Source organism: Elephas maximus, chromosome 24, assembly GCF_024166365.1.
Source record: "Elephas maximus indicus isolate mEleMax1 chromosome 24, mEleMax1 primary haplotype, whole genome shotgun sequence".
NCBI lineage: Eukaryota > Metazoa > Chordata > Mammalia > Proboscidea > Elephantidae > Elephas > Elephas maximus.
In genome coordinates, this window is record NC_064842.1 from 58,891,640 (window position 1) to 58,963,728 (window position 72,089).

The 72,089-nt window shown below is 38.1% G+C and overlaps 1 protein-coding gene across 1 annotated transcript in view; it reads right to left on the reverse strand.

Moving 5' to 3' along the window:
- LOC126066867 (developmental pluripotency-associated protein 4-like) overlaps positions 1 to 273 on the reverse strand; it is a 945-nt gene extending 672 nt beyond the window's left edge. Inside the window, exon 1 of the mRNA XM_049868287.1 lies at positions 1 to 273. This exon is cut by the window's left edge and continues 672 nt beyond it. Within this exon, the coding sequence (XP_049724244.1) occupies positions 1 to 273 (273 nt within the window).
- Positions 274 to 72,089: the final 71,816 nt, after the last annotated feature.

Below are 72,089 nucleotides of genomic sequence, written 5' to 3' on the forward strand. Positions count from 1 at the left end.
TAATGGGGCAATTGGAATCTTCTTCCGAGGTTTTTGGGGTTTTTGATTGTCGTTGCTTTTTGCATTCTCTCGTGAACCGGAAGCTTTTTCTTCTTTAATAGTTTTTTTGCGTTTGGTCACCTTCGCTGAGGTTTTCGGTGAAGCTGATGTGCTTGGTTCATTAGCAGCCTGCTGCTGTTCTTCATTTCTTGCTGACAGGGGTCCAAACCCGAGAGTCAGGTACTCCTCCCCCGGCTTCTCTGCAGAGTTCTCCTTGCTCTTTGCATTCTCCATAGTCAGAAGGTTGAGGTCGATAAAATGAAAATCCTTACTTCTCCAAAAGCTGTTTTTTTTAAAAACTCAACAAAATTGATAAACCTCTGACCAAACTGACAAAAGAAAAACAGGATACGAAGCAAATAACCGGAATAAGAAATGAGAGGGGCGATAGAGCAACAGACCCAACTGAAATTAAAAGAATCAGATTACTATGAAAAACTGTACTCAAACAAATTTGAAAACCGAGAAGAAATGGATGAATTCCTAGAAACACACTACCTACCTAAACTAACACAAACAGAGGAAGAACAACTAAATAGACCCATAACAAAAGAAGTGATTGAAAAGGTAATCAAAAAACTCCCAACAAAAAAAGCCCTGGTCCAGGTGGCTTCACTGCAGAGTTCTACCAACCTTTCAGAGAAGAGTTAACACCACTACTGCTAAAGGTATTTCAGAGCATAGGAAAGGACGGAATACTGCCAAACTCATTCTATAAAGCCACCATATCCCTGATTCCAAAACCAGGTAAAGACACCACAAGAAAAGAAAATTATAGAAGTATATCCCTCATGAATGTAGATGCAAAATCTTCAACAAAATTCTAGACAGTACAATTCAGCAACATATCAAAAAAATAATTCACCATGACCAAGTGGGATTCATACCAGGTATGCAGGATGGTTCAACATTAGAAAAACAATTAATGTAATCCACCACATAAATAAAACAAAAGACAAGAATCACATGATTTTATCAATTGATGCAGAAAAGGCATTTGACAAAGTTCAACACTCATTCATGATAAGAACTCTCAGCAAAATAGGAATAGAAGGAAAATTCCTCAACACAATAAAGGGCATTTATACAAAGCCAACAGCCAACATCACCCTAAATGGTGAGTGCCTGAAAGCATCCCCACTGAGATCAGGAATCAGACAAGGATGCCCTTTATCAGCACTCTTATCAGAGCAATTAGGCTAGATAAAGAAATAAAGGGCATCCAGATTGGCAAGGAGGAAGTAAAAGTATCTCTCTTTGCAGATGACATGATCTTACACACAGAAAATCCTAAGGAATCCTCCAGAAAACTGCTGAAACTCATAGAAAGGTGCAGCAGAGTATCGGGATACAAGGTAAACATACAAAAACCAGTTGGATTCCTCTACACCAACAAAAAGAACATGGAAGAGGAAATCACCAAATCAATGCCATTTACAGTAGCCCCCAAGAAGATAAAATACTTAGGAGTAAATCTTACCAGAGATGTAAAAGACTTATACAAAGAAAACTACAGTACACTTCTGCAAGAAACCAAAAGAGACTTACCTAAGTGGAAGAACATACCTTTCTCGTGGGTAGGAGGACTTAACATTGTGAAAAGGTCTATTCTACCAAAAGCGATCTATACATTTAATGCAATTCTGATCCAAATTCCAATGACATTCTTTAATGAGATGGAGAAACAAATCACCAACTTCATATGGAAGGGAAAGAGTCCCCGGATAAATAAGGCATTACTGAAAAAGGAGAACAAAGTGGGAGGCCTTACTTTATCTGATTTTAGAACCTGTTATACTGCTGCGGTAGTCAAAACAGCCTGGTACTGGTACAACAACAGATACATGGACCAATGGAACAGAATTGAGAATCCAGACATAATTCCATCCACATATAAGCAGTTGATATTTGACAAAGGCCCCAAAACAGTTAAATGGGGAAAAGACAGTCTTTTATCAAAAGGTGCTGGCATAACTGGATATCCATCTGCAAAAAATGAAACAAGAGCCATACCTCATTCCATGCACAAAAACTGACTCAAAATGGATCAAAGACCTAAGTATAAAATCTAAAATGATAAAGATCATGGAAGAAAACATAGGGAGAATGTTAGGAGCCCTAATACATGGCGTGAACAGTATTCAAAACATTATAAAGTATGCAGAAAAACAACTACATAACTGGGAGCTCCTAAAAATCAAACACCTATGCTCACCCAAAGACTTCACCAAAAGAGTAAAAAGACTACCTACAGACTGGGAAAAAGTTTTTAGCTATGACATTTCTGATCAGTGCCTGATCTCTAAAATCTACATGATACTGCAAAAACTCAACTGCAAAAAGACAAGTAACCCAATTAAAAAATGGGCAAAATATATGAATAGACACTTCACTAAAGAAGACATTCAGGTAGCTAACAGATATATGAGGAAATGTTCACGATCATTAGCCATTAGAGAAATGCAGATCAAAACTACAATGAGATTTCATCTCCAACTCACTCCAACTAGGCTGGCATTAATCCAAAAAACAGAAAATATTAAATGTTGGAGAGGCTGTGGAGAGATTGGAACACTTCTACACTGCTCTTGGGAATGTGAAATGGTACAACCACTTTGGAAATCGATTTGGTGCTTCCTTAAAAAGCTAGAAATAGAACTACCATACAATCCAGCAATCCCACTCCTTGGAATATATCCTAGAGAAATAAGAGCCTTTGCACGAACAGATATATGCACACCCATGTTTATTGCACCACTGTTTACAATACCAAAAAGATGGAAGCAACCACGGTGCCCATCAATGGATGAATGGATAAATAAATTATGGTATATTCACACAATGGAATACTACGCATTGATAAAGAACAGTGACGAATCTGTGAAACATTTCATAACATGGAGGAACCTGGAAGGCATTATGCTGAGTGAAATTAGTCAGTTGCAAAAGGACAAATATTGTATAAGACCACTGTTATAAGAACTTGAGAAATAGTTTAAACTGAGAAGAAAACATTCTTTTGTGGTTACCAGAGGGTGGAGGGAGGGAGGGTGGGAGAGGGGCATTCACTAATTAGATAGTAGGTAAGAACTACTTTAGGTGAAGGGAAAGACAGCACACAATACAGGGGAAATCAGTACAATTGGACTAAACCAAAAGCAAAGAAGTTTCCTGTATAAACTGAATGATTTGAAGGCCAGCGTAGCAGAGGCAGGGGTCTGGGGACCATTTCTTCAGGGACATCTTTGTCAATTGGCATAATAAATCTATTAAGAAAACATTCTGCATCCCACTTTGAAGAGTGGCGTCTGGGGTCTTAAACTCCAGCAAGCAGCCATCTAAGATGCATCAATTGGTCTCAACCCACCTGGATCAATGGAGAATGAAGAACACCAAGGACACAAGGCGATTAAGAGCCCAAGAGACAGAAAGGGCCACATGAACCAGAGTCTACATCATCCTGAGACCAGAAGAACTGGATGGTGCCTGGCTACAACCCATGACTGCCCTGACAGGGAACACAACAGAGAACCCCTGGGGAAGCAGGAGAGCAGTGGGATGCAGACCCCAAATTCTCATAAAAAGACCAGACTTAATGGTCTGACTGAGACTGGAAGTACCCTGGTGGTCATGGCCCTCAGACCTTCTGTTGGCCCAGGACAGGAACAATTCCTGAAGCCAACTCTTCAGACATGGTTTGGACTGTACAATGGGTTGGAGACGGATGCTGGTGAGGAGTGAGCTTCTTGGAATAGGTGGACACTTGAGACTATGTTGGCATCTCCTGCCTGGAGGGGAGATGAGAGGGTGGAGGGGGTAGAATCTGGCGAAATGGACATGAAAAGAGAGAGTGGAGGGAGAGAGCAGGCTGTCTCCTTAGGGGGAGAGTAATTGGGAGTGTGTAGCAAGGTGTATACGGGTTTTTGTATGAGAGACTGACTTGATTTGTAAACTTTCACTTAAAGCACAATAAAAAGTATGGAAAAAAAATGTGTCGACTTGGTTAGGCCAGGATTCCCAATATTGTGTGGTTGTCTTCCATTTTGTAACTGTAATTTTATGTTAAAGATTAGGATGGGATTGTAATGCCACCCCTACCCAGGTCACATCCCTGAATCAATGTAAAGGGATTTTCCTTCGAGTGTGGTCTGCATCACCTTTTATCTCTCAAGAGGTAAACAGGAAAGGGAGGTGAGCAGAGAGGGAAGACCTCATACTACCAAGAAAGCAGTGCCAGGAGCAGAACATGTCCTTTGGATCCAGACTTCCTGCATGGAGAAGCTCCTAGTCTGGGGGAAGATTGATAAGAATGCTGACAGAGAGAGAAAGCCTTTCCCTGGAGCTGATACCCTGGACTTGGACTTTTAGTCTATTTTACTACGAAGAAATAAATTTCTCTTTGTTAAGGCCATCCACTTGTGGTACTTCTGTTATAGCAGCACTAGATAACTAAGACATAGTTTTTTAAAACTACCTCCTCCATCTCTTCTTTTGCTATGGTTCTGTTCATATTTTCTATCTCAGTTTGTGTTAGTTTGATTGGTAGTGTGTTTCTAAAAATTTGTTCATTTCCTTTGTTGGAGTACATTTTTTCATAGTATTCTGTTACGATCCCTTTAATTTTAGTCATTCTGTTGTAATGTCACCCATCTCATTTCTTATTATTGTTTCCTCTCCTGGATTTCTTTTGTCAGTTTGGCCAGTGGTTTGTCAATTTTCTTGATCCTTTTGAAGAACCAGCTTCTGGTCTTTGCTTTCTGTTGTTTTTCCATTCTCTATTACGTTCATTTCTGCTCTGACCTTTACTATTTCCTTTCTTTTGGTGACTGTGGGCTTCTTTTGTTGCTGTTTTTCTATTTGTTCAAATTGTCTCTTTTCAGGTACATTTAAGCCATTTATAGTTCAGTGTGATAATAGATAGGTATGTGTTTACTGCTGTCATTTTGTTGAATTTTTTTTGTGTGTGTGTGGTGTTGAAGATTTCTTTGTTCTGCTTAATTTTCTGTGGTGATTTCTGTGAATGTTGTTTTCATTCCTTTCAATGTTACTGATTTTGTGAATACTGAGACTTTATATTTATCTTCTTTTTTATTCTGATAATTAGGTTGATTAACTTTCTTAGTGGTTACCTTGAAATTTACCTTTATCTTCCTAAGTTTAAAGTAGTCCTTTACTTCTTGATAACATTGACTTCTCCATATGAAAGTTCTATAACTACAACATTTATTTCCCTTTTTTGTTTTGACATTGTCATCATTTACATAATTGATGTCTCTGGTTCCGTTTTCAGTCTTGTAGCTTTGTTTTATTTCCGAGAATTCTTTCTCAGGGTTGACATCTGGCTGATACTGACCTTTGTCCTAATCTCAGATTGTTGTCTGATATTGGTGATCTTCAGTCTGAAGGACTCCCTGTAATTGTTCTGGTAAATTTGGTCCAATTTTTACAAATTCCCTTACTTTCTGTTTATCTGGAAATGTCCTAAATTCAGCATTGTATTTGAGAGACAGTTTTGCTGGATATATGATTCTTGGTTGGCAGTATTTTTCTTTCAAGGTTTTATGTGTGTTATCCCACTGCCTTCTTGCCGGTATGGTTTCTGCTGAGTAATCAGAGTTTAGTCTTATTGGTTCCCTTTTGTAGGTGACTTTTCATTTTTCCTGAGTTACTCTCAGGATGTCTTTGGTTTTGGCAAATTCGATTATGATATGTCTTGGTGACTTTCTTTTGTTTTCTATTCTGTAAGAGGTTTGCTGAGCTTTTGCATGGTTATCTTCTCATCTTTCATGATTAAAGAGAAGTGTTCTTTCAGCAAAACTTTGACAATTCTCTCTGTGTTTTCCATTGCCTCCTCCTGTTCTGGAACCCTGATCATGTGCAAATTTTTCCTCTTGATGGTGTCCCCAATAATTCTTAGGCTTTCTTCATTCTTTTTGTTGATTTTTCCTCAAAAAAGTTGGTGTCAAGGTATTTGTCCTCAATTTCTCTGTTTTCCAGTAATTCAATTCTGCTCCTATATCCTTCTATTAAACTGTCCATTTCTGAGAATTTATTGTTAAGGTTTTGGATTTCTAGTTGCTGCTTTTGTATAGTTTCTAGTTATCTATTTATTTTGTTGTTTTGTTCTTGTATTGTTTTCCTGAATTATTCTATTGCCTTGTCTGTGTTTTCCTTGGTTTTATCTGTTTTCATTAATCTCTTGATCTCTTGGAGAACACTGTATCTCAGTCTCTTGAAATCTTTTTCGGGTACTTCCATTACCACTTTCTTCCTCTGAAAGCCTATCTGATTCTTTATTTTGGTCACTTGCTGGAGCCATCTTGACCTGCTTTATGTGATTTGATATTTTCTGTTGTCTCTGAGGCATCAAAGTGTTATTTATTGATTTATTGTGTGTTTGTTTGCTATGACCTGATTTTTTGTTTTGTTTTGATATATCCAAGTGGGCAGGGCATGTGTGCTACTCTGGTCACTAGTCTGGCTGCACTGGAGTTCTCACCACCTGATCCTGGGTGGGTGGGACACCACCTGGGTGTGAAAGCTCAGTTCTCTGCTCACTGGTCTTGTGGGGCAGCTGAGGATATAACTAGCGTTTCTGGTTAGATGATGTGTCTGTCTGGCTAGTCAGCTGGGTGTGGGTGCAGGGAGTGTTCTCACTGGTCATTGGGTTGGGTATTGTGTGTGTGCCCTATCAATTGCTGAGTGTTCTGGTCGAGGTTGTCCAGGATGTCTGTCACTGGGTGAGTGGCATGATACCAGTGACTGACAACCTGGATACCACATCCAGCTGGAGGCTTGTGCCCATTTTGACCACACTACCCAGACCAATTTCCAGTTATAGGAGGAGGGTGATCTGGGGTGCAAGGTAGGGGAGAAGATGCAGTGCATGGGTGCCTAATTGGAAGATGTGCCCCTGCTGCTAGAGTGTGCCATGGAGAAGGGTGTACCTCTGGTCCTTGGGCCCCCAGTGCACGTGGTTCAAGGAAGTTGAAGGTACCAATGGACCACGGCCCTGGCACTGGTGGCTGGGAGTGTGCAGACATCTGCTCTGGCTGGGTCAGCTGAGCTGGGGCTGTCTGCCGTCACTGGGGTTGATCAGGCAGGCAGTGGAGCAAGGCTGAAGGCACACCAGAGCTCCCTGTCGGTGCTTGTACTCAGGTTGCTTGGATGAGGGTGGGGCAGGGCCAGAGCCATGCCAGAGCTCCCTTCCTGTGCTTGTGTTACAGGAGGGAGACGGGGGGTGTGGTGGGGCCAGAGCTACGCCAGAGCTCCCTGCCTGCACTCGGTCACTTGGGTGCGGGGTGGGGCCGGATCGGGTCAAAGCCACATGGAGCTCCTCTCCCACACTTGGGTCACTCAGTGAGGTGGGGGGCAGGGTGGGGTGAAGCTGTGTGGAACTCCCTGCCAGTGCTTGGGTCACTCAGGTGTGGGATGGGGTAGAACAGGCAGCTGAATGGGGCTGGGGGGAGGGAGAAAGATAAAAGAAAGGTAAAAGGGGGGAGCTTCTGCCGTGGTCCTGGCATACTAGGCTGCAGGAATGGTGGGGGCTTGTGCTGCTCATCACCTTGTTTCAATTCCGGTGTGTTTTCTCAGTTTCTCTGTGCCCTGATGCGAATTCCATGAAGTTGCCTCCTGTGCTCCTCACCCAGGATCATAGGTGTCTTTGTCTTAATATGGTTGCACTGTGCTGGGCCAGTTGGCCAGGCACCTCCATTCAGTCTTTTCTTGTTCACTGTTTTCAGTCAGTTTCTTCTTTTGGTATTCAATCTGGTTCTTTATCTCTTCATTTGATGCTCGGGTTCCCAGGATTGACATCTGCATCTGTTTCACTTGGTTTTTCAGGTCTTTGCTGCAAAAGGACAATGTGGTGCATCTGACTAGTTTGCCATCTCGGCCATCACTCAACACTTCGTCTTGATTGCTGTAGTTTTATATGAAATCATGCGGTGTGAGTCCTCCAACTTCGATGTTCTTTTTAAAGATTGTTTTGACTGTTTAGATTCTTTGCATTTCCATATAAAATTTAGAACTAATCTCTCCAAAAAATCTTGTTGGGATTTTTAAATTGGAATTGTATTAAACTATAGATTAATCTGTTAAGGATTGGCATCTTAATAATATTGAATTTTTTAACCCATGAACAGTATATTTCTCCATTTACTTAAGTAATTTAAAATTTATTTTATCAATGTTTTGTAGTGTTCAGTGTATATTCTTGCATAACTTTATATTTAAGAATTTGAAAACTTTTGATATTAGTGAAATTGGAATTCTTAAGCTTCAGTTTTTCAATTGTTTATTGCTATTATAAAAAAATACTGATATAAAATACAATTTTCAGTTTTTTTTTATCTTTTATCCTGCAACCTTCCAAAATTTACTTACTAGTTGTAAGAGGTTTTTGATTTTCTAACATTTTGTTAAAACTCATCCTTATTGATATATAATCTATAAACAAAAACGCACCCTTTAAAAGTACACATTCTGATGAGTTTTGAAAAAATTTATACATCTGTGTATCTACCACCAGAATCAGGTTACAATAATTCTCCACTCTCAAACTCCTTCGTGATACCTACCACCTAGTCAATCAGCATCTCCCTTCATGGCCCCAGACAACCACTGATCTACTATGTGTCATTATAGGTTAAATTGGTCATTTCTAGAGCTTCACAAACTCCAGGTTGTTTATGACGATCCCATAGTATTTTCTAGTTTACATCATATCATCTGTGAATAAAAACTTTAAATTGTTCGTTTGGCAGTCTTTATGCCTTTTATTTCTTTTTCCTATCACAATGTCTAGGATCTCCAATACAATGTTGAATAAGATACATTGGAACAGGCATTCTTGCTTTGTTCGCAGTCTTAAGGGAAAAATGTTCGATATGTTGACTTTAAGTATGATGTTAGTTTTGGGTTTTTGTAGATGTTTTTTATTATATTGAGGAAGTTACCTTCTATTCCTAGTTTGCTGAGAGGTTTTATCATGAATGAGTCAACTTAAACTTTTTTCTGCATCTATTGAGATCATTATATGGTTTTCCTTCCTTTTTCTGTTAATGTGAGGAATTGCATTGATTGATTTTTGAATGTTAAACTAACCTTCCTTTCTAAGAATAGATCCACTTGCTCATGATGTTTTATCCTTTAATACATTTCTGGATTCTATTTGTAAATATATTGCTAATAATTTTCTGTTTAAATTCCTGAGGGATATTGACTTGAACTTTCTTTAACATCTTTGTCTAGTTTTGATATCAGCATTATGCTAACTTCATGAAAAGAGTTGGAAAATGTTTATCCTCCCTATTTTATGAGTTTTTGTGTAAGATTAATATTATCTTCCATAAATATTTGATAGAATTCACCAATGAAGCCATCTAGGCTTTGAGTTTGCTTTGTGGGGATATTTTTGATAATAAATTAAATCCGTTTAATAAATATAGGCTAATCAGATTTTCTACTTACTGTAAAAAAAGTATTATGAAAATAGCATGTGCCTTCTGCGCTGGTTTGGTGGCCACATCTTCCCCCCGGAGGTGTTTTCATAGGTGTGCTATGCTACTTTTTTTGCAGCTACACATGGAAGAGGATTGTTACGGCAGCACTTGTGAGGGTACCTTATGGGAGTAGGTTGTGGATGGCAAACAAATACATGCATTATTTATGTAAAAATATGTTATTCTCTAGTCAGTTTTGATAAGTTGTGTTTTTAAGGGAATTTGGCATTTCTTATAAGTTGTTGAATTTATTTGCCCAAAGTTCTATAATATTCCCCTATCGTTCTTTAATATCTATAGATTCCATAGTGCTGTAGCCTCACTCATTCCTGATATTATTAATTTGTATTTTATCTCTTCTTTCTTGATAAATTTTGCTAAGGTTTTGTGATGGTTAATTTCATGTGTCAACTTGGCTAGGCCATGGTGTCCAGTAGTTTGGTCAAATACTAGTCTAGATATTTCTATGAAGGTATTTGCATGTGATTAACATCAACTCAGTTCATCTTAAATTAAGCAGATTACCCTTGATAATTTGGGTGAGCCCCATTCAATCAGTTGAAAGCCTTAAGAGTAAAATACAGATTTCCTGAGGAAGAAAGCTTTGGTTTTAAGACTGTAAATAGACAAGAGTGCCAGAATTTCTAGCCTGTTACCTGACATATGGATCTTGAATATAATACTACCAGGATTTCTAGCCGGGTACCTGACATTTGGATCTTGAATATAATACTACCAGGATTTCTAGCCTGTTACCTGACATATGGATCTTGAATACAATACTACCAGGATTTCTAGCCTGTTACCTGACATATGGATCTTGAATATAATACTACCAGGATTTCTAGCCTGTTACCTGACATATGGATCTTGAATATAATACTACCAGGATTTCTAGCCTGTTACCTGACATATGGATCTTGAATATAATACTACCAGGATTTCTAGCCTGTTGCCTGCCCTACAGATTTTGGATATACCACCTCTTACTTTTTTACTATTGAGTGAGCCAATTCCTCAAAATAAATATTTCTTTCCCTTTCTATTTCTTGCTGTATATGAAAATGACTTTATTTTCTTCTCACTTTTGAAGGATATTTTTTTCAAGATTTAGAATTCTGTGTTGACAGTTTCTTTTTTCTTTCAACACTTTAAAGATTTTTTCATTGTCTTCTGCCTTCACTGATTCAATGGTAAGAATAAAAAAAAACCAAACCCAGGGCTGTTGAGTCGATTCCAACTCATAGTCTTACAAATATTGCCTTCTATATAATGTGTCTTTTTCTCAGGCTTCTTTCAAGATTTTCACTTTATGTTTGGTTTTCAGCAGGTTTTTTTTTTTTTGTGATGTGCCTAAGGGTGATCTTCTTTGTATTTATAATGCTTAATTTCTCTGGGCTTCTGGAATCTGTAAATTAATTTTTTCCCCCACCAAATTTAGGAAATTTCCAGCCATTACTTCTTCACATATTTTTTCCATTCTATGCGTTCTCTCCTCTCCTTCTGGAACTCCAATTGAATGTACGGTTTGACCACTTGATACTGCTGTATATGTCATTGAATCTATGCTCATTTTTTTCCCCAATTTTTTCTTTCTTTTTCTCATAATAGGTAATTTCCATTGATACGTCTTTAATTTCACTGACTTTTCCCTCTCCAATCTGCTCTAACATACAACCAGTGAATTTTTATTTCATATATTATGTTTTTCAGTCTAGAATTTTCATTTGGTTCTTTTTTTTCATAATTTGTAGTTCTTTTTTGAGGTTATTATGACCTGTTTTTTTCTTTAAGTCCATATACTTATTTATTTAGCTTCATTAAAGTTTAAAGTCTTAGTTTGTTAATTCCATCATCCGAGTCATCTCAGACACTTTCTATTGATTGTTTTTTTTCTTATGAGTTGCAATTCCCCATTTCCTTTTATGTGTAGTGATTTTTATTATATACTTGACACTGTATATATAAAACGCATTGCTGAAACTCTGGATTCTATTATCTTCTTCTCATTAGTGTCAATTATTTGGTGTAGTAGGTAGTTCAGTTACGGGCTTGTCACTTCGACCTTATGTACACTTTGTCTTACACTTTGTTATAACATATCTCTGGAAAACACTTCTAATTTGGCAGAACTAAAACTCCAAATTTTGTCTCCCCTATGGTGTTCAGTAATAAATTGTTCACTCAGTTCTTTTAGGCTTCCAGCTATTTCTTTTCTGAACTCCTAGAAATCACTCTTAATATGGTATTAGGGATTAGCACAGTTTAGGGGTTAGCCAAGAATTTTAAAGGAATTTGTATGCATATTTTGGGGACTTCCCCTCTGTGGTTCCTTCTTTTCTGAATTTCCCCCTTCAAATTCCAGCCTTCTGGGAGCCTTGAAATCCACCAATGACTTCTCAGCTCAGTAATGCTGTGCCTTTCTGCTTGAGTTTTAGACACCTTGCATTAAACGTGGACTGGAAAATACTCCCAGGAAAAAAGCTGTGAAAATATGGACCTAATCCAGTGAATGCAGTTTTGCTGCTTTCAAGGGCCTAATCATCTCCAGTTTCTGCTGGCCTATGGTTGTTCTCTGGTGTCTTCAACAGTTTTTTTTTGTTTAAAGTGTATAATTGTTATCTTTCAGAGGCTTAGGCAAATACAAGTTACTTTACTTTTACTGGAACCTGACTTCAAAATGAGGTTTAAAATGGATATATATTTTTTTATTGTACACATAATGAGGTATGTAATTTGGGAAAATGATCAGATAAATATTTTAATCAGAATTTGTTTTTTCCTTTCACTCTGGTATCATCTTACTCCTCTTTTCCCAGGAGAATTATGTTTAGTACTAGTTTTTCTGCACCTCTCAGCCTTTTGAGCCTCAAGTGTTTCTTTTTCTTACATCCCCAGCCTTTCTTCTGCACTTTTTCTTGTTACCAGGTGGAAACCCCAGGTTTTGCTTGGTGTGACTTGGTCAATAAACGAAAGACTGAGGTGGGAGAGTGTAAAATAAAGTGGTGGTGCCTTTATTTCATTGTGCAGGAAAGGAAGCTATTGGGGCTGTTGCCACCAAGACTGCTCCGAAAGGGTGGGGGAAAAAGTTATCTTGAAGGATTTTCAAGTAGAGAGTTCATATAAGTTACATCAGCAACATTATTAATCCTACCATGCAGGTGCCAGGATTTTCATGGGGCAGACCAAGCAAAGGAATGCAATTTTAAGGTACAAATGGTGAGGCTGGCCAAGCAACAGGGCTGGAATTCTGATGCAAAAATTGCAAGCCAGGCCAAGCAAGTTGCAGTGGTATTTTCTGCAGCCTGGACACCTCTGTATTATCCTGATGACACTATTCTTCACATTAAATTATGATAATCAGTTTACTTTTTTATATACCTCTTTTGACTCTCTGTGGCATGAAGGCTTTACCTTGTCTTATGTCTAGTTCATTACTTGGCACACAGTAGGTACTTAACACATAAATTTGTTCATAATTGAAAAACTGAATGAAAAAATTAAAGAAAGGTAAGTATTTGAAATGGAAATTTGGAACAGAGATTTTGTGAAAGCTCCACTTAGGGAGGTCTTTAAATGGTGATTTTCCTATACTGAATTCTGTCATGTTGTTGTTAGATGCAGTCAAGTTGGTTCTGACTCACAGTGACCCTATGTATCACAAAACAAAACATTGCCCAGTCCTGTGCCATCCTCACAATCGTCATTATGCTTGGGCCTATCATTGTAGTCACTGTGTCAATCCATCTAGTTGAGGGTCTTCCTCTTTTTCACAGACCCTCTACGTTACCAAGGGGCTGGTCCATCCTGATAAATGGCCAAAGTATGTGAGATGTAGTCTCTCCATCCTTGCTTCTAAAAAGTGTTCTGATTGTACTTCCTCCAAGACTGATCTGTTCATTCTTTTGGCAGTCCACGGTATATTCAATATTCTTTGCCAACGCCACAATCTAAAGGCATCAATTCTGTCATACATTATCAGCATTTTGGGTTCAGTCATTTCAACATTAATTCAATGTTTATATTGTAAATATATAATTTCATAAAATTGAAAGGCAGCAGAAGGCCTTAGTTCACTGCTTCAGCCATTTGGAAGTTCAGAGGCAGGTTAACAAGAAAGGAAAAGATTATATCCTGGAATTCATCTGCTCTAGTTTCTCTTAAATCACAACACAGGACAGGACTCTGGAAAAATGTTAATGCACTAATGCAGCCCAGAAGAGTCGGTGACAGTGGCTTTATCCTACTTTATGTCACATAGGTTACATTTTAATCTATGAGGAGCCAAACTCCATTTTGCCAAGTAAGATAACCTTAACCAGCTCATAAGAAAATTCTAGTAAGATGACAGAAAAGGCTAATGTTAATAAATGATCTACTTAAAAAAAAAATAAAATAAAATGAAGGGAGCAGAGATACTGGAAAGAAAGGAAAAGCTCTGGGTCTGTCCGCCCATGCATAAACTGAAAGGAATTGAATTGAATTTTTGTATTCTTAAATTTTACCATAACTAATTAATAAGTCTATTTATTCCCCCATTTATTTATTCATTAATGTGCAATAATTTTTTATACACATATACTATATGCTAAGCATGGTGCTAGGCCTTGGATACATATAGCTGAAAAACACATAGTATCTGTACTCAGAGTCCTCACAGCTACAAAATACACCTTGAAATGTATTAGTATTGAAGTGTAAACAAAGTGTTACAAAAATGCAAAGAAGGAATATTTACTTGTTTGGCAAAAGATAGGGAGTGAACCTGGGAGGAAGGGACTTATGAATTATTAGGCCTTAAAAACAAGTTCACGGTTGTTGCTGTTTTAAATCAGGCAGTGGATTAAGATGTAAAGACAAGGAGTGTCAATGGAAGAAACGCCTTTCACTCATAGGGACATTATAAGGAAAAGCATGGAGCTAGTGCCTTAAGGTCTCTATGGGTCAGGATCGACTCACAGCTCCAGGTTTAATGCCTTAGAAAGAAGTCCTAAAAAAAAGAAAGAAAGAAAGGAGCCGTGGTGGTGCAGCGGTTAATTAAGCACTCAGCTGCTACCCAAAAGGTTGATGGTTTGAACCCACCAGCGGTTCCATGGTGATCTGCTCCCATAAAGATTACAGCCTAGGAAATCCTATTGGGCAGTTCTACTCTGTCCTATGGGGTCGCCATAAGTCGGAATCGACTTGACAGCACACAACAATAACAACAGTATCTTAGAAGATGAAATGGAGATAAGGATAATGTAAATATGAATCAACCTGTTAAAATGTGAAATTAAAATTCTTTGATAATTACTGTTTTGTTTATGCTTCCATGCCTAAACGATTGTGTATCATTTTATGGTGGTAGTATTTCATTTTTCCTTATTACCAATGGCTTAAAGATTAATACTAACTAACTTATGCTGTGCAGCTATGCTTGACTATACAACTGCCAATTAAGAATATGTAGCTTTTGGACATGCTTAATTTGGCCAGCACAGTCATTAATTTTTTTTTTTTTGAGTTTTAATGTTCTTACTAGTTTTCAGCAACTTCCGTCACATTTTGTTGCCCTGCATGTGCTGTTTCACACACTTAAGTATCATGGTAACCCCCAAAGATATTTTTGCTGGTAAATCTTAATCTAGAATTTGATTTTATGACTTTTGAGGAACTTTTTCAACAAAAGACAGTATGAATAAACAGTTGAATTAAAGTTGATTTCAAAAGCTTTGCTGTTTTATGTTTGAGACTAGGAAATTTTTTTTTTTTTTTACTTTGACAGCATAATAAACAGTGTTGGTTTTAATGGATGGTTTATTGAGCATCAGTCTAAATTATCCATCCAGAAGGGTTTAAATCACAAGGGACTAGAACATAGCTCAGAATCCCCGGGCAGTGCAAAGAATTAATGCATTAGGCTGTTAACAAAAAGTTAACAAAAGGTTGGACGTTCGAGTCCACCCAGGGGCTTTGCAGAAAAAAGTCCTGACGATCTACTTCTGAAAAGTCAGCCGTTGAAAACCCTATGGAGCACAGTTCTACTCTGACACACGTGGGGTTGCTCAGACACATGCCTCAGCAGTGAGCTGGGGAATACAGAGCTGTTGTGTTGATGGTGCAGTGGTATCCTGCTTGCAGGAAGGAAAACAGCAGTGACAACAAAACCAACATCAAAACCAAGTTATTTTGGGAGAACTGTTTCCTTGATAGAAACCAAACAAAAAGCCCTCCAAGCAAGGGAGACCTTTGAAAGCAGACTTTCCAGATGGGCAGTGGTTGTGTTTTCAACAGTCCCCTGTATTTTCTCCTAGGATTATACATTCCTCTTAATTTCTGTCATTTTGTCTCCTGCATGGATCACCAAGCTCAGCCTCCAGGACTTTGCTTCTCTCCCTAGAAAACTCTAGGTTGATTTGGATGGAACTCCTTTGTGCTTTTTCCTTTGGCAAAAATTTAACCAGTTGCTGTGGGTTTGACTCCAACTTATGGTGACCCCATGTATGTTAGAGCAGAACTTTGCTTCATAAGGTTTTCAGTGGCTGATTTTTTAGAAGTAGATCACCAGAGATTTTTCTTTAGAGGTGCCTCTGAGGGGACTTAAACCATCAGCCTTCCACTTAGTTGAATGTGCTAACCATTTGCACCACACAGGTACTCCATTATGTATTTAGGGAGAGAAAAAAATATATATGAAAAAATAAACAGCACAAACTTGCTTAAGTTTTTTTCAGCACAATTTCTGATCCTCAAACTACCTTGTAGCCACCAAGGGCTCATACAACCTGCCTGGTGCCTTGCTGGCTCCCCTCTATACGTCCCATCTTTGTCCAAGCACGGTGCCCTCTGAGAACTAATTGCTTTGTTGTACTGACCTCCAGGAACTTCTGTAATGACCCATCCCATTGGGATCTAGACTATAGTAGAAGACTCTCCTTTTTAAATTGTTAAATCTATTTCCTTACAATCTTGGGACCATTCACTGTGTTTTGACATCTGAGAGGCAATCTTCTTTTTCAATAGATTTACACGGAATAGATAATTGTTAAATACTACTCATTAATAATGTAGTCTTTTGGTCTTAGATAATTAGCTACACCCACTTTTAAAGCTTTCTAGATTCATTCATTCAAATAAAATCCTCTTTCCTTCTCCCATAGGGAAAGTACTCATTTTAAGCTTATAAAACCCAGTGCCGTCAAGTCGATTCTGACTCATAGTGATTTTAGGCTTATAGTATCTCCTAATTACACACTAGAGCAAACACTAGAGCAAACATTCATGGAATAATAGAAGGTTCAACTTCTGGTCAGGTTCATAAGAAAAATACCAGCATCTAGGACAGTTTCCTGTATTTCATTGTCCTTACTATAACCCTGTTGATAGTGCTTGGTAAGCCAATGTGACTGTGCCCGTATGCTGGCACATGGTCTAGACTGGTCATACTAAACGTCATAGTAGTCGAAGTGAGGTGCTCTGCCATTATCTCACAATTATGTCACCATTTATAAGATGGTTTCACACAGTAGCCACAACAATGGGCTCAGACATATCAAAGATCATGAAGATGGTGACGGATAGAGCAACATTTTATTCTGGTACACATACGATCCCCACAAGTTGGAGCTGACTCAATGGCAACTAACAATAACAACAACATCTCACCATTCTCAAAGCTCCTGGCTTTAGCAAATTCTTTTGCACATTCTTAATAATGGCAAATTTTCATCACTTATGGGTGAGCTTGATTTTTGGAAACAGCTTAAAGTTACTTGGTATGAGCTCTGGTAAATAAAGTGACTGATCATGCTTGGTATTTTAATTTTGAAGAAGGGCACAGAATTGGGTGTGATGATAAATAAGGAGATTTTCTTATGTGACTCAAGCTGGCTGCCTCATATCCTTCTCTTCCTATCTATGTAGCTGGAGAAGGGACAGCTGTGTGGATAACAGCATGGTATTGGTTTGTGGAAATTATGATGGTTTCTGAGAGCACTCTTGTTTCTCCACTGAACAGCCAGAAAGACCCTGCTAAAGGCGGTTAGAACTGGTCACTCTTTGCTCCCAAATCTCCGTTGGCTCCACATCATCTCAGACAGGTTTGCTCCCAGGGGCCTTGGGCCATCTGTTCCTGTTCGCTGGTATTCTCTTCCCTCAGATACCTGGATGGCCAAAAATCATTTATTGCATATAAATCTTAGCTACAAACTATAGGATTCTAGAAGGTGTTTTTCTCTAATTGTCTCAGTCATCTTATGAGTGTTTTTAGGAAAAATGAGGTTCAATTTTGAAGTGACATGATTTTAACTAAAATTAACTAAGGTGAAAAAAAACTTGGAAATGATATTAATAAACAAATGATTCTGTTTGAAGTCATCATACGTAAATTTAAAAGCCTGTCTTCACTTTACAGGATTTCACACCTTTTCAGTGAAAAGAAAGTACATGCAGAAACATAATGATTTTCTAATTTACTTATTAGTGTTGGTTGATTTTTGAAAGTCTTGGTTTTTAAGTACGTTAATATTATGAAGTGACAAATTAATAGTCCTTCAAAATTATTGTCACTTCTCTTTCCCCTGTAATCAATTAGGTAATATTCGATTTCGTATTCCTACAGCAACATTGCTTCACACACTGTCTTCTCAGAGCAATGCTCCAGTGTTATTTTAAGGTTGGTATACTTAGTCCAGAAATAAACAAAAGAGCATCACCATTTTAGTCATTCCGGATGGAAAATGAGAAACATAGTCATGTTTGCCAAAAGACAAATATTTAGTAGAAAGAAAACTTAGTTTCTGGTTGTGTCTGGGGATATTTAAAAAATTGGAGAAATTTGCAAAATATCATGTAGAGACTATATCTTGTTGACTTTTTAAGTAAATATAAACTTGAAAACAAAAATACTGATATACAGCCTTAAGTGTAAATTTTACTTTACAAAGATACATAATCTCAGCTAAGTAAATCATTAGCATTTGTTTAATTTCTTTATGTACTCCCTTGGTATCACTCCATTTCCAATTAAGCTATAAGAATAGCTTTAATAAAAGCTATTATAATAATAATGATCAAAATCTGATTCTGATTTTTTTTTTAAAATTCATTTCTCTAATTTGTATTTGTTGTTGTTAGGTGCAGTTGAGTCAGCTTCAACTCATAATTTGGATTTAGTTATCAGAAACGTATCTAAGAGGGAATGTGTCTTATTACAATAACGGAAGCTTTTATAAGTTTTATAAAGGAAACTTTTGGTGCTGGGAATTGGACTAGGAGCTGTTTCATTATATTCTAACTTTTGACCAGAAAGAACATGTGCAGTGACTTTGGTATGCGTGGTAAACTGTAGCTGGTATTTTAGGTAGACCAGTGATCTGTTGCTTGTGTTTTCCCAGGAGGGAGTTTTGTAGAGGATTAGCAAGGTCAGAAGGTGTCATTTTGCCATTTGTTGCACAGAGTACGGAGCACTGAGATAAAAGCTAGTTTGTAACTTAATGCTGGTGGAGGATGATCATTTATTAGGCTTTTTTGATATGAAAAATTTTTATTTGTTATAAAAACATTGTTATCACAGGTCACATAGAAATCTCACAGTAAAGCTTTCTTCGCTTTATGCCTCAGAATATTGCTCTTCTATTTTAAGCTTATAGTAAAAACGTGGTTTCAGAGTCCCAGTAGTTCTTCTGGAGGTATGTGAAATGTTAGGATCAGATTTGTATCAGCTTCCATATTATTGGTTTTCCTCTCACTTTCTTCGACTCTGGAAAAACAGCTGCCAAGGTTGGTTGGAGACCTTTTATGACTTCTCTCACTCACAGATTCAACTATCTTAGCATTGACCTTTGCCCTTCTCGCAGGGATAGAGATAACTTGATACTACTAGTCACAAAGAAGGAAATTGAACATCAAGGAGAGAGAGAAGTAAACTAGAAATAAGCAATACCAGTTAATTTTAAGGCAAAAAAAGAATGGAAAGTCCCTCTGGGTATTTTCACATAGAATCAGGTTATAAAAGCTGATAAAAATGTTTTATTGTTTTAGTTTCTTTTTCTGGAAGCATAAAAAAACCTGAAGAGATGGAGGGCCATAAAGTCATGCTTGAAAAAGAGCTCTGATAATCCTGTTAGGCTGAATCCAGACTGTTGCAGAATGTCTTTTTTCTTTCTACCTCTTTGACTTATAAATATATTTCTAATTTCTTTCTGAATTTTAAGCATCTGTGTTTTATGTGAAAGCCCACACCAGATAACCCTGTTCTTTTATTGCCAAAACTCAGTCCTTCTTCCACATCCTACCAAACATGACGTAGAAATTAAGGTATGTTCACATAGAAGGAACGTGCTTACAGCGCCACGGTCATGTGTGTTCCGCCATGATTTGTTTTTTTCATCAGTGTATCCCTGTTTGTGTCCTTCCACTAGGCAATAACTTCTATAACTTCCATGAAACGGAGTGTTCATCTTGTAAAACACTATCCCCAGCACCTATAGCAGCGTCGGGCACACGCTAGGTGCTCAAATGTTGGTTGAATACATGAATAAATGGATCACCCTAGACAGGTATTTTTCACCGTAAAATAGTGCCCTATTTTTACTTGCAGACATTTTTTTAACAGGATTACCAAGGTTAAACGCTTTTCACCAGTCGATTGGAAGGCTGTTTCCGCAGCAGAATTTTCAGGGCAGCAGGTCATTCCTGCTTCTTCTCTACCATTGTCGAACGTGGAAGGGAAGAGAGAGAATCTTTGTAAAGGAAAAATTCCACCTATTGAGTGTTTACTGTATGTCAGAACTGAACTCCAGTCCTGTGAAGTAGGTTTTCTAGCTCCTGCATTTTAGATGAAGAAACCAAAGCCCACGGACTAGTGAACTTTGGTGTAAGGTGGGCCTGGGTATGACTTTTTACTCAACTTTAGGTGACTGCGTGGCTAGAGATAAATTACTTTTATGACCCTCAGTTACCATACCTGTAAAGGACGACCATAGCCAGAGGTAGTATATGCAAAGCCTGGAATAAAGTAGATACTCAATAAATTATAGATATTACTAATACTAAACTCCAAAAAATAAACCAAGCCCTTTGCTGTTGAGTCAATTCTGACTCATAATGACCCTATAGGACAGAGTAGAACTGCCCTATAAAGTTTCCAAGGCTGTAAATCTTTATGGTAACAGACTGCCACATCTCTCTCCTGCACAGCAGCTGGGTTCAAACTGCCGACCTTTCAGTTAGCAGCTGAGTGCTTAACCATTGCACCACCATGGCTCCTTATTACTAATATCAGAGTAAGTAATTTGCTAAATTTCACGTGCTTCAAACCACAGCCTCTTTATTTCCAATTCTGTTACCTCATTCACGTGGCTGTATAAATTCTAAGGAAAATCCTGATGGCTCCTGGGGATGACCTTGAAGTTCTATTTCACATCAAATGCAGCGGTAGCAAATAGGATCCTGATACACATAATCAGCTTTGATTGTTCACTTGTTCGTTGTGTGGAGTTTAGCTTAGTCACTCAGGGCGTGAGGAAAAACGTAGAAGTATGTTTGATTAATTTTTCTCTATCGCCTACTAAATAATGAATGATAAACATTTGGATAAAAGAAACATTATGAAACACCATGAAGAAGAAATTCTAAAACTGCTCCTGATAGTGAAGCCCAGGGATCAAGGGGAAGGCATCAAAGAACCTAGTATTGGTGGCCAGTCAGAGCAGAGTGACTCAACTGAGGTAGGGCTGTTGGCAGGCAAGGGCACTGGAAAGCACCAGCTGCAGAAAATGACCCTGGGATCTCATTCTGGATTGTCGGCATAATGAACTGGCTGGGGTCAGATGTTCCCGCTTTTTTGCAGAGGGAGGGACTACCCTCAAACTCAGCTTTCCACCAGACCAGTGGTGGTGTGCAACCCTGGCTATCCGTGGGCTCCATATGCTCAGGTGCTGGGCACCCGGTTTGTACCATTTTCACTCTCTCTAGGTGATCCCATCCACTCATGGCTTTACATATATCATCTATAGGTAGTTAAAAGAGCCCTGGTGGCACAAAGGTTAAGCACTCGGCCGATAAACAAAAGGTCAGCAGTTTGAACTCACCATCTGCTCCATGGGAGAAAAACCCAGTGATCTGTTCCTGTAAAAATTTCAGCCTAGAAAACCCTATGGGGCAGTTCTACTCTGTCATACAGAGTCGCCATCAGTTGAAATCGACTTGAGGGCACTCAACAAGCAACAACAACAACAGGTAGGTAATTCCTGGATTTACATTTTTAGCTCTAACCACTGTTTGGAGATCCATACCTGGCTACTTGACTTTTCCACTTGTGTGTCTAACAGCAATCTTGCCTTTAGAATGTCCATAACATCACTCCTAATTTTCCAAACCAAATTCCTTTCTCCTAGAGTCTTAGTCATTTCAGTAAATGGTTACTTGATTCCTTTTTCCTTCATTCCCTGTATGCACAATTCATCAGTAAGTCCAGACAGCAGTATCTCCCCAAAATTCTCAGTCTATGTATTTTTCTTCATCTTTCCATCTTCCACTCGAAAAGGCTACCATCGTCTCGCATGTGGGCCTCTCAACTAGCCTCTATCTGTTCTCTCCATTTCTATCCACAGCAGCAAATGTGTTCTTTTAAAATCATAAACCACTCTGGAGTACCTGTTTTCTTCCATTAGAATAAAATCCAGATTTCTTATTATGGCTTTAAGGACTTGCAAAATCTGGCTTCTGCCCGTATTTTTATCTTTATCTTGGTTTACCCACCCCCTTTCTCACTAACCTTCAGCCACAATGGCCTTTTCCTGTTCATCAAGCAGCTATGGTGACTCAAGAGCCCAGGGCCCTCGGAACTTGCCTTACTCTCTACCTAGAATGCTCTGCTCCCAATCTTGTCATCACTAATTCATCCAGTCATTCAGATATCAGCTCAGAGCTTCAGAAGTGGCCCCAGTCATGCTCCACCACATTCTCTAATTTGCTTTTTTCATAGAACTTAAAACTATGTAAAATGCTGGTGTGAACTTTTCCTCTGGAGCAGAAGCTCTGTGAGAGCAGAGAATGAGGTCTTACATTTCCAGGGCCTAGTACAGTCACTGGTATGTAGTAGTAGGTGTGTAATACAATACAGTAAGAGTGAATATGTAGACTGACAGGTAGAGGAATGTCAACAAAAGTTGGAAAGATAGCTAAAATACCCTTGCATCTTTCCTTGACTATGGGAAAGTTTCAGACTTGGCCAACTGACACAGATGAGGAAGGGGGCAAGAGATAAATAGTTTTTTGAACCCTAAGCTTATTAAAAAAAAAAAAAAAGTTTTTTTTTTTTTCTTTTTTAAGCTTATTGGGAAGAAGGCAGAGAGGTAGGGAAAAGGCAGAGGGTGTGTTCAAGTGACTGGAAAGGAAGTCAAGTGCCTTTTGAGTGGCTTGGTTATTAGTGTGGACGTGCAAGTTTCTGTATTACCGTCTTCCTGCCAGCTGCCATTTCTCTGAGACATTAGGGTGTCAACTTGAAAAGGCTATGTCCCATAAATCTTAGTTAAGCAGCAATCAGTGCTTTTTCTTTAAAAAAGTGAAGGTTTCAATTAAGTTTTAGAAAGCAAGGTTATCTTTGAGATGTAAATAATATGTTAACATTGGGCTAGGCTCTGAAAAGCTAAGTACAATAACTTGGAATGTGCTGAGCTAGTGATAAATTGCTATCCAGCCTGCAGTTGCCAGAGGATTTTTGTCTTCTCTTCACATAGGAGAGAAAATACCAGGGAGTCTGGGGCAATTAATTGTCTGCTGGGGTACTGCCCTATCTATTTCTGGCCAGGAAAACTGGGGAGGGCTGACTGGTTTACTCTGTAAGTAGCTTCTTACCAGGAGAGCTTGGTTTCAAAATCCTAGAAACCATATGTGTTAGCTTAATCAGAGCTTGGCTCCGAGGGGAATTAAAATGAAAGGAAATTCCACAATTAGAAGGCAGGGAAGTAGAAAGCTGACAAAATCAAGCCCTTGGAGGGGCAGTGTGGGTTGGTGAGATTACATTTTTTTTTTTTTTTTGTAGTAGGCCAAGGTTTTAATTTCCAGATCCTTTCACTTAAGAGCTTCTATGCCTGAATTCTAGTGGATGGAGGCCTGTCTCAGGCTTTTCTTCCCCTCCATTATGAAAGCCTCACCTTTGCAGTTCTTACCTGCAACTGAAAAAGGGAATATAGTCCCACGTTTGGAAAAAACAACACTAACAATCTCTATGTCAGTGGAGCACATAGTAAAAGCATAAAAACAGCACAAACAAAAACAACAACCCACCAGTAAACAATTAGCGGATTGTCTTGAAATGATTTTTATTATTCACGTATATATTTCACCTTCAGGATCTTTATTCCGGTGCTGTCTTTGTCACCTAGGCTACTATAACAGAAATACCGCAAGTGGATGGCTTTAACAAAGAGAAGTTTATTTCCTCACAGTAAAAACAGTAAAGTAGGCTAAAAGTCCACATTCAGGGTGTCAGCTCTAGGGGAAGTCTCTTTCTGTTGCTTTTCATCTATCCTCCCCTGGACTAGGAGCTTCTCCTTGCAGGGACCCTGGGTCCAAAGGACACGCTTTGCTTCTGGAGCTGCTTTCTTGGTGGTATGAGTTCCCCTCCCACCTCTGCCGGCTTCCCTCTCCTTTTTATCTCTTCAGAGATAAAAAGGGGTGTAGGCCACACCCCAGGGAAACTCCCTTTAAGTTGGATCAGGGATATGACCTGGGTAAGGGCGGTGTTACAATCCCACCCTAATCCTCTTTGACATAAAATTACATTCACAAAATGGAGGACAACCACACAATACTGGGAATCATGGCCTAACCAAGTCGACACATATTTTTGGGGGATACAATTCAATCCAGGGCAAGTGCCCATTTCCTTCCCCTTCTAAAAATACAGGCTATCACCTCAATCCACACATGATTTTGAGTGTGCAATTGCTATGAACTGAGGATCAAAAGATGAATAAAATATTCTCTTATCTTAAGAAGTTTAAATAATGTAGGCAGGTTAAAAAAATCATGTAAACAAATTCAATATTACACAGTACCTTAAGTACAATAATGTAAGTATGTTCAAGGAGCAGAGATTGCATTGATGAAAAAAATACCATGTGAGGGGGTGTGAGGAATTAAGAATGAGATGTTAAATATGTTTAGGAAGGAGATTGGTAACAGGCTAACCAGCTGACTGATTACCCTGCTATTTTTGGCGTGACTTGCTTCATTTATCAGACGGTAGAAAAGCTACCTTGGTTGAGTACTGTTCCATTCTTTTTTTAGACATGAACCTGTTAGATAACATTCAAAATCAATGATAGTGTTCTATTTATGGAGCTCCAAAACACAAGCTTTTAAATAGGAATGTCAGCGACATAAAAGAAGCTCTTTTTGACATAATAAATAAAAATGACCGTCCATGTGGGTTTTTTGCGTGATTTGTCAGCTTCAATTCTTGTTTGTACTTGTCTTCTCTTTGATCTAGAATCAGAATGTGTTTTTGAAAAAAAAATGTACAAATGTATGATAAAACTTATTTTTAAGATGGACTTCGAGCAGGTCTTGGCTTAGTTTAGTTCATTCTAGCTAAGCTACTTTTGAACTCTTAATTTGTATGCCGTACTTGGGCTGCATAACCAGGGGTTTAGCTGAGACTGGTGCAATGAACTAAAATGATTATTAAAAAAAAAATTTTTTTTTATTAGATTATCTTAAATCAAAATTATGTGATAATTCATGTTGAAATTAGAAGAATTTGAAGTGAGCACTTCTTTTTCTTTTTGTGCTGTAATGACTTCAGTTTAAATTATGTTATTCAAAGGGTACTGGAGCTTTCATAAATTATTCATTTGCAAAGATTTAGCTATTTCAAGCCACATCTCCTGAAACAGGATGGGTTGAATAAAATGGTTTCATTTTGCCAAAGCATTCATAAATATTCCTTTGCCTTACTTCTGCAACTAATTTGGGAGTCTGTTAGCTTAAGGGACACTTATTTCCCAAATCAGGTTATCTCATTTAATATTTCTCTGTTCTAGAACAACTTAGGAATGAACTTTTTGTCATTCCATCACACTAATTTTATAACTGGGAGATTGCGGTGATTAAGACTTCATCTTTGGGGGTTTCAGCTCTTGAGTCTTCCTATGCAAGCAGTCTTTTCTTTAACATTGTGATCTTGTGTCTTTCGGGCGCAGCAATAGTTTTTTTTTTTTTTTAATCTGTCGTTCAGCTCATGTGCACATCTATAATAATGTGCTGATTCTTTAAGTTATTCTAGTTCATGTGTTGTTATTGCACTTAGAATGACTATACACTAATTAGGGATGTTTCTAGGCTTGGCATTTTCAGGGTAGATTTTCCTTAGTCTGGACCAACCCCCTCTATTTTTGCACAGATATGCTCACCTGGTAATCTATCAACTCTAATTATGCTTTGGAAAAACTCGTGAGTAAAGATGCTCAACTTGTAGTCATAGCTACAATTTATAGGTAATTCTACAAAACTTATATTGTGTAATTTCTTTGAAAGAATAATTCAGTGACTGAAAGATTGCTTTTCTTCCTGAAAACAAGTATTGTTCATATAAATGGAGTCATTTAATGCAATATTTTCAAACTATGTTGGGTTTCAAGTTCTGAGTCATTTATCCTTTTATTTCCATTCCCTTTCCATACTGCAAGTCCTCTGATTGGAGGCTCTACCCTTGATTCACCTTGAGATAGTGAGAATTGGAGACAGGAAGGGTGAGAAATCAGTCTGTGGGACAGTATTTCCATAAGGATGGGTTGAGAGCAGCTCAACTGGAAGGGTAGCCAGTTCAAAAATTGATGGGAGCTGAAGCCAGAGAGCAAAGTATGTAGAAGCAAATGGATGATAAGTGGAGGCAGCAATTGCAGACTAACTACTGTATCTTTACGTAAATAATGCTAGTGTTATGTTTTTTGCTAACCATGCAACTGTCCCCCTGCCTTATTTTCGTAAGTGTGCTATGCCATTTATTTTTACATGTTGCTGACTTTAATTTCTATTTCTGATCACAAATGTGAGGTGTACAAGAGGCAAGAGTTCTTTTATATGCCTGTGTTCTCAGCATGTGACTAAGATGACTTATGATCATTGATCAAAAGCATTGACACTAAGAAGACATAATTAAACTATGAAATAAGCAGACCTAACATGATCTAATGGTTTCACTTAAGAGGAACTGATAAGATTTTCTCATGCAACTGTTGAGCTAATGTGGTATAATTATCAACTTAATAGAAACAAATGCACAATTTTGATTATTTTCCAATTATGGGGGACTACCAAACTCGATCCATGACTTCTTGACCATTGTTTATACCTTTATTAAATAATTATGATCAAAAGTAACATTTTCAGACTATTTTTATACACATAAGCAGGAGATTAAAGAAAATAAACAGAATAAAAGAAAATGAACAGAATGACATGATTTACCTGTAACGTGGGAGGATAGGTGAATGAGGCTGAATTCCCTCCTGGAAAAGTCAAGAGACATGCATGGTATATACAAGGGTGTGCTATGTCAGAACTGTTTTATTTAATTTTATCATTTCAGATTTTTATATGTGTGGACATGCTATTAATGTGGGCTCATTATTTTTTAAAAAAATACAGTAATCTTGCAAGATATTTGGTGGTGAAATTAGGGCGATCAAAATGGTAGTAGCTCTAGAGTGTGTTAGAGTGAAGAAAGGTTATTTAAAGCTAAGGCTGACTTAAACATATTTACATGGCTTGAGAGGAAAAAGCCAGTGAGAACTGAGAGATTTGTGATACAAAAGACAGAATACTTGTTTTAAAAATTCTTGGAGGACATAGAAGGGAGGAGATCAAGAGCTCATGTGGAGGGGTAGGTTCAGCATGGAAGCAGAAGGAAGTCTCTTACCTCTTGACCTCTTGAGAGACTAAAATGATGTAAGAATTGTGAAAACAGAAATTTGGGATGCAAAGAAAGGGTTTTGGAGATGCTCAGATTAGTGACATACATCAATCTTTTTGGTAAAATGGGAGACTAAGGTACCCGTTGAAAATGAGAAGTGGACTTGTAAGTGGAAAAGTTTTGAAAGAGCTTTTAAGTGGGTACCTGCTGAGGCTGTGACTTCTTCCAGATTGAAGAGCTATCTTATTCATTTTGTACCCCAAAATTTTGGCACAGTAACTGACATTTTGAAAATGCTCAACAAATGCTTGCTGTTTATCAAATAAGCTGAACAAAAGGATTTGAAGCTGCACTGAGTGTCAAGCTAAGATTAAAAAAAAAAAAAAACTCAAAAACCAAACCCATTGCTGTTGGGTGGATTTTGACTCATAGTGACCCTATAGGGCAGAGTAGAACTGCCCCACAGGACTTCCAATAATGGCTGGTGAATTCGAACTGCCAACCTTTTGTTTAGCAGCCCAATGCTTAACCACTGTGCTACCAAATATGAATTCATGGTGCATAAACAGTTCCATCTCTTAAGTTTTTGCAATAACCTTGGATCAGAAAATAATTTAGGGAAAAGGGGTTGAGAATATCCAGTGTGATAGTGAATGGACTATTGAAATAACAGACTATGAGGCCAAGCTGGGTAGAAAAGTAAAAGGAGCCAGACAGGGGTTATTGGTCTGAGAACTGGAAAAGGAGCCAAGTGCTTAGTTGATTTAATGAAGATAGGGAAAATAATTAATGGAAGAAATAAAGCAGAGAGATGGGAAGAAAAGAAGTATTTGCCTATGTGTTTCATATTCTCTAGATTTTGGTGGCCAAATAGTTTTGAGTGGTCAAAGTAGGAGGCGAAGATGAAGATTGGAGCTATTTAAATGATATACTTTCTTCTTTTTTGCTATTTATACATACTTTAATTCCTTAAAAAATTTTTTTTTTAAATTCCTTAATATATAATTTAAAAAATACACAGCATTTTTTACTTTAATTACTGGTACATAGCACTGGTAAGTACTTTGTTAGGTGATGAATCTTTCTAGAATATAATCAGAGTGGTGAGTAGAAAGAGCATTGAACTTGGAATTTGAAGATTCCATGTACAAGAGGCATAGGTCCAGGCTTTGCTGTTTGCTAGGTGGGTGAACTTGGATAATTCATATAACCTCATAAGGTTTTAGTTTATAAAAGGTGAATGGTAATAAAACATTATAAGATTATTTTAAAGATTAAGTAAAAGGTACGAAGGCTTTTTTTTTTTAAACTCTAAAGTTAAAATATTAGGTAACATTTTTCAAATAATAATTATGTAAGATGCCGCCTTTTGAGGAACAGTTTACTTCAATAGATGTTTAAAGGTTCATTTTTAATTAGTCATTGGCATAATTAAAATAAAGCATCTTAATTATGTTTATTAATTTACTATATTTATTAATTAGTAGTATTCAACAGAAGGAGCTCTAGTGGTGCAATGGTTAAGTGCTTGGCTGCTAACTGAAAGGTTGACAGTTTGAACCCTCTAGCAGCTCCAGGGGAGAAAGAAGTGGCAGTCTATTTCTTTAAAGATTACAGCCTTTGAAACCCTATGGAGCAGTTCTACTCTGTCCTCTAGGGTTACTATGAGTTGGAAATGACTCGACGGCAATGAGTTTGGAATCTTCTACAGAATGTTAAGTTTTTTTAAATCTATCTGATGTATTTTTAGATCCAATGTAAAGCACAATACATACTTAAAATGTAACTTAAAATGTCTTAAGTTTTCTTTATTTCCAAAGGAATCAATCATTCTTATTGTACTCCGTCAAGTACAGGAGCAGAGATGGAACAGATTGCATGTGTTTGTGTGCTTAATTTACTTTCACAGAAATAAAATCCTAGGTAAAGAGTAACTTTAACTTGTATATACTCTAAATACAACTAAAATTAGCCAAAAGAACTCATTTCATGTTAGAATTTAAGCCAAGAAAAAGGTAAGAATAAGCATGTAATTAAGTAGTTTGAATTATCAGTTCCCTATTAAACGTTAATTTATTTTTTGCAATTAATGTTGGTCCTGAGATCCAGGCTCTTAAGATAATTCCTATACAAATGTTAAATATCTACCCTGAATTCACAAATCTTAAATTGAGCATCACAGCCCCTGTGTAATCAACACAACACTTGATAATAAAATATTTGAACAGTAATGTCTAACATTTTCTGTGCCTGACTGATATTTAATGTATTGTATAGGACATATTGTGGTACTATGCGATAGGAGATCCTTTCATGTTGGACTCCATGCAGAAAGGAGCTTTGTCCTTCAAAATGGCTTAAAAAAAAATGCTATATGCTGGCTCTCATTATCATAGAGATTGATGATACAAAAAAAAATAAAAACAAACAAACAAACAAAAAGAAAGAAACCCGTTGCCGTCGAATCGATTCTGACTCATAATGACCCTATAGGCAGAGTAGAACTGCCCCATAGGGTTTCAAAGATGCTGCTGGTGGACCTTTTGGTTAGCAGCCGAGCTCTTAACCATTGCACCACCAGGGCTCCAATGATACAAAAGAGGGGGAATAATTATTTTAAAAATTCTTGGAGGGCATAGAAGGGGGGAGATCAAAAGCTCATGTGGAGGGGTTAGCTTCAGCATGGAAGCAGAAGGAAGTCTCTTACCTTTTGAGCTCTTGAGAGACTACAATGAAGTAAGAAAGCAGGACTCAGATCTCGGCAGGAGGAAGAAAAGAGGGCACATGCACAGAACATTCAGCTTAAAGAAAAAGAGAGTTTGGGATTCTTGCAGCCATTCCTGAGTATATTAAGATATAAGCTAAGCTCCTGTAACAAAAGATCTCAAAGTGTGAAAGTTTAAATGATACAGAATTTTATTTCTTTTTCTCGTAACTGAGAGCAAGGTAGGTGTGCAGCCTGGGGCAGATAGCATGCCCTGCTTGGTGAAACCATCCAAGGATGCAAGGGACAGCTTTGTTCCTTTGGGTTTACCATGACCCAGCCATCAGGAGGTGAGGGGAAAAAAAAAAAAAAGCAAGCTTCTTTCTTCTTATGGACATGACTCAGAAGTTGCTCATATCACTCCATGGGTAGTGCAGTTTCCAGCTGTAAAGATTTAGGCCTTACTGAAATTGGTGGTGTGCTATCCTTTACTCTTCCCTGTCCCACCACAGCATGCAATCTATACATGGGTCTGATAGTTCAACTTCCAAATGATTTCTGTTAGTCACCATATTTCCAACAAAACCCTAGTCTATGACATTGTCACCTCTTGCCTGGTCTACCACAAAACCTTCTAACTGGGATACCACTCAGGCCCCACTAAGTCACTCCTCATATAGTAGCCACTGATTTAAAAAAAATATAAATCAAATCTCATCACTCCTTTTTTAAGCCCTTTGTGGCTTCCCATTCCATAGAGTAAAATCCCAGCTCCCCACCATAAGCCGTAAGACCTGGCGATGACCTGTTTCTGGAATACCCAGTCCTACCACAATTTCAAGTCATGGTATTTTCAATCACCTCATATGCATGCGAAAGCTGGACAATGAATAAGGAAGGCTGAAGAAGAATCGATGCCTTTGAATTATGGTGTTGGTGAAGAATATTGAATATACCATAGACTGCCAGAAGAACGAACAAGTCAGTCTTGGAAGAAATACAGCCATAATGGTCTTTAGAAAGTAGAGGGTCATAGAAAAAGATGAAGACCCTCAACCAAATTGATTGACACAGTGGCTGCAATGATGGGCTCAAGCATAAAAACAATTGAGAGAATGGCGCAGGACTGGGCAGTGTTTCGTTCTGTTGTACATAGGATCACTATGAGTTGGAACCGACTCGTCGTCTCCTAACAACAACAGCCACAATTTCACCTGGTCATTATGTTCTGGCCACTTTGGCCCACCTTTCCCTAGAGCTCAGTGCTCCCTTCCCCACCTCATGCCTTCTCACCAGTTATTCATCATACTGGAGGGCTGTTTATTAGGATGTCTGCCTGGCTGGCTCACTCCCGTCTCATGGCACTCAGCACAAATGTCATATCCTCTGAGAACCTTTCCTGCCAGCAGTTTCTAAAGCAACTTGTCTCATTCCTAGTTATTTATTATCACATCACCTTGTTTATTTTCTTTAGAGTACTTATTAGATTTTGTAATAATCCTGTTTATTTACTTATGAATTGACCAATAGACTCTTCTCTCATTACAAAGTAATCCTTAGGAAGGCAGTCTGTTTGGCTTATCCCTAATTCTCAGTCTCTGAAACATTAAATGAGTCCAAAAAAAGTTTATTGAATGAATGACTAAATGAATTGACTGGACTTTATGTGAGACACATAAATAAGAATCTAGTGCTCATGGTGGGAAAACTCAGTAAAAGAACCTTATACAGAGATTTGCTTCTATTAGCTTTATTTTTGGCTTGGGTATACTGTATGTTACACCTGAGTCGTGAGTTTATCAATCCTAGCTGGTGTTTGAAGTTTTACCCATTCTCCGCTGTAGTGCGTTGAATGATAGCCCCCAAAACAGTTATGTCCATGTCGTTATGTCCAGACCCTGTATATGTGACCATATTTGGAAAATGAGTCTTTGTAGATATAATTAAGGATCTTGAGATGAAATCATCTGGGATTAACCAGGTGGGTCCTAAATTCAATGACAAATGTCCTTTTAAAGAAAGGAAGAGGAAGATTTGAGACACCGAGGAGAAGGCCATATGAAAACTGAGGCAGATATTCGTGTTACGCAGTCACACACCAAAGAATGCATGGAACCCCCAGAAGCTGGAAGAAGCAAAGAAGAGTTCTTGCCTAGTGCCTCTGAAGGGAATGGGGCCCTGCTGACATCATGGTTTTGGACTTCTGACCTCAAGAACTATAAGAGAATAAATTTCTATTGTTTTAAGCCATCTGGTTTGTGGTAATTTGTTATAGTTCCCTAGGAAACTAACACATAGATAATTGATAGGGCAAGAATTTTGAAATACTTCTTCCACCCGTAATCTAGGGTTTCCAAGTAAAATGCAGGATGTTCAGTTCAATTTGAATTTCAGATAAATGACCAATAATTTTTAGTGTAAAATGTCCCAAATATTGCATGGGACATACTTATACTAAGTTACTTGTTGTTTATTTGCAATTCTAATTTAACTGGGTAGTGTGCATTTTTATTTGGTAAATCTGGCATTCTTACTATAATTCCAAGACTATTTGGGAATGAAGAATTGACTGGGAGTGATACACAGCTATGCACCGCATTAATACCTTTTCGGGCAATGTCTGACCACATATGCATCCGTGGTCCCGTAAATTCAGAAATCTGGATTGGAGAACAGGACATATCTCATGCAACTGGATGTAGCCAGGAGGAAGCCTCCACCTTTGGGCCTCAGGCCAGCTCGTGGTTGGAGCACCTACCCTTGGCTTGCCCTGAACCCTTAGACCTCATCCTCAGAGAACTGGGCCTGCAGGGCTATCTGGGCCTCCAAAGGGCCTGATGCCTTCCTGAGTGCCCCAGGGCCTCGCCTAAAGGCTACTGTGCCGTCGTTCTCCTGGCAGGCAGCCAGAGGCCTGGGCCTTCCCTAGTATCATGAGAACTTAAAATATTCTATAAAACCAAAAACCCACTGCCGCCGAGTCGATTCCGACTCATAGCGACCCTATAGGACAGAGTAGAACTGCCCCATATAGTTTCCAAGGAGCACCTGGCAGATTCGAACTGCCGACCTTTTGGTTAGCAGCTGTAGCACTTAACAACTGCCCCACCAGGGTTTCCAAAATATGCTATAATATCATGAAATTTTGCCCAGGAAAAGTAACTAAGCAAAATGCTTAGGATTATAAAAGATTTTTCGCAATTTAATCTGATCTAAAACTATCAGAATTTAGTCAATTTGATTTTTGTGACTATAAAAATCTAAGTGCAAAAATCTCCCTAATCCTGGCTATTTTTTTTTTTTTTTAATCTCTAGGGAATTAAGATTGAATTTGGAATTGCTCCTTACTTCTACTACTGATGTTTTATTGGGTTCAGCTTGAAAATGGGTAAATTAAAACACAGGAATTAAAACAAAACAAAACAAAAAACAAACCTAGACTGGCAGCAGCTTTTGATGAAGCACATTAGAGCAGTCTTCCCCAAGGGCCTGCAGGTGTTTCTGGTAATCAGTGAGGAACCCCTAGAAGCCCATTTTGTCCTTCACATGCTTCAGCAGGAACTAATACCACCCAAGAGACAAAACTCTGTTTTCCTCTATTTAAATTTTGTGTCCTTAATGTTTATAATCACCTTCCTTTTTCCCCCTTGTGAATTTTTAAGCACAAATATCATGCAGACCCCTAAATCAGTAATTAAGCCCATTTTAGGATCAGTTGAACAAGCAAATTGGGTAAGGACAGGGGGAGAAAGAGAGAGGACAAAAATAAAACAACAGAGCCCCCGAAACCAATATTCAAAAGCTAAGTGCACAAGAGAATCCCTTGTTGCAACTGAAGAATTTAGATTTTGTGGGAAGGAAAGAGCGACAGGGGAAGAAAGTAAAAAGGGAGGTGTGTGTGTGTGTGTGTGTGTGTGTGTATGTAGTGGGTGAAGAGTGGGGAGAACAGGAAGCAGAGAAGGCAGAGAATTCCCAAAAAGGCCATCACAGAAAAAAAAAGCAGAAAATTTGGTAATGATATTCTCCCAAAGATAGAGCAATATGGAGTCATAGATTAGTACCAAAGAAAGTTTCTGGAGGGTTTGATATTTATTCATTAACTTATTCTTCTGTCACTTACTGACTGCTTAGTGTGTGTCAGGAGCTGTGTTAGATGCTGGCATTTCTCCAAAGAAAAATTCAAAGTCCCTGAGTAAGTACGATAAAATCTGTAGGTGCTGTGACGATAGAAATGTTTGTAGGGTATACTAAACATACAGAAGAGATGAGCATGAGAGGGAGGCAAGCAGAAGTGGATATCAAAATCTTTATAGAGCTGGTGCTTAGGTTAAACTTAGGTGACTTATCAATTACAGAAAGCCATTCTCTGAAGTCGTGCATACGTTTTATTCTGGAGAGTGTTCATGCGTGTTGGAAAAGAAAGTATAATTGGCTGCTGTTGAGTGGAATGTCCTGTATGTCTGTGAGGTCAAGTAGGTTGATTGTGGCGTTTAGATCTTCCATGTCTTTGTTGGGAAACCCTGGTGGCGTAGTGGTAAGATACTACGGCTGCTAACCAAGAGGTCAGCAGCTTGAATCCTCCAGGTGCTCCTTGGAAACTCTATGGGGCAGTTCTACTCTGCCCTACAGAGTCGCTATGAGTTGGAATCGACCGGACGGCGCTGGATTTGATTTTGGGGTTTTATATCTTTTTTGAGCTTTTTTCTGGATGTTCTGTCCTTCACTGAGGGTGGTGTCTTGAAGTCTCCTACTTTGGAGCCCTGTCATTGGGTGCATAAATATTTATTATGGTTATATCCTCCTTGTATATTGACCCTTCATTCATTATATAGTGTCCTTCCTTATCCTTTGTGGTGGATTTTACTTTAAATCCTATTTTGTCAGAAATTAATATTGCCACTCTTGCTCTTTTTTGATTATTGTTTGCTTCATGTATTTGTTTTCTATACTTTGAGTTTTAGTTTGTTTGCGTCTTTAAGCCTAAGGTGTGTCTCTTGTAGGCAGCATATAGATGGATTGTGTTTTTTATCCATTCTGCCATTCTCTATCTCTTTATTGGTGCATTTAGTCCATTTACATTCAGCATAATTATTGATAAATAAGAGTTTAGTGCTTTCATTTTGATGTCTCTTTTTTTTGTGTTGTTGACATTTTCTTTTTTCCATTTAATTTTCTGTGCTGAGTCATTTTTCTTTAAATATAGTATTTTCCTCTTTTTCATTGTTGTTGGTTTTGTATTTGCTGAGTCTTTTTGTTTTTCTTGTTTTTTATTTTGATGTGTAGGATTGCTAGTTTCTTTTATGGTTACCTTAATATTTACCCCTGTCTTTCTAAGTTTAAACCAATCTTTTTTTCTTTATATCACCTTGTGAAGTCATGCGTATGTTTTAATAGCTCAATAAAAAATGAGCTAACATTCTAAGAACATTAAATAAAGTATTATTTAGCAATAGCTATGCTTTATCTTGGATGAATTACAGCCAGAATGCTCCTTAGAAGCATGGATGGTGAAACTTTGTCTCATGTATTTTGGACATGTTATCAGGAGGAACCAGTCCCTGGAGAAGGACATCATGCTTGGCAAAGTAGAGGGTCAGCAAAAGAGAGGAAAACCCTCAATGAAATGGATTGGCACAGTGGCTGCAACGATGGGCTCAGGAATATCAACAATTGTGAGGATGGCAAGGGACTGGGCAGTGTTTCGTTCTGTTGTACACAGGGTTGCTATGAGTTGGAACTGACTCGATGGCACCTAACAACAACAACAACAACAACAACAACAACAACACTTTATCGGAAGCCTCTTATGTGCCAGCAACTTCCTATGTGCTGCTCTAATCCTTGCAATAACAGAACCTTACTGGTTCAGTGGTAGAATTCTCCAAGGGGTCTTTTTATCCTGAGAAGTTTAAGAATCACTGGGGTGGGGTGCGAAAAGATACCAAGATGGAACCTGAGGGACATCAGGAAGGTGTGTGTTGTTGTATGCCATTGAGTCAAATTCTACTCGTAGGGTTTTCTTGATTGTAATCTTTATGGGAGTAGATCGCCGAGTCTGTCTGCCATTGAGCCACTGAGTAGGTTTGAACTGCCAGCCTTTCGCTTAACAGCCAAGTGCTTAACCATTGTGCCACCAGGACTGAATCAAGATCTCAGAACAGAATCCTGGGGAATGCCAACACCAGAGGATCCTCATTAGGTCTTGTAGGCCCTGCAACTTTGACTGCCTCAGATACTCTGCCACATTTCTTTGTACTGTAGATTCTGGAACAAGAAAATATCTAGGGTCTGGAAGATTTGAGCCATGAACACTGATGAGGTTGTGAGTAGGAATAACAAGTTAGAGGTGAGAGGACTGACAAATGTTTAGTTGAACTTCAGGTCTAGGGATTTTGGAGAGAATATTCTGGAATTTTCTCAAATCTAAAAATATCCAGTTACATCTTTGATAAGGAAAATAAATAAATATAATTCCTTTATATAAAGAATTCTTGTCTGTGGAACATGTAATTGGTTTTTCAGTTACTGGGCTATGTGGAACAAGATGAAAGCAGAGTTCATCCTTGGCTGCACCTGGTAAAATTAAGATAAAGGATCAAAATGTCTTTTCAAGAACAAATGAAATATTCATTCTTGATTCATGTTCTTTTCAAATACATTATGTTTTAGACGATTTCCATACCAATTGGACTAAACGATTCAAGCTTTAGCCTATTTTTTTTCTTTTCGTTGTTGGTTTATTTTTTGTTTTTGAACATTTAACACTAGCAACACTGTAACTTTGCCTCTCAGCTTAATTTTTCACTTATCTTTGTAGGTTTAGAGAAGAAACTCAGGAACTACATTGGAGTATTAAAAAAATAGATATTACAAGTAATCAGGGATGGGAAGGTATGGGGCCCTCTACCACCAACAATATTTTGACTGGAGTGTTTACTCAGTGGCCAAATATTATATTTCTATCCTGGCCAATCAAACCAGATTTAGAAGAGAATGTGGAATGAGGGATATCATTGCTGCTGTCAGATGGAACTTGGCTGAAAGCAGAGAATACCAGAAAGATGTTTACCTGTGTTTTGCTGACTATGCAAAGACATCCAACTGTGTGGATCATAACAAATATGAATATGATTGAGAAGAATGGAATCCCAGGACACTTAATTGTGCTCATGTGGTACCTATACATAGATCAAGAGGCAGTCGTCAAACACAACAAGGGAATACTCAAGAGTTTAAAGTCAGGAAAGGTGTGCATCAAGGTTGTATACTTTCACCATACTCATACAGTTTGTATGCTGAGCAAATAATCTGAGAAGCTGGACTATATGAAGAAGAATAGGGCATCAGAATTGGAGGAAGACTCAGTAATGATCTACGATACACAGATGATACAACCTTGCTTGCTAAAAGTAAGGAGGACTTGAAGCACTTACTGAGAAGATCAAAGACTACAGCCTTCAGTAATGATTACATCTCAACATAAAGAAAACAAAAATCCTCACAACTGAACCAATAAGCAACATCATGATAATTGGAGAAAAGATTGAAGTTGTCAAGGGTTTCATTTTACTTGGATCCACAATCAACACCAACAGAAGCAGCAGTCAAGAAATCAAAAGACACATTTCATTGAGCAAAGCTGCTACAAAAGACCTCTTTCAAGCATTAAAAAGCAAAGATGTCTCTTTGAGGACTAAGGTGCATCAGATCCAAGCCATGGTATTTTCAGCAGCCTCATATGCATGTGAAAGCTGGACAATGAATAAGAAAGAGTGAAAAAGAATTGACACCTTTGAATTATGGTGTTGCAAAGAATATTGAATATGCCATGGACTGCCAGAAGAACGAACAAATTGGTCTTTGAAGTACAGCAGGAATGCTCCTTGGAAGCAAGGATGGCGAAACTTCGTCTCATATACTTTGGACATGTTATCAGGAGGGACCAGTCCCTGGAGAAAGACATCATGCTTGGTAAATTAGAAGGTCAATGAAAAAGAGGAAGACCCTTAACGAGATGGATTGACACAGTGGCTACAATGGCAGGCTCAAGCATGACAATGATTGTGAGGATGTTGCAGGACCAGGCGGTGTTTCGTTCTGTTGTGCATAGGGTCGCTATGAGCTTGAACTGACTGGACGGCACCTAACAACTAACAACAACAACCTGACCAATCATCTTACTGTTGATGAGTGTTATGGATTGAATTGCCTCCCTCAAAAATATGTGTTGAAATTTTTAACCCCTAAAAAAAAAAAAAATTTTTTTTTTTATACCTATGAGTAGGGATCAACTCAACGGCAGTGCTTTTTTTTTTTTTAATACCTATGGATGTAATACCATTTAGGAATAGGGTTTTCTTTGCTATGTTAGTGAAACCATATCAGTGTAGGTCATGTCTTAGACGTAATCATTTTGAGATACAAAAAAGCAGATTAGGCATAGAAGAAAGTAAGTAGGAACGGGGAAAAGATAGAAGCCACGTGGAGATCTCCAAGGAATGCAGAGAAGTGCACTAGAGAAGCTGAGACAAAGGTTTTTCCCCAGAATAGACAGAGCCTTCGCCGAGAGCCAGTGCCCTGAATTGAGACTTTTATCTTCCTAAACAGTGAGAAAATAAATTTCTGTTCACTAAAGCCACTCATCTATGGTATTTCTGTTATAGCAGCTCTAAAAGACTAAGACAGTAAGCATATTCACTTTCTATTACTGCTTAATAAATTATCCCCAAACCTAGTGGTTTAAACCAACAGTTACTACTTTACAGTTTCTGTGAGTCAAGAATTTAGGGATAGATTTGCTACTTGATTCTGGCTCAGCATCTCTTGTGAGGTTGCAGTAAAGGTGGTTGCTGGGCCTTTCGTTAAGACTTGAATGGGGCTGGGGTCCAAATCCAAGATGGCTCATTGCCATAGACGTTGGCAGGACACCTCCGTTCGTTATCATGTGGGCCTTTCTATAGCACCTGTCTGCCAGTTTGTCATACTGTGGTGGCTTGCATGTAGCTCTGACGCTGGAAGCTATGCCACCGGTATTTCAAATACCAGCACGGTCACCCATGGTGATTGTGTTTCAGAGAAGCTTTCAGATTAAGACAGACTAGGAAGAACGGCCTGGAAATCTACTTCTGAAAATTAGCCAATGAAAATCATACGGATCAAAACAGAACACTGTCTGACTCGCTTGCTTTGAATGTGTCATCCGGAGGAGTCAGTCACTGAAGGAGGACATCATGCTTGGTAAAGAAGACCAGTGAGAGTGAAAGAGACCCTTGGTGAGATGGACTGGCATAATAGCCACAATGATAGACTTGAACATGTCAGCAATTGAGAGGATGATGCAGGACCAGGCATCCACTGTACATAAGGTTACCATGAGTTGGAGTCGTAGCTATCTCTCTATCACCTTAAGTCAGGGTTAAGCCTTACTCATTCCTTAGTTACTCTCTCACAGCTATTTTCTAGGACTCTGCTTGGCCACATTAAAGGGAGATACTCCATTCGGTAAACATGAGGGTGACTGCCGGGAACTGCGGACATGTATGGAGATCTTTTTGGTAGAGTGGATCCCATCCTTCTGGATACAAAGAAAGAAGTTAACATGACAATGAGTGGAGGGAGAGAAGATGATTTCTGGAAATTGTTGCTAGCCTTTATGATGCTGGGGATTAAAGACTATTATTTTGGAACTTAGAAAGGAATTCTGCTGATGGTCTTATTTTAGCTTTCTGTTCTGTCAAAGACCTTAACTGCTGGCTATATTTTAGAACACTTTGATTTTACCACCTGAGGAAGAAATCAAGAAAAGGGGGAATTTTTTTTTATTAACTTTTATTGAGCTTCAAGTGAACGTTTACAAATCAAGTCAAACTGTCACACACAAGTTCATATACACCTTACTCCGTACTGCCACTTGCTGTCCCCCTAATGAGTCAGCCCTTCCAGTCTCTCCTTTCGTGACAATTTTGTCAGCTTCCAACTCTCTCTATCCTCCCATCCCCCCTCCAGACAGGAGATGCCAACACAGTCTCAAGTGTCCACCTGATACAAATAGCTCACTCTTCATCAGCATCTCTCTCCTACTCACTGTCCTGTCCCTTTCATGTCTGATGAGTTGTCTTCGGGAATGGTTCCTTTCCTGTGCCAACAGAAGGTTTGGGGACCATGACCGCCGGGATTCCTCTAGTCTCAGTGAAAAGGGGGAAATTTTAAAATGGGCTATCTAGAAGGTTAGCAGGCTTAACTAAATCACTAACACTCCACTGGCCTTGCTTGTACTGACCCTGCAAAGTAGGGGTACAACTACGTTTACTTTAACTTCAAATTATTACTCAGAAATCCATACCTGTTTTTTATTCCTTTATTGATAAAATAATGCAAATACGTCTCTTAAATTCTAATGGGAACCCAACTCTGTCTTTGAAGGATTTACTGTGGATAAGATTTTGTAGGCTTCTCAGAAAACATTACCTTCGTGATTCTTAGAGCATACCTGTAAAGTAGAAAAGTGACAGGGGTGCTCTCTTCTGTACTGACAGGTAATTTAATCAAGGTCACATAGTATGTGAGGACAAAATCTAGAAGTGCAATCCATAAATAACTCCGATGCCCTGCCTTGTGCTTCATTCTCTCCAGAACACCAGATTGGCATTCATTCATTCATTTAAAAAATATGCGTGATATTGATATCCACAGTGTCTGTCAGAATAGACTAGGTAACACTGCAGTAACAACCAACTCCCAAATCTCATTGCTTTAAAAACAAAACAAAAAACAGAGTTTGCTCACCCACATGTCCTTCATGGATCTGCTTGGGGTCAGTTCTTGACACTTTAAGATTCAGTCTGATAGAGCAGACCCTGCCTGGGTTACTGCCGTCTTATGGCAGAGAGAAAAGAAAGAGTGGAGTTCATGTGGACTCATGTGGGAGCCCATAAGGTGGCTTTTAAAACTGCTGCTTGGAAGTGTGTCACTTCAGCCTACATTTCAATGGCCAAAGTAAATCGCGTGGTCAATCCTCATGCAGAGTTGGGCACAGCAAATCACCTGGACAAGCCTACTGTCACTGGGAGAGAGAAGGATTATTCTCTAGGGAGAGACAGCAAATACATAAAATACTAACACGGCCTACCAAATTCACTCAAAGGGGAGTTGTGATGAGACTCGAATGAGATACAAATGGGTTTGTTGTTGTTAGCTGCTGTCAAGTCAGCCCCTGACTCATAGCAATGCTCGTTGTTGTTGTTAGGTGCCATTGAGTTGGTTCTGACTCATAGTGACCCTAAGTACAACAGAATGAAATATTGCCCAGCCCTGCACCATCCTCACAATTGTTATGCTTAATCCCATTGTTAAAACCACTGTGTCAATCCATCTTACTGAGGGTCTTCCTCTTTTTTGCTGACCATCTACTTTACCAAGCATGATATCCTTCTGCTTGGATTGGTCCCTCCTGATAAAATGTACCTCCTGGTAAACTTATAAGGACAAATTTTAAAGCCCTAAACTTATGTCGTTATTACTACTAGTAGTAATAAACAAAATACTGTATGTGCTAAATATTTGTTGAATGGATAGATAAGACAGTATCTTTAAGGAGGCTGTTTACTAAAAAGGGAAATAAGATAGGTGCAAAAATACTTTTGAATGTTAAAGAGAATTATAAAAAATTATGATAATTCTGTAGAAGAAATACTTTCTTTCAATTGGAGAACTCTGGGAATGATTTAGATGGCTTGGGCATGTTACCTATTGAGCAATGCTCAATAGCTAAAAGCTGGCAGTAGCCTTGTCCAGGTGACTAGTAAGGATTGTACATCTCTGCCATTTTGAAGCCAGGATTTTTCCCAGGGTTGAATAAGGCCAATGAGGTGGAAGGTTAGAGGCTTGAAGATTCTAGGGAGCTGGTGACAACACCAATAAAATGGTTGAGATTCATGGTAGGTAGGGAAGCACACAATCATAGAGAGATGGGATAGACGAGAAATGAGAAGACTTGAATTCAGTAAGCCAGTTAACCTCTCTACAATGCTGCATCTAGAACATGGGTCAGATGAAAGTGGTCTATGTGAAAGCACTTAGCATAATGTTGGTCAAATTGCTGTGCTTAATGATGAATTCATGTATAAGTAAATAAATAATACCAGTTGCCATTGAGTTGACTTCAACTCATGATGACTCCATGTGTGTCAGAGTAGAAATGTGCTCCACAGAGTTTTCAATGGCTGATGTTTTGATAGTATATTGCCAGGCTTTTCTTCTGAGGTGCCTCTGGGTGAGCTTAAACCTCCAACTTTGCAATTAGCAGCCTAGGGCATTAAGTGTTTGTACCACCCAAAGACTCCAAAATAAATATCAAGCTCTCAGTAAATGTTAGGTGAATGTGAATCTGGAAGGAGGCTGATAGAGTAAAATAATAAACAAGGACTTAAGGAACAAATGTTAGTATGAGTGAGAACAAGGTACACAGAAGTGAGCAAGTAGAAGGGAGGATAGGTTTTGGTTGTTTCAGAGTTGTCCCCTTATGCATTAGAAGCTCTCTTAGCCTAGGTCCTCCTGTTTCACAAATGGTTTCCATTTCTCCCATAAATCTTCCTGTACATAAATCTCAGGCCTGCACATACTGTACACTCCTGGTTAGAAGACTACTCTCTGGTAAGCTGTGGTAATTTTGCTTTCTGCATTTGAACTGTCTGCTTACATCTCCTCTAAGTCTATGTATTCCAGTTGTACCTTTGTTATACATGTAATATATTTAAATATTACATAAACTGATGAAATATAAATGCAAAAAGAAAGAGAATATAGTTGCTGTGAAAAGTTCAATGACGTGTAGAGATGTAATAAAATTCAATTGTTAAAAAATATTACTGTTCAGTCCAGGGTCTTAAAAGCTTGTGAGTGGCCATCTAAGATACTCCACTGGTCCTACCCTGCCTGGATCAAGGGATAATGAAGAAGACCAAAGACCCAAGGGAAAGATTAGTTCAAAGGACTAATGGACCACAACTACCATAGCCTCCACCAGACTGAGTCCAGCACAACTAGATAGTGCCTGGCTACCAGCATTGACTGCTCTGAAAGGGATTACAATAGAGGGTCCTGGACAGAGCTGGAGAAAAATGTAGAACAAAATTCTAACTCACACACACACACAAAAAGATCAGACTTACTAGTCTGACAGAGACTGGAGAAACCTGAAGAGTATGATCCCCAGACACCCTTTTAACTCAGTACAGAAGTCACTCCTAAGGTTCACCCTTCAGCCAAAGATTAGACAGGCCCGTAAAACAGAATGAGGCTAAATAGGCACGCCACCCTAGAGACAAGGTCTAGAAGGCAGGAGGGGACAGCAAAGCTGGTAACAGGGAACCCAAGGTCAAGAAGGGGAGAATGTTGACATGTCGTGGGGTTGGCAACCAATGTCACAAAACAATATGTGTCTTAATTGTTTAATTACAAACTAATTTGTGCTGTAAACCTTCATCTAAAGTACAATAAAAAATATTGCTGTTCAAATGGATGTGGGTGAGAGAAGCAGAGGATTTCAGTAGGACTGAAAAAAATACTGAAGAGTTCTGCACTTTGGGTTATTTTTCAAGGTGCAGCATCGTGGTGAGGATAAACCATGTAATCTGGAGCCAGACCTACCTGGATCGAAATCTGTCTTCACCCACTTGTCACCTGGTTAGCTGTCAGTGCCTCAGTTTCCTCATAGGGATAATACAGATGACTAATGTCATTAGGTTATTACACAGTGTAATGGATTGAATTGTGTCCCCCCCAAAATATGTGTCTACTTGGTTAGGCCCTGTGTAGTTGTCTTCCATTTTGTGATTTTCCTATGTGTTATAAATCATAATCTATGCCTGTGGTTAAAAGGATTACTCAGGTCTCCTCCCTGATCCAAAAGGGAGTTTCCCTGGGGAAAGGGAAGCAAGAAGAGATGAGGGGACCTCATACCACCAAGAAAGCAGCACCAGGAGCAGAGCGTGTCCTTTAGACATGGGCTCCCTGAGCCTGAGAAGCTCCTTGACCAGGGGAAGATTCAGGACAAGGACCTTCCTCCAGAGCCAAAAGAGAGAGAAAGCCTTCCCCTGGAGCCAGCGCCCTCAATTTGGACTTGTAACCTACCAGACTGTAAGAAAATAAATTTCTCTTTGTTAAAGCCATCCACCTGTGGTATTTCAGTTATGGCTGCACTTGATGACTAAGACACAGGGTTAAATGATTTAATGTCTGAAAAGCACTTAGAAGAGTGCTGTGTGTTTGCTACATAGGTAATATGTTCTCACTCCACTTTACAGAAGCCAAACTGAAATTCATAATATTACTGGACTCATTTACTGGACACAATAACATGCAACAAGAGGACTTCTGCTCTATTCTTTGTGTGTATGTGTGTTTAGGTCCTTTTCACTCTACAAAGCATGAATGAACTCTAATTTTATGCCAGTAAACTATTGTGGTAACGAGGTAGAGTGAAGCCTACCTTGAAAGACTGGCTACCCAGGGATTTGGGTTCTAGTTCTGGCTTTGTTCTTTATTAGTTGTTTGACTTCAGGAAATTTGTAACCTCTCTGAGTCTCAGTTTTCTTTTTCTGGCATTGGTCTATCCACCTAAGGATCTTTTAGCATCAAAATTCTTCTTGGATGAAATTATACATTCTTCCTCATTCTCATCTCTCCTCCCCTCCCCTCTTGCCTACTGTGTTTGTTTTATTTTTATTTATTTTTAAATTCTTGAACCTCATTGAAAAATAATTTAGATCAGGTCTAAAGAGTTGTCCTGTGGGAAAGCAAATATTCCAATTTATTTGATGTTAATATCCATACGATTATTATCATGGTTATTCAGGTCTCTGAAGTGACATGACAATGAAGTAGCATGACAATGGCAAATGTTGAAAGAAATGATGTAAATATTATGAATTGGCCAAATTTCACATCTAGAAAATGTTATTATCCTGTTTTCGTTGTTTTTTTTAAAATGGTTTGTCCAAATATTTCCTGTTCAATGTCATTTAATATAAATTCATAGCTAGCATTTATCGATGATAATCTGTCTGTTGAACTCTGTGACCAACCCCTCCAAAAACCAAACCCAGTGCCATCAAGTCGATTCCGACTCATAGCGACCCTATAGGACAGAGTAGAACTATCCCATAGAGTTTCCAAAGAGCGCCTGGCGGATTCAAACTGCCAACCTTTTGGCTAGCTGTAGCACTTAATCACTATGCCACCAGGGTTTCTGTAAGGTTTCCAAGGAGCGCCTGGTAGATTCAAACTGCTGACCTTTTAGGTTGGCAGCCATAGTTCTCAACCACTAAGCCAACAGAGTAAGACAAAAACCCTTTATCTACATCTATCTGTATTACTATTTAGCTGTAGTTAGCTAGCTAGTTACAAATATCTATAAATATAAAGGCTGACAGAATGAAGAAAGTATGAAAAAATCTTATAAAACTCATTTATTAAAACAATGAAAAAATGTTACTTGAATATGGTAGCTATTTTTATGTTCTCATAAAAGTTTCTAATTATATTGATAGTGAAGCTTATTTTTTTTCCTCAGAAAGAACATAAAATTAAAAGTATTCTTTATTATTTGAATTTCTTACATCCACTAAATCCAGAGGTCAGTCTTGGAGCAGTCTCATACTTACAGAAGAGCATTCCCAACATGGACGTTGTGAGATAAGAAAGGGTTCTGCAGTCAAGTAAGTAATACCGGGGCATTTTTCCCAATTAATATAAACCAAATGCCTTGTGAATATCCAGGACTAAGGATAGTACGCAGTGTTTTTGCAAATGCATTTATCCATGCAATCCTTTCTTCATGGAATACCTGTTAATGCCCCAGGAACACTGAAGAGGGCAATAAAAGAGTAACCTTTAGCCAAAGGTAAGGAGCCCTCATACCACAGTGAGTAAGTGCTGGGCTGCTAAATGAAGCCTGGCAGTTTGAATCCACCAGCCCCTCCACAGGAGAAAGATGTGGCGGTCTGCCTGTAAAGATCACAGCCTAGGAGTCCCTAAGGGGCAGTTCTGCTCTGTCCCACGGGGTCACTGTGAGTCAGAATTGACTCGATGGCAACGTGCAGCCAAAGGCAAACACAATGCTCGTGATGTTCTCACGCAGAAATGATTTGACTTGCAGTTTTCAAGTAGTTCTTAATACTTCAACTATTTTATTTGCCAGGTAGTAGTTTTTGAAACACCAGTGTAGAAGAGGAGTAGCATGAAATAAATATAAAAAGGCAAAACGTCAGCAGGAGTTAACGAGAGTCTCATGCTGAACAAGGAAGCAGGAATATAAAACAGTGGGCACAGAGCTTTATTATCGCACAGAATATGCAAATATATGCTTAATTAAGGAAATGTTAAATTATATTGATAATCTATGTTTAAGAACATATTTTTGGAAAGCTTACTGGAAAAATGATTTAAAAACGCTTTGTTTCAATTTTTGTTTTAGTGGTAAACTTTACATATTTAAAAATTAACTTTTGCGAAACATCTCACTCCCTAACAGTGGCAGGTCAGTGGAAGGAAGAAGGGGTGTGATGCAGTGAAAAGAACAGTATGATTCAGAGACCAGGGCCGCTTATTAACTTTGATAAGTTGGATACATTTTTCCAGTTCCTCTGAGCCTAAATTTTCTCAGGTGTAAAATAGAGATGGCAATGTCTGCTTCACAGGATTATTGTAAAGCTGAGTGAGCCCAAATATCTGAAATTATCTAGCATTAACTCTGAAAACAGAAGACCATTAATAATGACATAAAAAAAAATTTACTATTAGTGTCAAAGGCTAAAAAGTTCCCAAATAATTCCACTTGCCAAAGCTTCTATCTGCTGATGATCTCACGGGTTTTGAGATTTTAGAAAAAAATGAACTTTTGTTTAACAGTGCCGAATACTGAATCACGGTGAAAGGATGAGCCTGAGAAAGGTAAATGGATCGAGCAATTATTGGTGATTTTCAAGAGTGCAATTTTATTTGCACCCTCCTGGTGAGGGTGGAGGCCAGATTGCATGGATGAGTTTATCATGAGGAATTCCTTAAAGCTGGGTGGAAAGGAGTGGAGAAGGAGATAGGGCAGAAGGCCGAAGGGTATTAGGAAAGGGATTTTTCTATTTATCACATTGGGAGAAGATGACATCCTCACGTTTCTTGAAGGTCAGTCAGAATAAAGATGATGACGTTGGAAAGAGTACAGGCTTACTCAGATCAGTTTCAAGTTCAGGCTCAACCACTGTCTTAACAACGTGACATTGGGATGACGCTCAACCACTCCAAGTCCCTGTAAAATGGGGTATTAATACCTCCCTGACAGCTGATAACCAAAAGGTTGTCAGCTCAAATCCATCAGGTGCTCCTTGGAAACCGTATGGGGCAGTTCTACTCTGTCCTATAGGGTTGCTATGAGTTGGAATTGGCTTGACTTGGCAAATTTTTTTTTTTTTTTTTTTTGTGGTGTGGTTAAGAGCTACAGCTGCTGCCCAAAAGGTCAGCAGTTTGAATCTACCAGCCGCTCCTTGGAAACTATATGGGGCAGTTCTCCCCTGTCCTATAGGGTTGCTATGAGTTGGAATCAGCTCGACGGCAACGGGTAATACCACCCTTGTCTTCATTATCACTTTGGAGTGAAGATAATTTGAAATGAAGCATATGAAAACACCTTGAAAACTATAAAACTAGTATGTTACCATACAAAATAAATATAAAACAATCTTTCAAAAGATGGTCTTTCCTTGTCTGAGACACTTGCCTTTACGGCTTGGTGCTGTGAAAATTTTCTCTGCCTGTTTATGAAGAGCAAGCCTGACTCTTGGAGAAGTGTTTATTGAACTGAATTCGACTGATACAGCACTAACATGGCAAATGCATTTTTAGGCAGCAAGGAAATCACTCCTCCCACTTCTAAGCTGAGAGCCCTTCTCCAGCTTCTCTCTGGACATTCTACCTTGGTTCTCAGTGTTTTCATTACTTACCAACTGCTGTGCAGCCTGTCAACTCTGCGTTCTTCATCTCACACAGTTTAACCATATCACTCAGCAATTTTCTGACTGAAAAAATTGCCTGTTCTTTGTTTCCATCGAGGCAAAATGGTAACCACTTGAGGCACATTTACAGAACGGAGAAAAAGACTGTTCAGAACCTGGTATCAAATATGGCTTTTCCAAACCCGGTTGTGTTTTGAACACTGTGGCATCAACAGAGATGAAAGTTAAAAATTTTTTTTTGTTGAGCAAAAGGGCTGTGAAAGATCTTTTGAAGTATGGATTTTTAAACATAATCTCTTAAATTCTGATTGAGTTTGTTCTTCAGCTTTTGAATTTGTTTTGGCAGAGTTTGTATTGTGGGGGATCAAGGGAAAAAAAGACATTTTACAACATGTAAGCCCCCCAACAAGAATGTAAGCACCTTGACGAGAAAATCTCTGCCCAGGTTCTAACAATTCATTCTCTGGTTTAGAGATTCATTCCTCAGCCAGGCATCATGCTAGGCCCTGGGGATATAAAGGTAAACAAACATAATATTATTCTTCAGCATATCAAAAAATAATTGCAATTCAGAATGATGAATGCTATCACAGAGGTGTGTGTAAAATCTAGTGATGGCATAAAGGGGAGTCCAGGAAATCTTTTAGGAGAGAAGAGATGGCTGGTGGTTAGCTGTGAAGATTAAATGGTGGCCCCTCACACACTGCCTGCCAGATGGGAGGCTTTTAATAAGTTGGTAGCTACTGCTGCCAATGTACTTGTGAGGCCTGGAAGAGCACTATGATGCCGGTCCTTTTTTGTTTGTTTTGTTTTGAGGTTTTAATATTTATTTATTATTATTTTTTACAAATTAATTGAGGTAAATTTGCCATAAAATAAACTGCACATAACGTGATATATTTTGACATATGCCTGCATCTATGAAAGGAGCCCTGATGGTCTAGTGGTTAAGGGCTCAGCTGCTCACTGAACGGTCAGTGGTTCGAATCAAGAGAGAAAAGGTTTGATGATCTCCTGTAAAGATTACAGCCTAGGAAGCCCTCTGAGGCAGCTCTACTTGGCCATGTAGGGCTGCTATGAATCAGCACTCTTCCTCGTGTCCTTTTGTAATTCCTCTTTTTGTCCCTCCCTGTCTCCCCTTCCCAGGTAACCACAGATTTGCTTTCTGTCACTTAAGATTAGTTTACATTTTCTAGAATTTCATGAAAATGGAATCAGACAGCAAGCACTCATTTTTCATCTGGCTTCTCTCATTCAGCATAATTATTTTGATATACGTCCATGTTGCTGCAAACATGAATATTGCGTTTAGAAAATTGCTGAGGAGTATTCAGTAGTAGTGGATATACGAAGCTTTACTTACCTGTTGACGGACATTTGGTTTGTTTCCATTTCTTAACTATGGCAACTAAGGTTGCTATGAACATTCCTGTACAAGCTTTCAAAAGGAGATAGGGCTCATTTCTTTTGGGCAAATACCCAGAAGTGGATTAACTGGGTTATGTGATATGTGTAGGGAGCCCTGGTAGTGAAGTGATTAAGCTTTCAGCTGGTAACCAAAATATAGGCAGTTCGAATCCACCGGCCACTCCTTGGAAACCCTATGGGGCAGTTCTACTTTGTCCTGTTCGAATTGACTTGACAGCAATGGGTTTTGTTTTTTTTTTTTTCCAGGTAGGTTTAACTTTTTAAGAAATGGCCAAACTATTTTCCAAAGTGGTTGTACCACTTTACATTCTCATTAGCAGTGTATAAGTGTTCCAGTCTCTCTACAACCTCTCCAACATTTATTATTTTGTGTTTTTTGGATTAACGCTAGCCTTGTTGGGTGAGATGGTATCTCGTTGTAGTTTTGATTTGCATTTCTCTAACGGCTAATGATCGTGAGCGTTTCCTCATGTATCTGTTAGTTGTCAGAATGTCTTCTTTGGTGAAGTGTCTGTTCATATCCTCTGCCCATTTTTTAATTTGGTTACTTGTCTTTTTGTTGTTGAGGTTTTGCAGTACCTTGTAGATTTTAGATATTAGACCCTGATTGGATTTGTCATAGCCAAAAATGTTTTCCCAGCCTGTAGGTTGTCTTTTTACTCTTTCAGTGAAACCTTTTGATGAGCCTAAGTGTTTGATTTTTTAGGAGCTCCCAGTTATCTATTTTCTCTTCTGGTGTTTGTGCATTGTTAGTTATGGTTTATATTCTGCTTATGCCATGTATTAGGGCTCCTAGTGTTGTCCCTATTTTTCTTAAATGACTTTAATTGTTTTAGATTTTATATTTAAGTCTTCGATCCTTTTTGAGTTAGTTTTTGTGCATTATGTGAGGCATGGGTCTAGTTCCTTTTTTTGCAGATGGATATCCAGTTATGCCATCATCATTTGTTAAAGAGACTGTCTTTTCCGCATCTAGGGCCTTTGGGCCTTTGTCAAATATCAGCTGCTCATAGGTGGATGAATTTATGTCTGGATTCTTAATTCTGTTCCATTGGTCTATGTATTCATTGTTGTACCAGTACCAGGCTGTTTTTACTAAAAGGTTCTAAAATCAGGTAGTGTGAAGCTTTCCACTTTGTTCTTCTTCAGTAATGCTTTACTCATCTGGGGCCTCTTCCCTTTCCATATGAAATCGGTGATTTGTTTCTCCATCTCATTGAAAAATGCCTTTGGAATTTGGATTGGGATTGCCTCATATCTATAGATCGCTTTGGGTAGAATAGACATTTTCATGATGTTGAGTCTTCCGATCTATGAGCAAGGTGTGTTTTTCCACTTACGTAGGTCTTTTTTGTTTTCTTGCAGTAGTGTCTTGTAGTTTTCTTTGTATAGGTCTTTTATGCCTCTGGTTAGATTTATTCCTAAGTATTTTTTCTTCTTGGGGGCTATTGTAAATGGTATTGATTTGGTGTTTTCCTTTTCAGAGTTATCTTTGTTGGTGTAGAGGAATCCAACTGATTTTTGTATTTTTATCTCGTGTCCTGATACTTTGGTGAAATCTTCTATTAGTTGCAGTACTTTTTTTGTGGATTCTTTAGTGTTTTCTGTGTATAAGATCATGTCATCTGCAAATAGTGGTGCTTTTACTACTTTTTTTGCAATTTGGGTGCACTTTAATTCTTTTCTAGCCTGATTGCTCTGGCTAGGACCTCCAGCACAATGTTGAATAAGAATGGTGATAAGGGGCATCCTTGTCTGATTCCTGATCTCAGGGGTAGTGCCTTCAGACTCTCCCTCTTTAGGATGATGTCGAATGTTGGCTTTGTATAAATGCCCTTTATTATGTTGAGGAATTTTCCTTCTTATTTTGCTGAGAATTTTTATCATGAATGGGCATTGGACTTTGTCAAATGCCTTTTCTTCGTGAATTGATAAGATCATGTGGTTTTTGCCTTTTGTTTTATTTATGTGATGGATTACATCAATTGTTTTTCTAATGTTCAACCATCCCTGCATACCTGGTGTGAATCCCACTTGGTCATGGTGAATTACTTTTTTTGCTATGTTGTTGAATTCTATTGGCTAGAATTTTGTTGAGGATTTTTGCATCTAAGTTCATAAGGGATATAAAAAAAAAACTGTAATTTTCTCTTTTTTTATAGTGCCTTTACTTGGTTTTGGTATCAGGGATATGCTGGCTTCGTAAAATGAGTTTGGCAGTATTCTGTCCTTTTCTATGCTCTGAAATACCTTTAGTAGTAGTGTTTTTAATTCTTCTCTGAAAGTTTGATAGAACTCTGCAGTGAAGCCATCTGGGCCAGGGCTTTTTTTTTGTTGGGAGTTTTTTGATTACCTTTTCAATCTCTTCTTTTGTTATGGGTCTATTTAGTTGTTCTACCTCTGTTTGTGTTAGTTTAGGTAGGTAGTGTGTTTCTAGGAATTCATCCATTTCTTCTAGATTTTCAAATTTATTAGATTACAATTTCTCATAGTATTCTGTTATGATTCTTTTAATTTTTAGTTGAGCCTGTTGTGATACTGCCCATCTCATTTCTTATTCTGGTTACTTGCTTCCTCTTCTGTTTTTCTTTTCTCAGTTTGGCGAATGGTTTATCAATTTTGTTGATCTTTTCAAAGAACCAGCTTTTGGTCTTGTTAACTCTTTCAGTTGTTTTTCTATTTTAATTCCACTTTAATTTTTATTATTTGCTTTCTTCTGGTGCCCAAGAGCTTCTTCTGCTACTGTCTTTCTATTTGTCCAAGTTGTAGGGCTAATATTTTAATTTTGGCCATTTCTTCTTTTTGGTTGTATTCATTTATTGCTATAAATTGACCTCTGAACTTTTTGCTTTTGCTGTGTCCCAAAGGTTCTGGCTGAATGTGTTTCATTCTCACTTGATTCCGTGAATTTCTTTATTCTGTCCTTAATTTCTTCTATAGCCCAGTAGTTTTTGAGCAAGGTGTTGTTCAGTTGCCATATGTTTGACTATTTTTACTTGACTTCTGTTATTGATTTCTACTTTCATGGCTTTATGGTCAGAAAAGATCCTTTGTAATATTTTGAGGCTTTGGATTCGTTAAGGCTTGTTTTATGGCCTACCATGTGGTCTATTCTAGAGAATGTTCCATGTGCTTTGGAAAAGAAAGTATACTTGGCTGTTGTTGGGTGGAGTGACCTGTATATCTCTATGAGATCAAGTTGGTCGATTGCGGCATTTACCTCTTTCGTGTCTTTGCTGTGTTCTGTCCTTAAGCGGTGTGTTGAAGCCTCCTATTATTGTAGAGCTGTCTATCTCTCTTTTCAATGCTATTAGAGTTTGTTTTACGTATTTTGAAACCCTATCATTGTGTGCATAAAATATTTATTATGCTTGTGCCCTCCTGGTGTAGTGACCCTTTAATCATTATATAGTGTCCTTCCTTATCATTTGTAGTGGATTCCACTTTAAATTCTATTTTGTCAGAGATTAATATTGCCACTCCTGCTCTTTTTTGATTGTTGTTTGCTTGATATGTATTTTCCTATCCTTTGAGTTTTAGTCTGTTTGTGTTTTTAAATCTAAGATGTATCTCTTGTAGGCATTATATAGGTGGATCATGTTTTTTTATCCACTCTGCCACTCTCTGTCTCTATTGGTGCATTTGGTCCATTTACATTCAGCATAATTATCGATAGGTCGAGTTTAGTGCTGTCATTTTGATGTCTTTTGTTTTGTGTTGTTGACAGTTTCTTTGTTCCACTTAATTTTATGTGCTGAGTAATTTTTCTTTATGTATTTTCTTTTCATCTTTTTCACTGTTGTTGATTTTGCATCTGCTGAGTCTTTACGTTTTTTATTTTGATGTGTAGATTATTAGTTTTCTTTGTGGTTACCTTAATATTTACCCCTATTTTTCTAAGTTTAAGCCAATCTTTTATTTCTTTATATTGCCTTGACTTCCTGTCCATATGAAAGGTCTATGACTACATTTTTTAGTCCCTCTTTTTTGTTTTAATACTGTCATATTTTACATATTGACATCTCTGTTTCCCTATTGTCAGTGTTTTAGCTTTGATTTACTTTTGTGATTTTCCTATCTGGGTTGATATCTAGTTGTTCTGTCCTGTGTTCTAGCCTTGGGTTGTTATCTGATATTACCAATTTTCTAACCAGAGGACTCTCTTTAGTATTTCTTGTAATTTTGCTTTGGTTTTTGCAAATTCCCTAAACTTACGTTTATCTGGAAATGCCCTAATTTCACCAGCATATTTGAGAGACAGTTTTGCTGGGTATATAATTCCTGGTTGGCAATTTTTTTCCTTCAAGGCTTTATGTATGTTATCCTTCTTGCCTGAATCATTTCTGCTAAGTAGTCCAAGCTGAGTCTTATTGACTCTACTTTGTAGATGATTTTTCTTTATCCCTAAATTCTCTCTTTATCTTTGATTTTGGAAAGTGTAATTATAATATGTCTTAGTGACTTTCTTTGGGGATCTACCTTGTGAGACCTTCTATGAGCATCTTGGATAGCTATTGTCTCATCTTTCATGATAATAAAGAAGTTTTCTGACAATAAATTTTTAACAATTCTCTCTATTTTCAGTTATCTCTCCCTGTTCTGGTTCTCCAATCACTTGTATTTTATTTCTCTTGATAGGGTCCCACGTAATTCTTAGGGTTTCTTCATTTTTTAAAAATTCTTTTATCTGATTTTTCCTCAAATAAGTTGGTGTCAAGTGCTTTATCTTCAATCTCACTTATTCTGACCTCCACTACCTCAATTCTGCTCCTGTGACTTTCTATTGCGTTGTCTAATTCTCAGATTTTATCGTTAATATTTTGGGTTTCTGTTTGCTGTCTCTTTATGGATTCTTGCAGCCTGTTAAATTTGTCACTATGCTCTTCTCTTATCTTCTTAAGTTCCTCTATTGCTTTGTCTGTGTGTTCCTTGGCTTGTTCTGCGTTTCACCTGATCTCTTGAAGAGTTCTGTGTATTAATCCTTTGTATTCTACCTCCGTTAATTCCATGAAATTATCGTCCTCCAGAAGATTTCTTGATTCTTTGTTTTGGGAGCTTGCTGAAACCATCATGGTCTGCCTCTTTATGTGATTTGATATTGACTGTTGTCTCCAAGCCATCAATAAGTTTTTATATTTATTTATTTTATGTTTACTTACTGTGTTCTAGCTTCTTGTTTTGTTTTGATATGCCCAAGTAGGCTGGTCATGTGGGCTAGTTTGATTATTGGTGCCTTTGAAGCTCTAACATCCTGTCACCAGGTGGTTAGATCTGTTACTAGGTATGTGAACCCAGGAGTCCATTCGCTTTTTTGGTATGGATTCAGGTTAGGTGTCCAGATAGTCTGTCATCATGTGTGTGGTGCAGGCTCTCACCTACAGTCCTGCATGGGCAGGGGTGATTGGTGTAGGCACAGGTTTCTGGCTGCAGTAGGGGGTCACTTGCTAAGCAAGGCAGGGGACTGTCAGCTGCCCCTGAGTGTCTGGGAGGAAAGCATGTTCATGTTCCCTAGCATGTGTGGGTGGGTGGATTTTGCAACCGGACTATAGGCACTCAATGCTGCTGGCTGTAAGAACTAGGAGGCAACGGTTATTCTTGGACTCCTGTCAAGTGTTGCTGGGTGGCATGGGTGGAGCCACCAGTCCTCAGGCCCCTGATATGGGTAGGTGAGGGCCCTGCTTAATGGGCAGAGTGGTGTCAAATATCACAAAGCTGCTACTCAACCATATAGCTGATACAGTTGAAGTTAGGCTTCTGGTATGTACCCTGTTGTGCTGTGCTAAGGAGGGCCTATGCTGTTGAAAAGGGCCCACAAAAGTCTATGCAGGGGTGAAAGGCGTTTAAAACCGTGGACCCCATAGCCTGTGCCTAGGCAAAGTTGCTGTGCCTGCCCTGAGTTCCCAGCTTAGGAGAGCTGGCAGACTATTTTTTCCTGTTTGTTAACTTGTTCCCTCTGCAAGGCCAGGAGAATGGCTCAGGGCACATGACAGTTCCTACTTTCAGGCCAGGGGATGCAGCAATCACTGAAGCTGGCCAGGGAGCCAGTGTAGAGTGCGGAAGGTGCAGGTAAATGGGAGAGAGATTCTTCCCAAATGGTGTTTTTTTTTTGATCCACATGGTAGGTTAGACTCATGTACTTAATCTTTTGCCAGTTGAGAGCTGCTTTTCATTGGTCTGGAGGCTTGAGTAGACTCTCTGCCTCTCGATCTCTCCCACTCAGAAAAAAGCATCCCGAGTGCCACTGCTTGCCTCACTGCGCACGCAAGCTGATCCGACCTGCAGGGTGCTGGTTCCCACTGGGTCATATCTGCTTCTGAACTGTCTTTCCTTCCCCCTCCTGCTCAGTCCAATCCCTCAACTTTGCCGTTGATGTTCAGGGCTCCTAAATTGTAATATATAATTGATTCACTTGATTTTTCGGGTCTTTGTTGTAAGAGGGATCACAGGAAGCATCTGACTATTCTGCATCTTGGCACCGCCTCAGCTTTATTCTTTTTAAAAGTTGTTTTGCGTATTCTAGGTCTTCTGTATTTCCATATAAACTCTGGAATCAATTTGTCAATTTCTACAAAGAAGTCTGGTGAGATTATTATTGTGATTGTAATGTGCTATAAATCAATTTGGGGAGAACTGATGTCTTAATAATATTGAGTCTTCCACCTCATGAACATGGAGTTATTTAGGTCTTCTTTAATTTTTAAGTGATGTTTTATAGTTTATAGTGTACAGGTCTTTCCCATCTTTTGACAAATTTATCCTTAAGTATTTCATATTTTTGTGCTATTTTAAAATTATAAACTTCAATTTCTAATTGTTGCTAGTGTATAGAAATACATTTAAGTCTTACGTATTGATCTTATATATTGATCATGTAGCCTTGCTAAACTCATTTATTATTTCTCAGTGGATATTCTATGTAGACAAACGTGTGCTAGTCAGTACTCACTTGAAGACTTGTAGAGGACCATCTGCAGGTCTCCAGAGCTCTATGGTAGTCTGCCCTAAAGCCTTGGCTTCCTTGGCTCCCATCTCTGTCTTCTTAACTCAGAGGAATTAACAGCTCCATCTGGGGTACTCCATGCTGCACCCTGGAAATGCTGTCCAGGCAGTAAGGTCATAGGGCTCACCTCATTTGTTACCTGTGTCTCAGGGATCATTTTTCTTTATTGCCTGATATTCAATGTCATGGAAACCATTGTTTCATATATTTAATCAGTATTATTAAAAATCGTTTTGGGGTTAGGGTAGGGGAGGAATCCAGAACTTATTACTCCATCTTGGCTAGAAGATGAAACTTACAGACAACTTTCTAGATAAGATCTACTTCAATTTTTTTTTTAATGGCAGCATTATATTTGTATTTATGTACCATAATTTATTCAACTGTTTTCCTACTGATGGGTATTTAGGTTGTTTCATTTTTTCATTAGAATTGAGACACAATATCCTTATCAATGTCATCTGCATTGCAACGAATTTTGTCCAATGAATACTTATTGAGATATTTAAAAATGTATGAAAAAACACACATCAGCAAAATTGATTGCCTCCTACCATATGGCCAAAATAGTATTCTTGTTGTTAGGCACTGTTGAGTTGATTTTCATCTCAGAGTGACCCAATATGACAGAATAGAACTGCCCCATATAGTTTTCTAGGCTGTAATCTTTATGAGAGTTATTAGGTGATATGTATAATCTTGCTGAGAATTCTTATTTAAAGATATAATATTTAAAATAATTAAATGATAAAGCAAAAGATAGGAATTTACAGCCATACTCAGCTTATTCAGAGTCCTAGAGGAACAAAGTGATATGACTAAATACACTTTATGGACACCTGAAAGATAAAAACTAAGTTAAAAAATAATTTGATTTCAACTTAATTGTATTGTAATCTTCAAAACCATATTGTATGCTTCCTAATTTTACTGTGAAGTCCCTGAGTGGTGCAAAAGGTTAATATGCTTGACTGCCAACCAGAAGGATGGCATTTCGAGTCCACCCAGAGGTGCCTTGGAAGAAAGGTCTGGCCATCTACTTCTGAAAAATTGGCCATTGAAAACTCTGGAGCACAGGTCTACTCTGACACATATAGGGTCACCATAAATCAGAATCAATTTGACAGTAACTTTTTTTGGTAACTTATAAACATAAAGAGCCTTGGTGGCACAGTGGTTAAGAGCTCGGCTGCTAACCAAAAGGCTGGCAGTTTGAATCCTCCAGCCATTCTTTGGAAACCCTATGGAGTAGTTCTACTCTGTTCTATAGGGTCACTATGAGTGGGAATCAACTCAGTGGCAAAGGGTATGGTATGGGGTATAAGTATGAATATTTATATTCTGTTATAGAAGGTGTGGGACATTGAGATGAATCAGTCCTGGGGTTGTAGAAGTAGAATGGCCACACTTTTTAGCTGACTTATATGGCTCTCTTATTCCTAGAACTCTCATAGCGCATATTTTACCTATAGATCTGCAGTATCAGTTATTATAGTCTGTCTCTTCAGGGTGATTTATGTTCAAGTCTATTTATTCCGCAGTATTATTAGTTCCTGGAGGGCAGGGACATCATGTTCTTCATGTTTTTAAACCCCACAGTGCTGGGGCCAGTCAGGTTCACAGAAGACTTAGGATGGTAAGAAATTTCAAACCCTTTTTGGGTGAATTGGGATTTATTTAAATGCCTCCTTTAAAGTAACAATATCGAAGATGCTAACAGTCCAATATTATAGCAAGAAAAATAGTCAGTGACTTAATTTAAATTTTATCTCTGTACATGTGGAGAGTCTAGTATATGGACCAGCAAGACCACATGACAAGAGTGAGAGAAGAATAAAATGGAAAAAAGGTTTTTTTTTCCCCCAAAATTTTAAGGATGGAGAAGTTTTACCTTTTGGATTCTCAGAAGGGATAGGAAAAACGCTTAGGCTTGATTGTGGGACTTGTGTTTTCTTTCCCATCCAATATATTGTCAAGCCCATAAGAGGGAACTCCTTAGGAATCCAATGTCTTAATCAGTTAATTGAAGATTTAACACTAGTTATCACTCAGTTGGGGAAATACAAGATCTACTTTCTAGGTGTTTACCATTTAGCCGTAGTTTATTTCCTCTGAAATGGAATTTTCTTTTGAAATTAATGAGATAAGCCCCAACAAGAATGAGTTGGAAATGAAAATGAGGCATTCACAAAGACTTTCCTTCACATTGTGAATAACTCATGCTTTGGCCATTCAAAAAATGAGTGTAGAAAAAGGGTAGCAAGCCATTACTTTGAGAGAGACACCCTTTAGGAAGATTTTGGTATACCTTGACAGAATTACCTTCTGCATTTTAAATTTTATTTGTAATTTATGATTGCTACCCCTGCCTATTTTCCAAGCAGAGTTTAAGCTAAGAGGTGAATATATATATATATATATATGTATATAAAATTGAAAAGTACAAAGCATAGCTGGATCTTTATTTTCTATGGGGATTTGCTTATACATCCCAGAGAATGGTGTGAAGTAGGTTATAGGAATGATATGCCACTTAAGAAAAAAAAAATATTGAGAATCAAGCATGTTGGTATTACTTCGGAGTTTTTGACTGTGTGGTTTAGGAAAAAAAGATCTTAGAGAAATTATGAAGAATACCAAACACAATACGGTTTCTCTAATCTGACGACTTCTAAATGAAAAGTATTATATTTTAGAACAAGTCTTTCTCTGATACATTTTCGTTCCTGATGCTTTTGGTATGTTAATTTGCTTAAATGGTTAATTTATAAGTTGCTTAAAATATAACATCTTTCTATTTTGGCAACTCATTAACCAGTTGCATCAAGGCCTTGAATAAAAGGAAAGTAAAGATAGGGTAGATGAAGAGTAAGTACCTCAGTAGTGGAGTGGGTTATTTCAACATGCTTTTTTTCTGCTGTAATACACTCAAATGGGAATATCCAGATTTTGACACCTAAAAAAGTTAGGAGAAATAAAGCAGTGAGTGCTGTAGGTATTATACGCATGTATGTGAAAGTGTACACTATTATAAAAACCCTTTAGTGGTGAATGATAAAGAGATAAATTAAAATTTATTAATTCATTAAATTTTACTTTTTTGAAAGTGGTGATATTTTATTCCTGACTTCTACTCCACACATAATATTAAGGTGAGCAATCAGGCAACTATTATTAAATAAATCTTCTTGTGAATTAAACATAAATGCAGATTTTTAAACATATCACCTGAACAGCATCACCATGGCTAACATCACTTACATCATCACTTGGTCTGCATTTGGTTTGGTCATCTGGACTGTCAATCAATGTCAATGGCCTCATTGTGGCTCATGTGCCAGATCAGTGGAGGTCATTGGTTTTCAAGTGATGGCCAGTAGAGCCTTTGGGTTCTGTGGTGAACACTTCAGGTGCCACCAAAGAAGTGGAGTTGGAAGCCAAGAGGACACCTGGTCCCCTGCCTAAATTTTAATTAGAGCAATTCCACATTTATCTTTTATATATTGGGGTTGTACAAAAGTCTTCCTTTGAAAAAAGTTTTTCTTTACAAAGAAGACATTTGAAAACCTGTGATATATGTGCACTGCTAATGCTTTCTTTGTCTTTCTCTCATTTATTATTAAAAATTCAACCATGGGTAAAACTAAAATAAAAATGGAAATAACTATAAAATCAGCACTCAAAAGCACCATAATAATTTATAATTGCAATGGTTATTAATGGCATATCATTAATGATGGCTCACTAAGGGATGTGGCAGGGAAAAAATAGATTGTGGGTTATGTCTAATTTTCTCTACTTGAAATGCTATTTTTTTCCAATTTTAGAAAGGAGATAAGAAAGCAAGCAAGTGAGAAAGTGGTACTATTTAGGGGGTAACCTTAAATCTGCTACAATTACTAAAAGAAAGTAAATCATTTGTATGATTGACATTCTAGTTATTACTACAAAAATTATTTCAACACCTCTCGTTATTAATGACACCACACTGGTTTAGGATTCTCTATGGTAAGGAGTGGAGAGCAGGAAGTCATTGTATTAATTTTTATGTGTAAAATAAAATTTTATGTCGTGAGGACACCTTAGATTTTTCAGGTGACACTTCGTTCTTATTCTCCATTTACATTTTATTATAGTATCAACAGAATGTTTAAATAGAAAGAAAGAAAACATCATTGGAGAATAACGAGTGATTCTACCCCCAGGATTGATGTGATAATCCCATAAGCTCCTTTGTGAGTGATTCCCATAGGGAAGCAGTTGTGTGTCCATTAGAGTGACGTAAAGGATGCCAGTGTCTGGCCAGAAAGTGTGAGGTAGTAAGAGTGAAGAAAACCAAAAAACAAACCCATTGCTGTAGAGTGGATTCTGACTCAGAACGACCCTATAGGACAGAGTGGAACTGCCCCGTAGAGTTTCCAAGAAGAACCTGGTGAATTCAAACTGCTGATGCATTGGTTAGCAGCCATAGACCTTAACCACTATGCTACCAGGGCTTCCAAGATTAAAAAGCCCTATTAATAAGTTAACTGAAGTGAACCCAAGTGGCAGTTTGTAATAGCATTATTCTCAAAGTAGAGTTTTGTGGGACATTCAGGTTTTCAGAAATGACAGAAATGAAATCAGAAGGATAAGAACCTATACTATTGCTAGAACACAGTAGGCTATGACTGTACATGGTTTCTTCAGGAATGACTTGTGGATTCTGGAAATAAAGTGACTTAAACTAAAACTGTAACAGACTAACTGACCCAGTAAGCTGTGACAGCAATGTGTGTGGGCTAGGCCTGGGGGTTCAGGAGTTCCGTGGGGTTGTGACAAGTAGAGGGTGACTTCAATGACCTGCTCTACCCCATTTATTTAATAGTGGGTGGGTATGAATTTTTTTTGGGTGTGAATGGGCTGGGCAGGGGTTGGAAGTAGAGGAGCCCGCTAACCTAAACAGTTAAGAGGTAAAAATGTTCAAGCGGGAAAATGTTTCTAGGCCTCTTGCCCTCACAACCAGGGTTTTTGAAAACTTCCTGGGTTGCTACTTTGAATGGCACATGCAGTAATTCAAATCACCAACCCAATAAAATAAGATGTGGTGACACTCTCTCTGTATCTTTATAAATGAGCAATTTATTTAAATATTTGTAAAGAAATGATTTTAAAGACATGCATACCGCTATCCTTGCTGACAGCAATTGTAAAACTTTTGCAGCAACTTTGTCACCTAAACAGCCCTACCGAGTGTGGGGTGCACCTTAAATGGCAGAAAATAAACTGACGGCCGAACTTCAGATTATGTCAAAGAGGTGATGTATTTGTTTATAATAAACGTCCTCTCACCTCACCTCAGTTTAACCCTACACCCTGGGTTGGTGTACACCCTAGTATGAGAAGCACTGACTTAAGGATCTCAGGGCTTCTTAAAAATAGTTTTATTGAGTTATAATTTACATACCATATAATTCACCTGTTGTAAGCAAAAGGTTCAATTATTTTAGCAAATTTATACATTGTGCCACTATTACCACCATGCGGTTTTAGAAAATTTGTATCATTCTAAAAACTTCCCTCACATCTATCTATAGTCATCCTGCTCCCACTTCCAGCCCTAGACAACCACTGATGTGCTTTCTGAATCTAAGAGATTTGCCTTTTCTAGAAATTTTATATAAGTGATGTCATCAAAAAAAAAAAAATGTAGTATCTTGTGTCTGGCTTCTTTTACTTAGCGTAACATTTCTGACGTTCACCCAAGTTGTAGCTGGTACTTGTAGTTTGTTCCTTTACATTACTGGAGAGTATTCTATTGTCTGACTCTACCACATTTTGTTTTTTTATCCAATAGTTCACAGACATTTGAGTTTCCAATTTTGGGCTATTACGAATAAAGCTGCTATAGATGTTCACCTACAAGTCTTTGTGTGGTTATACATTTTTGTTTCTCTTGAGTAGATACCTAGGAATATAGTTGCTGGGTCATATAAGCCCTGGTGCCACCGTGGTTAAGGGCACGGCTGCTAACCAAAAGGTCAGCTGTTTGAATCCACCAACCACTTCTTGGAAACCCTATTGAGCAGTTTTACACCTATAGGGTTGCTATGAGTTGGAATCAACTCAGTGGCAATGGGTATGGTAAGTATATGTTTAACTTTTTAAGAAATTGCCCAACTGCTTTCCAAAGAGGCTGCACCAGTGTACATTCCCACCAGCAATGTATGAAGATTCCAGCTTTTCTACATCCTAACCAACACTCATTATTGTTTGTTGATTAGATTACAGCTATTCTAGTGGGCATGCAGTTATATATCCTTTTGGTTTTAGTTTGCATTTCCCTACTGACTAATGATGTTGAGCACCTTTTCATGTGCTTATTTGCTATGCATATATTTCCTTTGATGAAATAGCTACTAGATTTTTCTACCCTTTTTTTTAAAAATTGGCTTGTGTTTAACTGATTTTTGAGAGCTCTTTATTTTTTTTATATACAAATCCTTTATCAGATATGCTTTGCAAATATTCTTTCCCAGTCAGTGTTTGGATTTCATTTCTTAATTATATCTTTTAAAGTACAAATTTTTAAAAAACTTGATGAATTTTCATTGATCAACTTTTTCTTTTATGGATTATCCTTTTGGTGTTATTTCTAGGATATCTTTGCCTACCCACAAGCATTTTCTTCTCTGTTTCCTTCTACAGGTTCTATAATTTTTGCTCTTACATTTAGGTCTTTGGTCAATCGTAAGTTGTTTTGTGTGTGGTAAAAAAAAAAAAAAGTTAACTTTTTTGACAATCAATATCCAATTGTCCCAGTGCTATTTGTTGTAGACTATCCTTTCTCCATTGAATTGTGTTGGTACCCTTGTGGAAAATTAACTGGTCATAAATGTGACAGTTTATTTCTGGACTTTCTAGTTTGTTGCATTGATCTGTATCACCCTATCTTGATTACATAGCTTTATAATCAGTTTTGAAGACGGGTAGCATAAGTCATCCAATGCTGTTCTTTTTCAGAACTGTTTTGGCTGTTCCTACATCCTTTGCATTTCCATATGAATGTAAAATCAGTTTGTCTAATTTCCTACTGAGATTTGGCACTGAAATGCCTCAGAGACTGGTGGTAGAGGCTAGCAGAGAGGTGGAAGTGCCTGGCATGTTTAAAGGAGGAGTTCCAGGGAGCCGCTGTGCTTGTCAGAGCACATGGTGAAGAAGTAATCACCTGCAGTGGCCTGATCTACCTGCAGGGCTTCAGAGTGACTGATTTGTATATATGGAAATATAATGGCTGAACTAATTGTCCACTTGCCACTCTTCAAAGCACTTTACATGAGTTCTCTTAATAACTCTGTGAAGATGGTATGGTTATTACTTTCACTTTACAGATGAGGAAACTGAAATTCAAAGTTGTTTAGTAAATTGCACAATAAGTAAATATCAGACCTAGTACTCAAATCAGGCTACTGGACTTAAGAGTATTGCTGTAACTACTATGTCATATGCTCTGTCTGCCGTTATTTCTACCTTCTAGTAATAATGAAGGGAGGGGCAGTAACTTTAGAGGTGAGGTTAACAGACTAGCTGTGCAGAAAGAGTTAACGTAGCAGGCCTGAAACTGCTATCTTTAAAAAGGCCTGCTAGCAATGTTGGCTCTTGGCCGGCGTCTGGGAACTTGGATTTTGGGAGGGTTCCCACCACTATGCTGATAAGAGTGGCTCACTGTGCCTAGACTGTTAGTACAAACAAATGTGGTTTACACTGACCACCTATTTTCTTCTGGGAGCCTGGAATCTAGTATGTGCTAGACAGAGGGTACCTACATGATTAGCCCCCAATAAAAACCTTAGGCACCGTATTCCTAATGAGCTTCTATAGTAGACAGAACTTGACAAGTGTTGTCACACTTCAAGAATTAAGCATGTTCTATGTGACCCCAGGCCATTGGAAGCTTGTGACTGGTTTCCTCTGGACTTTGCCCTATGACATTTCCCTTTTCTGATTTTGTTTTGTACCATTTCACCGTGAAAAATCTTAGCTTTGAGTATGACTGAGTCCTGTGAATCCTTTCAGTGAATTACTGACCTTAGGGGTGATTTTAGAAACCCCCAACACACTAATCAAATGGGAATTTTTATTAGAAATTGGACGTCTTTTTAATCTACAGGCTGGAAAGGCCAGATAGCATTCAAGTTACAGGGATAAGGTTATAAAAAGGACAGGTTGTAGCGAGTGCAGAGATGGTCATATCTGTAAAAACTAAAAAACCTGGAGAATTTCTGCTTGTCGTCCATAAGAATATGAGTTAACAAAAAATAAAATAAACTGAAGTTGAAGGATAAGCTGATGAGAATTCTTGGTGTGTTTTTTGAAGAGTAAATCAGATAGGAGGTCAATTAGAAAATGCAAGGGAGAGAAAAAAAAAACTCAACATGGAAAATTTGGAATTCATCATTAAAAATCAGTGTAAGCAGTTCGAGTTCCTGGCATGAATTCTCCTGTATGTTAGTTAGATGTATAGTTTTACCAACAGGGATGTTTTTAAGGTACTTAAAGTGATTCACATCTCCTTGTAGAAGAAGAAAGATCCCTTTATATCAACACGGAAAAAAAAAAAAAAAACTGCTTTAGGTTTAAAGTGTTCATATTCAAACTTATACTGCCATATCAAAAGACTAATAAGGAAGAAATACATACTTTGTTAAAAAGAAAATATGTACATTTTAAAGTAAAATATGTAGTGGTATTTTGTGGTACAGTCACTTACTTAATATGGCCCTTCTAGCCATATTTTTTTTTTTTTTTTAGCCATAGTCTTTGTGGCTTCCACACAATGATTGGATGGGATATGTAAATAAGGTGCTTGTGGCCCACCAAGGAGATTGGACAGCTTGCTAATCATAAAAATAAGGTGCATGGTGCCCTTGTGGAAGTGGGACCATGCATATACGGTTTATGGAAACCTAATGAAGGGATTGGGCAGTTTTGCCATTTCACTGAGTTTAAAAGAGAGCCAGTCCTAGAGTAGGGGTTGGGGGGACCTCACTACCACCAGAAAGAAGAGCTAGGAGTGGAGTGTGTCCTTTGGACCTAGCATGCCTGTGCTGAGACCTCCTAGACCCAGGAGACAGAGAAAGCTATAATCCTGGAGATGGTGAGAAGCAGTGGCAGAGAAATGGTGACAGCAGAGGTGACCAGGAGACTGGTGGGAGCAATAAAACTGAGCACTGTAGGGCAGGAGGCTTGGTGGCAGAGTAGGGTACCTCTGGGTACTTGGTGGAGCTAAGCTTGCTGACCCACAGAGCGAGACAGCTGAGCGCTTTCGGGCAGGAGGATTCCTGGTGTAGTGGGGGGTGCCTCTGGGCACTTATTGGAGGAGTTAAAGAGCTTTTGTAACACTTGCCCAAGTAGGGCAGAGGCGAGACAGGCCTAAGATGCCCAAAGGGCTGATGAGACGAGAGGTCGAGGGCCGGCTAGAGGCCTCTCTGCCGGTACAGCTGAGAAGAAGCTGTTGTGATCGATGAACTGTATCCCGAGTCGTTTCTGATCCTGAATTGTAACCGGTTACTTCCCTCGTAAACCCTGTAACTGTAACTATGAGTTCTCTGTGGACATTGCAATGAATTATCAAATCCAGCAAGAAGTAGAGAATGCTGTGGGTGGGACAGCTGGTGTCAGTACTGATGAAAACATTGGAGGAGGCATATCTGACTTCTGCTTCATAGAAATCAGCCTTGGGCTGATGCTGAGTCTCTCTTCCCCTCGTAAAGTTAGAGAAGGTCAGACACCGTTGCTGTGCCACTATTTTTACACACTTTTGTCTTAAACCTTTAATGGAGGGAGAGGAACTATAAATATGCAAGTGTATATAATTTGTGTATTTATTTAATAACAAAGTTATAAGGGTCAATGAGATATATACGTAACCACAAATTGCTAAGCAAACATATGGCATCATTACTACGCTCTGATTATTGGGCATGGGTAGATACAGGTAGAGATGCGATGTTCATTCTATATAATACAGAAATTTCTCATCTAGCCAATTTTGACTGCTCCTTCTCAGAAAGTTGATGAAGTACTCTCAATCTAAGTCAGTTTTTATTGGGTGCTTTTTAATGAGGACATGATTTGTGTTTATTTCTGTTGCAAGTTGTTGGGGTAAAACAGAATAGAACTAAATCTATTCTCTAAATCTTAGTTTTTATGGAAGGGCTTTAGGCCTTCTGAAGCTTAGTTAAAGGGCTTAGGTATGTGGTCACACTTTGATCCAGAAATCTCAAAAATTGAGGATCAAGAGATTAGGAATTTGGATCAATCACAAGAGGATTTTGTATATACACTATAAACAGTAGTGTTGGCACCTTACCTAGTCATTAGAAACCATAAATTTAACAAAGGGGAACAGAAATGTATTTTGGAAAAGGTAAGTATGCATTTGAGAAGAATGGTTAATTACAGTGAAAGTGATGTTTTAAATGACTGTTGAATTTTTGCTAACATTATGCGTTTTCAAATCATTTAGTTTGTAAATAATTAAACAATTGCAATTCCTAGTGCTGTCAGTTTATGAACTCAATTGTTGTTTTATACTTTTTGTTAGGTTTTTGCATCGTGACAGTTTTTCATTTATATTAAATGGCAAACTAGACCCTACAAAGTCTGACTTCTCTCACCTCTGTTCTAACTCATTTTAGCAGACAGTAGGCTTGAATGAAATATTTCTTCAATGTTGTTGTTGTTAATTGCTGTCGAGTCAACTCTGACTCATAGTGACCTTATGTATAACAGAACGAAACCTTGCCTGGCCCTGTGCCATCTTCAATAAAATATAGAAATAAATATAGCTCTTTCTCTTCTTAATTCTACTTTCTCTGCTAACTTCCCTAAAGAATTCTCTTGTTTCTTTTCCTTGTCAGAAATGTCCCATAATGCAAACATCTGTTAAAGTGCACCTCCAGGTGTTTCACTGAGAGGGGCAGCAAAAAGTAGGCTTATCTTCCTTACTGCGTAAGAATTTATTATTTCAGCAATCTGACAATGACTGAAAATGTTGAGTTCAGTAATATATGTATTGTTGAAAAGCATATATTGTGTGTGCGTATATCTATAGAGATATCTATGTATGTATCTATATATATATATTTTTATCTGTATATATAACATATGCAAAAGAGAAGAAGCCCTGGTGGCACAGTGGTTAAGCGCTCAGCTGCTAAACAAAAAGTTGGCAGTTTGAACTCATCCAGCAGCTTCAAGAGTGAAAGACCTGGTGATCTGCTTCCAGAGAGTACACGGTGTAATCTAAAGATTACAGCCTAGAAAATCCAATGGGGCAGCTCTACTCTGCCTTAAGTGATCGCTATGAGTCAAAAATTGACTTGTTAGTACCTAACAACAACACATAAAAGACAGTAGTGTTAGAAATTGTCTTCTGTATAAACATAGATGGTGTTCAGAGTAAAATGGCTCTTTTTGTAAAGAAATAAATATATGCACAAATCTAATATAAATGATTATGAATGGCAAGAGGAAAGGACTCTGTTGATTGTTTAACAACTCACTAGCTGGCCAACCTTTAAGGTAAGCAGTAAGATGTGTCTCCTTGAGCTTGTTTTTAGAAGTCCCAGTAATATACACAAGGTTAACTTTTGTTTTCTTTTTATTACTATTTAAAAAAAATCAACACATGAATTTGTTAGTATTGACCTTTTTAGCAAAGTGCAGAACTTTAAAAAATAAAAAAAAATTAAAGCCCAGTTTAGCCTTAGTAGAGCACCACGGAGCACCATAATGTAGTAGGCATTCCATCAGCATTTAGAGCCGATGATATATCATTTACTTTACATATTTTTTGTATTTCAGAAAAAGTTATAATATACAACAGTGTTTATTTTATATAATATCCAATATAAATTTTCCCCTAAGGAAAAAAAAAAAAACAAGAAAGCATTCACGTATTCTACAAGAACGTGTCTATGAATTGCTAGAAGGGCAAAAACATAACCCCAAGGTTAAAAAACCATTTCTGGGAATTTAGAAATAATTTCCTTGTGCAAAAATAAAATCACCAACTCTCCAAGCATAATATTTTAGTCTCTTCAAAGAAGTAAATTCAAAATATGTGTAAACCAGCCTAGTAGAGTATAAAGTGGGCAGAATCATTTTACGCTTACTCTGTAATTTTCTTGACATCTTTTATTACTAGTGGGCCTCTGTGCTGATCAAAGAGGAATGGCAGAAACTGTAGACTTTGAAAAAGCTGAGTAATTTTCATCTAATTGCAAATTGACACTACAAATGCATGGGTGATATTAATAAAAAAAAAGTATCCATCTATTAATAGGGTTTTTTTTAGTTTACGTGTAGATGCCTATATACTAGTAAGTTTGTGTGTAAATACATTTATTCATTCAGTGTTTACATGCTTTAGACAAGTGCTTAGTCACAGGAGTCAGTATTTATTATTATGTTGGCATATTATTGTCACATCTGTATGTTATTAAACTGTACAAATTATTAAATAAATAGAGGCAAACCCTGCTCTATCAGTTATAAATGGTGGTGGCTGCTTGTCAATCTGCACTTTTGACATTGGTACTACCTATTCCAGCAGTCAGTGTGTCGCTGACAATCATTAAATGCTGAGAGGTCGTTGGCTCTTTTAGCACCGAATGTTAATTTTGACATCATCTTGCCAGGGAAAGGAAGAAACGTGACACGAATGATTGAGATTAAAGAACTGAAAAGAACGATCCCAGGAAATTGATATATATTTTACACATATGTACAATTCTACTAGCTTTACTTTTGTCTTTACTGTTAGTTCATACTCTTGGCTTGATTATATTAGTTGGCTTTACTGGAAAACAAATAATTTCCTTTCGTATGGAACTCTTCTGGCAGGGGTCATGATTTAATGTTTGTTAATTGTAGAGATAAAAAATATTATGTGGCCTATTTATTTTTATAACAAAGGTGTGAATGGATGTTGTTGGCAGCTTCTGCCATGGTTCCCAATGCTCCCCACATCCTGGTATTTACACTATTTGTGTAACCCCCTCCTCCTGAGTGTGGGCAGGACCTAGTGACTTGCTTCCAATGAGCGAAAAAATGGCAAAATATATGGTAAGTCACTTCTGTGTTTGAGTCTCTAGCATTCTCTCTCTTGATGGCTCTGTCTTGTCCTCTTGCTTGTTATCATGCTCTGAGGTGCTCTATGAAGAAGCCCATGTGGCAAGGGCCTGAGGGAGATCTCATCTGAGATACTATATAAAATCTCTTTGAAGAATTAAAAAGGATTATAAAATATTTTTAACATATACTACTTTTCTAATCATTGTCCCTCCCTCCCCCACTTCACCCCGAGCCTGAGCTTCTCTTTCTGCTTACCTTACACAGAAAGGAATAACTGTAATATTAGGATATTTCTTTGTACCTAATTACTCACTAGGCAAATGACAAAAATAAAATACTTTGACAAAAATGTTTTGCATCTCTTAGCTCCAGGCTATGTCTTGTCAAGAACCATGAACCATAGCTTATAGTTATAATATATCCATGAAAAAAGTAACATTCCAGGGGATGTCCTCAGCAGAGTGCTGCTTTGAGATGACCTTTCTGGATTATTCCAGTCATGATGCCTTATATTATACAAGGGAATAAGAATTGGTGCTGTCAAAAGCAATGTGACAGATGGAAGTGGTCCAAGAAAATTCTCTTTGAACTTACTGACCTATAAATTTTTCACTGCTTCCCCTAACCATAAGAATGCATTTGTAATTTAAAAACTCTATTGTTGATGAGGGGGCCATAGAGTTGATTCCAACTCATAGCACCCCATGTAACAGAGTAGATCTTCACCACAGGGTCTCCTTGGCCGTAATCTTTATGGAAGCCAATCTCTAGGTCTTTTTCCCATGGGCAGGTAGAATTCTGGGGAATGCAATTTAAATGCTTGTGTTAATTCCATGTCTTTATTAGGAGTTTGCCATATTTTCTTCCTATAATTTTGCACTAACGTACCCAGGTAAGCAAGCGTGCGAGGAAAGTAAGGCTGAAATTTATTGAATTCATTTACTTTGCCAGAGAAATGAAATGAACTTTAATGGTATTTCTAGTTTCACATTATTCCAGGTCTAACTTAACAGTTTTGTGCAAGTTTGATAGCCCTGGTTTAAAGTTGTTCAGTTAAAGTATCATAGTTTTCATCTTCTGGTGAATATAGCTGGTTCTAAATAATTTAGCAGTTGGCTGAAGGGCGATTCGTGGATGGTACAGGTTCTTTTCTTCTACCTCTCTAGGGCACTCTAATGAAGCATTTCAATGAAGCATTTCAACCAGAAGCATGAAGTAAGCTCAGGTTATCTTGTGGTTTAACTTCTTGGCTGTTCTGATAAAGCGAGTTAGTGGAGGAGGAAGTTGGATTTAAGAGAACACTTCAGCTAATTTCAACGATCTGTATTAGCTTGAATCCTGTTATCACAGGAATCAAGCGTTGATTGGTTTTAAATTTCAGCTCCTGCTGGATCAATAAAAAGCTTGTCAAGACACAACAGAAAAAAGAAAAAAAAAAGCTTATTCATGAGGTCTGGAATTGACCCTAATGATAACTGGTTTGTAGTTCTATAGATGAGTGTTATAGATATTCTTCACGTTGGTAAGGACAATTGGACAAACACAGCCTCTGAAACCATGAGTGAAATTTAGTTACTTCTGGGCATTTGCTGGTCTGTTTAGAGAGAAATTGATTCCAATTATGTTATTTGCTCTGATTACTTGTAATCAGTCAGGTGTAGCAAGTTATTCAGCAGACAGACACATGTAATGCTGATAAAGTTTGCCTTTCTCACAGAGGCTTCTGATGGTTATTGCTTTCAGACACCTTCAAGTCACCCTTCTTTCCAACATTACATGAAAGATGGAACGTGCTGTAAGTGGTCTGACAGTGGAGGAAGAGGAGGACAGACAATTCTCCATATGTGTTTGACCTGAGATTTACTACACTGTTGTAGAATGACAAGTGGTTGCTGGAACATACACAGCTATTTTATGCCTTAATGCCTTTCAGTTCACTGTTCCTTTTGCTTGAAATATCCTACAAGCAGTGATGTTTTCAATCACCTCGTATGCATGCAAAAGCTGGACAAGGAATAAGGAAAACTGAGGAAGAAGTGACACCTTTGAATTATGGTGTCGACAAAGAGTATTGAATATACCATGGACTAGCAGAAGAACAAACAAATCCGTTTTGGAAGAAGTACAGCCAGAATGCTTTTTAGAAGCAAGGATGGCGAGACTGCATCTCACATACTTTGGACATGTTATCAGGAAGGACTAGTCCTTGGAGAAGGACATCATGCTTGGTAGAGGGTCAGCAAAAAAGAGGAAAACCTTTAATGAGATGGATTGACAAAGTGGCTGCAACAATGGGCTCAAGCATAACAACAATTGTGAGGATGGTGCAAGACTGTGTAGTATTTTGTTCTGTTGTACATGGGAAAGCATTCATTTTGGTTACCAATTG